The 65,450-nt window shown below is 45.0% G+C and overlaps 1 protein-coding gene across 1 annotated transcript; it reads right to left on the reverse strand.

Moving 5' to 3' along the window:
- Window positions 1-6,280: 6,280 nt before the first annotated feature.
- LOC147880305 (serine/threonine-protein phosphatase BSL3-like) lies at window positions 6,281-57,164 on the reverse strand. Its single transcript, XM_087370585.1, has 21 exons — window positions 56,204-57,164; window positions 56,014-56,074; window positions 19,103-19,181; window positions 18,929-19,008; window positions 18,734-18,834; window positions 18,518-18,617; window positions 17,355-17,424; window positions 17,007-17,108; window positions 16,700-16,781; window positions 16,163-16,333; window positions 14,010-14,202; window positions 13,655-13,898; window positions 13,365-13,535; window positions 13,028-13,266; window positions 8,763-8,847; window positions 8,437-8,535; window positions 8,123-8,322; window positions 7,964-8,039; window positions 7,424-7,559; window positions 7,190-7,329; window positions 6,281-6,952 (listed from the first exon to the last, which is right to left on the reverse strand). Exons 1-21 carry the CDS (start codon window positions 56,682-56,684, stop codon window positions 6,869-6,871), a joined length of 2,994 nt encoding a protein of 997 aa, XP_087226711.1. The 5' UTR covers window positions 56,685-57,164; the 3' UTR covers window positions 6,281-6,868.
- Window positions 57,165-65,450: the final 8,286 nt, after the last annotated feature.

Below are 65,450 nucleotides of genomic sequence, written 5' to 3' on the forward strand. Positions count from 1 at the left end.
TAGTCATCCCGTAGAAGGCTCGGAGTTTCTGAGGAGTCCAGGCTCTGACATCCTGGGGAAGGGGCCACGACAGAGGGGGCCTGAGGATCACAATCAATCTGAAGCGCTTGGCGGCGCAACACCACCGCAGGCGCACGTCACCCTCGGACCACTGAGTCTCGAGAAGCTGTCCACCCGACGGGCCTATCCAGGAGCAAATCTGAGCATGCGTCTGCTCTCTAAGAGCCTCTCATACCGAGTCGTTTGTCCAAGTCTTGGTGCCGTCGCTGAGAAAGGTGAAAGCAAAGCTAGGGCCATCCCTCGGGGCCAAGGCTGCGATCTTCCCATCCGCCCCTTTACGGAGCAGGAAGATACTGATGTCGAGGCAAGCAGGGAAGGTCCCAAGGTCGGCCACATCCAAGTAATCCTAGGGACCAGATCTGTAGAAATCGCGAGGAAGCTCTCTCTCCTGAAGCTGAGGCCCGCCAGAGTCTGCAACTGAGGGGGTCGGGCTAGCAGACAGGGAAGACTGCTCCAGGGGTGGTGTAGACTCGGGGTGCCCTGCCTGGGGTGGGGAAGGGGAAGGAGGCTGAGGGGTAGGCAACTCAGACTCCACGGAAGCGACTAGCGGGGGGGCGGAGGAGGGGGAGTGGGGGCTACCCGCGGCTGAGGAACCATTGGTGCAGCTGACACTGCAAGAGAGCTGAGAGGGGCGGGGGAGCGGGGATGGGACTGAAACTGGGACTGGGGCTGAGTAGGAAGAGGAGGGGGCTGAAGAGGAAGAGGCGGAGGCTGATGCTGCAGGTCGGGAGGAGGGGGCTGTGGCTGGGGAAGGGGCTGGTGCTGAGTGGAAGGGGGTTGGGGAGCGGAAGAGAGGGGGACCTGAGGCTATGGAGGGCGGGCTACAGTCGAAGAAGAAGCTCTCCCAGGACCCTGGGGCGGCTACCTGTCAGGTCTCTGAGGCGCTGCTGCAAGTTGGGTAACCTCTGCCTCCTTGCCTTTGTCAGAAATCTTCTTATTCTTTCCTCTTTTCCTTCTGACCTCTGTCCAACCGCCAGCCACCTCTGGGGCTGCCTCTGCTCCTCCTGACGTGGCTGCCCTGGGGGGGAGGGAGGGGGGCGCGGGGGGGGGCGGGGGGGACCGAGAGGAGCTGGAGAATCGTGGACAAGCAGCAGCCAGGTGCCCAAAGCCGTGACACCTCAGGCACTGGCCTGGCTGTCCTGTGACTACCATGCTCTAAGTAATGCTGCCAGCATCTATCACGATCTCAATCACTGCAGGGAGAGTCGCAGGGTCTGCCACAGCCACACGGACTCGGGGCGCTCCTATCGCAGTAACCGCGTCGACGAAAGTGTCATGCATCACCCAACCAAAGTGGAAACCCAGGTTCCTGACTATCGGCCACAACTCAGCAGCAAGGCTTGGAAAAACTAGCGTCACTGGGTGGCGAGGTATGCGGAAACGAGCATCAAAGTCCGCTGCACTAAAACCACAGTACCAAGGGACTATCATGATGATCTTTCCATCCACAGATGTGGGGGAACCAGCAATCAGGTTGCTCGCAGCTTTCGCAGTGGAGAGTTTAAGCCAGAAGATGCCCCTTCCCATAAGGGCCACCTCCTCGATGTGACTGTCCTCTAGCATGAGAGTGGACTGGAGCCAGTCCCTGATAGCTGATCTGGAGGGAGAGTGTCCAATGACTCTGCCATAGACGGAAGTAAGGGCAAAGTCATTGGCAACCTGTTGTACCCGAGACGACTGTTGCTCTGTCAAGATCACGCGGTAGGCATCTGGAGAGGGAGGGTCTGGCTGGGCCTCCGGTTCCGAGCAGGAAGCCGCCATACCGCCAAGACAAACTGCGAGACCTCCGATGAAGAAGAGGCTGCCACCAAAAAGGAGAGGGAGATAGACGAGGGATGGAGCCTGGGTGTGACGGAAGAGGATGAGGCGAGATGAATCGAGGCGGGCGGGGGAAGCAGAGGCGAAGGCGGGGGCGGAGGCGGAAGGCGGAAGGGGGCGAAGGGCGGATGTCGAAGGCGAGAGCAGAGGGCGGAGGTCGAAGCGAGGGAGAGAGACGGCGGCGAAGGCGAGGGCGGGGGGCAGAGGGGGGAGGGGTGAAGGCGAGGGGCGAGGGCGGGGGGCGGAGGGGTAGAGGGAGGTGAAGGGCGAGGGCGGAGGGCGGGGGGGTGAAGGGCGAGGGGCAGGGCGGAAGGGCGGAGGGGCAAGGGGCGGAGGGGCAAGGGGTGAGGCGAGGGGCGGGGGCGTGGCGAGGGGCGAGGCGAGGCAGAGGGGCGAGACGAGGGGGCGAGGTGAGGGGCGGGCGGAGGGGCGAGGCGAGGGGCGGGGGGGTGAGGGCGAGGGGCGAGGCGAGAGGTGAGGCGAGGGGCGAAGGGCGGAGGGGCGAGGGGTGAGGGCGTGGAGGCGGGAAGAGGCGAGGGGTGAGGGTGTGCGGGTAAGGCGAGGGCGAGGGGGGCGAGGGAGAGGGAGAGAGGCGGAGGAGGGTAGGGAGGTAGAGGCTGCGGAAGGGAGGGAGGGGGGCTCGCAGGAGCTCTGGTAAGGCTCTTCAGAGATAGTTATGGGGTTTTACATTGACTAACTGTTGACTTGCCGCCAAACTATCTATGTCGACTTGCCATGATCAACTACACCTCATGTGAAATGGGTGCTCAACCATCCCCACCACTCCTTGCTCCTAATCGAGGTCAATGCTCTATGACCACATAGCAGTTAGCCTAATGTGGTGCTAACATCTCGTCTCAGCTATCTTTGCCCATGTCCTCATGGGCTGGCAGGGACTAGACGTTGCTCAAATGCGGATGTTGGAGGATTGAACCCACGTGGTCATTAATGCCTTCGTTGGGTGGGAGGCGAGGACGAATGGACTGTCGAGATGTCCTAACTTCATTTGTAGTTGGTGGCCAAGGAGGGGATCGTGGTGGTTCAATATGCCACCCCCTTAGTGCCCAAGGATATATGTTGCGGATGTCCACCAATGGGCGCTCGGGTTTAGCAAGCCAGTCCAATGTCCAGGCTTCAGCGACATCTGGTTCTTCAGATGGAACGTTGATTCCTAGCATCTCAAAATTAGTATGGTACCATTTCATCTGGTTGACTCACTCTTGCCACTTGATTCTCGATCCCTACACAAATTGTGTATATTATTGCACATAGATCGAGCCTTTATCACATGCATGTCGATTAGTTGCTCGAGTTCCCGTAAAAGTTTGCCGTAATAGATAGGTAAAAGTTTACCATAGTAGACGGGTAACTCGGCCATAGTAGGTTTGGGCAGTTGTAGTACTCAGGTGAGAATCAACTTGTGCTCGGTTTTGAAAAGTTTGTGCTACCTCTGAGCATGCTCCTCCACAAAATGGTTGAAATCCCAAATGCCTTATCATATACCGATATAATTGGCTGTACAGGATCCAAAATTTCTTGGTGGATGGAAGGTGTAGCAAACACTTCATTTGCCTCTGGCTACCAATAAACCCTGTAATGGATGGGCGTCTCCTCCCTACCTGAAATCCCTACCTGAAATATGCCACAAAATTTTTGTTCTTTGAGGGTTCCCTCATCACCGTTTCAGAGGTGCCCTCGCACAATTCCCCTCTGGCCTCTTCTCTTCATCCGGTTACTGAGTGGGCTACCTATCCTGATGTTTTGATACCTTCTCATCTTCCTTCTCTCCCTGTTCATCCTACTTTTGATCCTACTGGATATCATGTTGCGTATGATGCATGTTCATCTCAAATTATCTACGTAGAGGGCAATAGGAAACTTGAATGGTTATATCATGCACAATATTAGTTATGGCATAACGCATTGATTTTTTTAATTTACGTTCACTATTTCGAGTGTGAAGTAAGTTCACTTCTAATGTGACTATAGATGCATGTTTGCCTCAAATTCTTGATCCATAATGTAGTAGGAAACTTGAATGGTTATATCATGCACAATCTTAGTTATGGAATAATGCATTGACTTTTTAATTTATATCAATGATGTGTACTATTTTGTGTGGAGTTGCATTAATTTCCATGAAAGCCATGACATGCAAATTGAGAATTAGACGAAACTAGTTATGGTAAACGTGATTGATTTTTTCATTTTTAATAAAAGTGTTCGCTCGATCCATTGCCTCAATAATCCTCCCTTGTATTGCTTGCCATAAAGACACCCTTTGCAAAAGAACACAACCATTTAATGGAACAAGGATGGTAGAAATATGAATATTTTTTAATAATGTCTTTATTGTATGAACAAGGCTTCGATCAAATTCATACTTACGAAAAGAATAATTTAGACCATGGCTTGCAAGTTGTAACGATGTCCAGTATGTACCGAATGACCTTTTGTCATAATTTACCCATTTGAACTTAGTTTTTTTATGTTGCTTTTGTTATAACCTTGCTATTAATTGCAATTTACGTGTTCTAGGTTACCATATTCTTATGAATAAGAACTTGCACTCTATTGCTTGCAAGCACCCTTTGCTTCTAAAACTTGTCACGATTCAATCAAATAACCAAACTATTTACAGTTGCCATATTCTCATGAATAAGAACTCCCACTTGAAATCATCCTTTCTGAAATTGGAATTGCAACAAATTAACTTGTCGCAGTTGCAACATTTAAGCTTAGTTTCTTATGCCTATCTTTAAGCCTTTGCTACTTCTTGTAGTTTTACTAAAGTATTTTAGGTTGCATATTCGTGTGAATTAATCGCTTCTGTGCCTAAAACCTATTAATAAATTTATCTCATTTCAAGATCGCTAATTAACCTAAGCTAATTCAAGGGCATAAATCCTTTTGTCTATGCCTCTCCCTACCTCGCTTCCCTCTCCATCTCCACTTGCTTCTCCGTCCCTCGTCTCTCAACCTCTCCATTTCTCCACTCCCTCCCTCTGCTCCCTCCCCCTCCCACACTACCTCCTCCACCTCGCACTACCTCCTCCCTCCTCCACTACCTCCTCTCTCACAACCCTACTCACCTCTATCCCCTCCATCATCCCCCCCCCCCCCCCCTCTCTCTCTCCCCTCTCCCCCTTCCACCTCCCCTTTCCCTCACCCCACAACCAGGCTTGCTCCCTCTTTGCTCCTTCATAGCTCACGAGAGGTGACCAACAAAAACATCTCGAAGGTCGTGAAATTTTGACACGTAGCAAATTCAATTTGCAAATTTCACGACGCTTAGGCTAATCAAGCCTATGCCTCCCCCCTTCACATAAACAAATTAGTTAATAAGGGGTTTTTTTCTTGCTAGGGGGACCTACATGCATTCCATTTATTTTGAACCTTGGCACTTACATGCATTCCATCTATTTGAACCTTGGCACTTCTTTGAAATTCCATCTTTGCAACCAATGCAACTTCGTTGTACTATGCATTACACAACTTTTTTCCTCTTATCTATGATATTATCTTGCTAAGATTTGCCAATTTTGTAGAAGGGACCCATACACAAGTATAGATTTTGCCGCTAGGAAATGATATCAAAATTCCATAGCCCTGACATGAAATTGATATTTTGCAAGAGATCCCACATCTTTCTTCTAATAAGGAGCAGCTTGGAACTTCATTCCCATGCACAAAGCTTGATATTGCAAAACCCTAATGTCTAATCAATGATATCTTGCACTTTGATGCTTAAAAATGTGACCTAACTTTCAACAAGAAATTACCTTTGACAATAAGAACAATTGGTTGAAGATTAGAACCCAAACAAACCAAAAAATACCAAGAGAACTCCAAGTGATTCTGAAACAAATAATAACTTTGCATTAAAGCATTAACTTAGTGCTTTCAAAAGATCAAAATATTTTAAAATTTTAAAAAATGTTGACCCCTCCAAGCATTGTGTGGCAACAATGTTGAGCTTGGATAAGTCCATCATCCTAAACTTGTCATGTACTAAGGAAAAATGGACCATTCAATAGAAATAAACTCTTGGGAGAGAATATTAGTTTTATGAAGCACCCTCAAATATTCCCTTGATGGTAATTTACTATAGTCTATCCTTGATGGTAATTTACTATAGTCTATAATAATACCTTTAAAACCATTATAGAATATTTTTAATCGAATGTCGGCTTGCGATACATCCTGGTTCCTCGACACTCTTTTGATGCTGCAATAACACGTAGCAACAAAGTGTTTTGGGAGTTCAAGGAATCCATTTGCAGATGGCAATTGATGGATGCGATACTGCGTTTATCCAACAATAAATTAGAGGCTATTAAGGAATGCATAAACAATACTCTAGTAGTTCCTTGGAATTATTTAAACCCGCAAGGCAGTTCTCTACTATTATCTGCCCAGAAAAGAAATGCTGAAGGTGGCCATACACAAGGTGGCAAAACATTATTCACCTACATCTTGCAAGAGCTTCACGTATTGCAGCTTTCACAAATGGAGGAAAAGACAGTTACAAGCAAGACTTTCCTATTTGAAATAAACGACAGCAGCAGGTGGTGGATCCTCTATTACAGTATGAACAAAATGAACTGTATTTTTTTCAGCACTGTGGAATAGTTCTCTGCCCTTCCATGCTCTCACTGGGGGAGGGAAATAATAGCAAGACCATCACCAGATGAACAGAATAGAAGGTGGAGTCCCAGGTGAAAGGTCTTCTATATTAATTGTTTCATTATAAACCAACAAATAAAGGAATCAATACCAATATAACCACAATGCACCGCTTCCATGACGAGATTGCTCACAATGCCATCTTACACTCTCATTCGGCCGATTCCTTTACAATCCAACCCCCCCAATTTTAAGAATAAAGGCTGCCATGGTAACCATGCGCTGCTTGCTAGCCATGCAACCTGCACGAATCCAAGAACATTCTTGGACAAAGTAATGTACAATATCCAAACACAGCTTGGCCTTAGATCCAAGCCAAAGAGCTACGATCATTAGCCGTATGAGGTCGCCCTCGAGTTGGTGTCGGTGGTCTTTGCACATTCAGTTCCTGTAAATGAGAACGTTTTGAGCATAAGCAATCTCACTCGCAATCTCTCTCCCCAGCGCTCCCCCTCCCGCTACCCTTCCCTCTCCCTCACCTTCCTTTTCCCTTTTCCCCTCCTGTTATTTTATTGTAAGTCCTAGTACAGTATTTCCTTGACTATCCAATAAAGTCAGGCATTCATCCCACCTTATCTAAAAACCCAGAGTAGCACAAACGATACTGGGAGATCAAGAATTATACCTGCATCCAAGTTTCCTCAAGATATCCATCAGAAGACAATTCTGGAGATGCCACAATAGGAGGAATAGGGTGAATAAGTTTCGGTACAACCACTAGATCTCTGCCTAGAACAAGTATTGCTCCTGCATTGTTCGCAGTTCCTGAGAAGTATTCAATCTAGTCAAATAATAAGCTGCAAGCTCGGCTTACCAGTCTTCATTGAGCCTTTATAAGAACAGCTACAAGTTTACCTACCACAGTAATTGGTAGCAGAAAACAACGTTATTAGATGGCCTTGCGCAAAACGTTCAAATCCATCCATAACACACTCGTGAGCTCTCACTATCATCTGCAAGTTGTTATTTTTGCAAAATGCAAGCACACGATCTGGCTGTAAACAGGAACAATAAATAGATGTGAAGGGACTGCCCTCGGCAAAGCCAACTATGAGAGCAAGACAAAAGACAAGTTCCAATTAGAATTCCAACAATTGATCTGGCTTAAAAAATTATTGGTACGAATGCAGAGACAGGTTGCAATAAATAGAATGGGTTTTTATGAGCATTGCAAAGACAAATGAAACCCTTGTGGAGCAAAATTTTAAGGGACAGGCAAGCTTAGGTCATGTTGGATAGCTTGGAGGACTGTCGAGATAAGACTTTGATAGTACAACAATGAATGGATATCATGGAAGGAAAAGGTTTCCATACATGCACCCCAAATGTCACCTGGTAGTACAACAATGAATGGATTTTTCTCTGAAAATCATGAAAGGAAAGGTTTCCATATACGCACCCCAAATGTCACCAAACCAGGACCTCGAGGATTTGGGCGAAGCCCTTCCACGCTATCATTTTCTGTTGGATCGGACCTAAACAGACAGAATAGGATCATTCCTGAGCAACGACAGAATAATTCTTCATATTCCAAGTCACATATAAAAATGCATATTACCATAACAGGTCCATGAGAACAACAGATCCAGCATCCATGGTTATGGGCCGTTGTATGCTTTCAATTTGAGAGATATAATTTATTGATCTTCCGATTCCTCCATGCATACATATAATTCTCTGTTCTATCAGTGCTGCCAGTGGCAGCATATTGAAAAGCACATTAAACCTGTGCCATGCCCATATGCCATCCCTCTCACCCTGTCCATATTAGCACCATCAACAAGAACTGAGTGACTTTGAATGAAATCGAATCCCCCCCATGTTTTCATGAATCAAAACATGATATGCAATAAGAGTTCCCAAGAACCGTACCATCCGTTCAATGCATTCAATACGGAATCCAAAGAGGGCATTGATGTCAGCGGCTTCATGGTTACCACGAATCAGGTGCACATGCTCAGGGTGTTCAATCTGCAATAAGCAGGCATGTAATGAGACAACACAGGATATATCTAGATGAATCCAGAAACCTGCCAGGCCATGAGGTTAAAAATCGTTCTCTATAAATAAAGCAAACAGTGCGGTTTTAACCTCATGACCATCACCCATGAGGTTAAAAATCATGAAGCTCATCACGCATAGCATGGAATAGCTACAGAGCAGGCACGTCCCTCAGTCAAGGCAATCTGAAATCTCACCTTCAGAGCAAGTAGCAGAGTAATTGTTTCCAAGCTATGCTGTCCTCTATCCACATAATCACCTAGGAAAAGGTAGTCAATATACCTGGCAAAAAAGCATGCCAGCCATGTCAGATTGAAGTTTAACTTTTGATAACGTTCTAAAGGAAAAAGGCACACAGTTCTTGTCACATTAACCCAACAGTGATGCATTAAAACATTCTAAATTATAGAAGACTAATGAGATTTTACAAAATAGAAAGACTTTCAACTAACATTTTGACAATTTCCTTTAATGCTTACAGAAGTGATCAGAGATTCTGTACTCTGCATGTCAGGAGCCTGCCCAAATATGCACATTACTAGGCTTTTTCACGCAATACTTGAAACTAGAAACTATAGCAGTGTCAAGGCAACCACCAGAGTAAAATCGCAGCGGGGACAAAAGTGACGCTTTTCGCAACAGAAGTCCTTCCTGAGAACGACGAAGAGCGACGGTCAGCCGGCTTTGATACCAATTTGTGAGAAATGGAAGCACGGTCCACTACAGTGGAGGAGAAACGACTCGGTGGACTGTTGTATTGAGAATTAGAATACAGGATAGTACAAGGGTATATAACCCTGAAATCCTAGGGTTTAACCCTAACTCGGGTTAAGATCCATTCAACAACTAAATCAACCACTAATTGTGGTTAAAGGGGGGGGGCAATGACGGAAAAAGTGTCCCTTACCTTATTACTAACCTAGCATTGACCACTACCTTACTATTTCCAACACGATTCCTAGAGTCATGATGAACAATCTAGGAAGTATTTATGTCAAATCCCTCAGCTCCACCCACTAAGTGAATAGATCCAAAGACAGTACAAAAGTAGAGAAGAAATGATTGGGCACTCGAAGTACAGAAGTATAGGAAGAAAGGATTGGGCACTCAAATGTGTGAGAGCCATAAGTTTCCAAAATGAATAAGGGCCAAAAATAGAAAATTAAGAGGCAATAAGAGAGAGAACATAGATTCGTACTGAGACGAGCTCCGCTCAAGTGCTTCTATATGTGTGGAGACATGCGGGGGCAAACTAGGCCAATGAAAACACTTCGCATTTCGACAATGGAGGGCAAATATGTCCCTGAAAATTCAAAATTCGCATTAGCATTCGTTGTAGTCTTCCCGAATTTTAGCTTAAGTTAATGGGTTGCCAAAGGTTTATTGGTGGCTTAATATTTCCAAGGCTAAGGTCATGGTTTATGAAGTGGTTGAATGGCGTCTCGCTTCTCTCGAGGTGGCAACGGTTGCAGTTTGCCACCCATTTCTGCAACGGCTGCAACCCGACTCTTGCTTGGCCGAGATGAGTCACCCCCTCTCTACTCTTGCAACCTTCTACACGTGCCTAGCCAAGACGAATCACCCCTTCTCAACTCCTCCTGTGCATGGGCCAAGATGGCACTATGAGAAGCTCTAGAGCAGCCTATAAACAAACCCAATGCGGCATTTGCTTCCAGGTAAAGAAGCGTTATGTATCAAAACTTTAGCGGCTGGAATTTTTGTTCTATTGCATGAGAAAATATCGTTTTGATGCTAGTTGATCATCAAATTACTATCCATGGCGAGCTGAATCCTTGGAGAGTTTTTTTGCAAGCTGCTACATTGCTGCTTGGTGTCGCCTGCATATTCGAGAAAGGCAAAATGGTCCTCCTGCCCGGGCTGATCGACGCTTCTTTGTTTTTTGTGGCTGTCCAGCTGCTACAACCGCGGATGATATATGTGTATAACTTATAAGTGCCAACGCAAACTTTAGAAGATGGATGGGGTTAGCTTTGGCTCGTTGGCAACGACAGATGGCCATGGCAGTGGAACGAGAAGGTGGAGAAATTGACTGAAGGGTTAGCATTAGACCAAGGTTTGGTTATGGATTAGGTTAGCATTGCATTAGGTTAAGGGTTGTCCTAGGTTAAAGCTAGCTCGGTGACGTTAGGGGTTAATCAAGCATTCTACTTAATACCTTCGCAAAGGTATGTAGCAATATGGTTTGATGTAAATTGTAGATTTTGAAGTTGCAGATTAAATTGATTTGTTAGCATGTGATTTTTTTTAACATTTTTTAAAAAATATTGGCTTTGGAATCATCTTGATCGGGCATTCGAATCGAAAGTTACAATTTTTTATGCAAAGTAGAGCCACTATGATTGTGATCAAGCAATTGAGTTTTCATGTACTGAGATCCAATTACAATATCAATCAATGCATCCTCATCTTGATCTTTTGAGAAATTTTTGCAAACCTTTGCTTAGTTCTATTCAGCTATCACTTGAAAATAGCTCCTTTGGTAACAAAGGGAATGTGACAGGCCTAGTGTGCACATCACGCATGTGAGCTTTTGTATGACTTGTTATTACATGACTTGCCAACCTGACCACCAGCCACCTTCATCAGCAAGTCAAGTACACTAGTCATCTTTTGTTACAATGATCTCACAATTTGAAATTCCATGGTCTTCAACACGAGTCCTTCACCATCTTCACCTTAGATATGCGGGCCATAGCTAACATGTTCTATAGTGCTCAAGAAATCACCATAGGAGATGGGATCATGAAAGCTAGTTCATGTTCCACGTGTGGAATTATGAGTCCATAGTCTATTCACTTCATTACAGGACCACCCTTGCGCCTCCACCAAATCTGTGATCAACGTGCTATATGAGACGAAGATGTTTCGCACAACGTGGGATTTCCGTACCACCTATCAAGTCATATTCTAACCCCTTCATACTAAGCATTCGAAGTGAACCTTAGTTTAACGAGGTCAAAATAAGATTACTTAGTGTATGCTCTAGAATCATATATTCTTTGAGTTTTTCTTTTAGAATCTAAAGTACTACCCGCAGCACTCACACACATATTATATAGAACACTTTAAGATCTAACTTTTGGTTGAAATTTGAAGGAAAATTTTCCGAGTTTTCTAGCTATGTTGTTACCTTAGCAAGCCTAGGCTAATTTATGTGTTTTGGGTCTACTAACATTAATCGGTCATGTGTCAACATTTTTAAGAACTGACGATTTGCAAGAAGATCCTTTCACAATCATGGACTGGTTTGTTTCTTGAGCTATTTGGGTTGGATCTTGCTTCAACTATATTCTCTAGTTTGGCAGTGTGGTGAATGATTATTGCTTCTACAATTGGTTTGAAGTGGATTTTCTATAGTCGTTTGATTGATATTGATGCTACCGCAAGTGAGGTGCATGTGACAAGCCTCTGTGTGGACGTTTTTACTCTCAGCCAGTGCTAAATGCTGAAATCTCGCTCCATGGACAGATTTCTCCAATCAGATTTTGTTATTTGGACTCTTGTACCACGGAGCAATCACAATAAACGGTGAATTGTTATCTTCCAGATTTGGTTCCATTCGGGATTGTATTTACAAACCAAGCATCATTGGAATAAAGAATATATCAGAGTTTAGCCCTGGTAGGGGGTGGTCCACATTCACATCCCATGCAGTATGAATGTTTCTTTATTCCATTATTTCTATAAAACCCATCTTCTTGCTAGTATGAATGTTTCTTTATTCCATTATTTCTATAAACCCCATCTTCTTGCTTTAAAAGTTTGAGGTTATTGTGGCTTAAATTATATTTCGCTTCGTGTGGGTGTGTGGATTTGTATGTCTGAGAGCATATGTTTATACTATGATCTACACCCGCTAATGACGTCCGTGGGGATGTCATAGTAGCTAGTCCCTGCTATGCCTGATGGAGTTTATGGTTTTCAACCTTATGAGTGACTATCCTGAGATTGAAACTGCACTATGTTTTGTTTTTAGAGGATAAGTTTGGGCATGTTCTTGGACTCATCTAGGTATATATTTAGTTTTGTGGCTATCTATTTTCTAAGTGTTACTTTTGAGTAAATCACTAGAAATCGTGCTCTTGTATAAGCTCCACTCTGACAATCCCCTTTGTTTTGGTCCGATTAAACAGAATTACAGGGCTAAGCAAGATTGCATGAATACAGCCAACACGTGGAGATGGCCTCATGGACCAATTTGGCCATACTCATTCCAAAGGGGTATTGTGTGCTGTCCTTTAGGGGGCTCGACTATTTTATAGGGAAATCTCACTCTGATAGGAATGTCTCAGATAAAACAGAAAAGGGAGTTCTAAAACTACGAACTATTAACGATGCTGCACGAGCCTTACAGTCAACTTGAAGGTACATAAGAAATTTTGATCATTTGCTTCATACTGATATATCAACAATCCAACAAGAGTGCTCCAGAAAAACTCACGTTATATCTCCTGCAGTTGAGGGGAATCCGTACTCATCAAATAATCGCATCAAATCACCAAATTGACCATGTAGATCACCAAAGATTTTCAGAGGGGCTCTCAACTTTAATACAGTAGGCTCCCGTTGGAATATTTGTTCAGCAGTGTCACAGAGCTCAGCAACATCATTGGCATCCAAGAAAAATTGCCGTCTCACAGGAGGCTTCCAACCACGAGGCAATAGCAAGTGGGAGATTATCTGCAGTTTGAAGAAAGAAGTTTAAGAGCCTCAATCTGGTTTGACAAGTATTTACAACTCCCTCATGACATACAGAAATTGAATGTAGATAGGTGCACCTTCTTGTGCAGTCCCCTAGTGGACATCTGTCTGTCCAATAACCTCTTTGCAGCATTACCGCCATCTGTAGTACCATAGCTTACTCGGCGTCCTTCATTCTCAAACTGATCTAGAGAAAGCTGTCTGACCAAACCTCCTAGGGCACCTCCTGGCTCTTGAGCAACAACTACCTGCCATTATCCAAAAACATCAATTTATTAACAGCGACCTGTCGTCATCACAAAACATCAATTTCTTCAATAGCAAAACGCCACAGAGTCAACTAAATGGAGAGACTGAAGAATCTTACCGCTCGGTGGTGTAATCGAACATCGGAATTCGGTGACAAAGGCTCACTCAATGGCATAGCTGTTGCTTCTATTCCATTGGAATCAATAACAGTAGAAATTTCTGCTTCACTCATCGATTGATCTGCATCCTTATCTGTCTTACCCGAAGCTGCTGCTCTTGCTGCCGCAGCTGCATATGCTGCACTCATTGCCTCAGCTTCAGCTATCGAAGCTTTCAGTAATACATCTTCTCCCCTTGGCATCCTGTATAGTGGATCCAGATATCTCATGTTATACCAGTGTCAAAGCATCAGCCCATACAACCAACCAAAAAACGGCACTTTTGGGGAAGAAAAACAGAGGTATGGTACAAACCGTTGTGCTCTGTCAGCACTTAAATCCATAGGATCCCCATTGGCTGAAGCTACCACAGGTCTCCGCATAGTGACTTCCCTGTTGGAGTCTGCTATTGCATGGCTTTCCGGCATAGTCCCCAAGTAAGGAACTGGTGATGCGGTCTCTAGTGCTGGTAAGTCTTCTGCTACTAGAAAATCATCTAGCAGTATTTCTGTAAAAAAATTTGCCAAGATCAGCCCAGTATAATTACATCTGTTATTTCAAAAACAAGTACAACTTTAGAGGTTGACTAAACGTGTAAGAGATTCATTTCTTTTGTTGCCTCTGTGAATAGATTAAGAACGTTTGTTGTCCATGAAGATCAACTGAAAGAATGAAATACATTGCTTCCTTAACATCTGAGGAGACTGACATGATCTTCAACACCCCCCCCCCAAAAAAGGAAGGAAAGAAACTCTATTTTCCTTATAAAGATAACATTAGGAAAGGGCTGCATGGAATTGTATTGTTTCGAATCAGAAAGTTGGCCCTACACAGCAACATGATCAAAGACATGTGCCAAGCAAATCACTGGATGTCGACTAGGGTGGCTTCATGGACTAAGCAAATCACTGGATGTCGACTAGGGCGGATTAAGGACTTTCTTTATAGATATAAGGCATACCCTTCACCATTGAGGTCTATTTAACCAGTTTTGTCATGCCAAGTGCACACAGCCAGCAGGAGAATGTATTTACAAATAGGCGCTCATTTTTGGTGTTCAAATGAGACCAACCTTTGCTTCATTAAAATACGGACAGAATTTTGATGAATTGACACGGCTCCATGATGTCCTATCACAAAGTAGTTTGTTGCCTATAGCTGCGTTTTCAGAAATCGCATCCTGACCTGTTAGCTAATACATGTTAATATCTCACAAACCTTTACTAATGTCCATTCTTGGATTGCCACTTCTCCATTTGATTAATTTTACAGTTCTCACGTAAAAGAGGTTTTCTTAGATCTCTAATTACATAACCATGGATATACATCGGCAGCAATCTTGATTCCCAGTGAATTTACTCAGAGATGTAACCAGGTAGAGCTGCTCTAACTGTGTCTCTCCATAGATGAGGTAGCTGAACGGTCCCATATGGCTTCTTATAAATTGCCTTTAAAGATATCTGCTCAACCCAACCAATGAGCCAGGAATTTCTCACCAAATGTGGGCATCTGAGGGATTCTCTCTGCTCACAACACACCTCTGGAACGGCAAAGATAGCACCCAAAGGAATACAAAGGGTCTGAACGATAGAAACTGAAAGAGAACGTGGATGCAAAAGAGACCACAGCACCACAGCACAATATCAGAATTGAAACATAGCTTTATTTTTCATGAAAAACAAAATGCAAGTTGTCCCAACATCAAATATATGCACTTGAATAGACCTTAAATGGAGGTGATCTTAAACATCATCCCCCCTTTATTGACTTCCAAGGCAAAGAAAACTTGTATCATTCATCATTTCATCAACTAAATTATCAAAATCTGTAAACTTGTGTATGACCTCACTATAAAGCATCATCTTGACATTGTGGCCTTCAATCTAAGGACTCAAGTTCCAAAGAACCTCTTAAGTGCAGTAGAGCACGAGTACGGCGGAGTGGCTCTTTATTGACCTATTAGCAGGCCTGTCAGCTGTTGATGTGGACTTTTTTATGATTTAGGAGCAATCAGATTTCAGCAGATACTTCAACCGCAAACAAAATGAACGTCATATTGCATATCACATATCATTGGAAATGTTTAGGCAGAACTGTACAATGCTGCAATCTAAATGCACACATTTGCAAATCCAAGACCAAATGGGGGCCTTACTTCCTCCATTCTAGCCAGTGGTAGGCACAAGTGTTCCCATGGGCCCAAGCACTGAGCTTATAATGGATAGACTCCCTCCTCTATAGTACATTATCAGAAGCCCTCGCTGCAGCATACACTTACTGAACAGGCCCAAAGCTCCCCGTCCAGATCAATGAGAGTTACGCTTTGCTCACCTCAGATGCACAAGGCAGTGTTGCTTGTGCTCCTCAATTCCCGTGTCGATTGTGTGAGCACGCTTTTATGGCACTAAAACTATGTCCAGCTTATATCACAACAGAAGTTGAAGAAGAAAGAGATCTGACAACATTACCTCCCCTAAGCCCACCATAGAGGTAAACATTGCTGCCTATGGCAGCTGCTGCATGCCGGCATCTCCTTGTGGACTCCACATAAGCATCTGCATCAGAGCTTGTTCTGCTGATTCTTGGGCTTGTGACTATTCCGTTGCGATCAAGCCAGACTGCAGCATTTGTGTCCAAAACTGCAGTTTTATAATTACTTGTGAGAATTGGCCATCAAACTAGATGCAGATGTCTGGAAACAAAAATACAAAGAAACCTTCACTGCTATTTTTATACAGATATTTGTTATGTTTGCATGTGTGTGCATAATGGTATGCACTATATCATCATAACTCTTCAAAAGCTTGGGCATAGGTCATCAGCAACTTTGATTCCAATAATTTCTAACAAGATATTAAATTCAACATGATAGCAGCAATGAATGCAAAAAGATTTGTTGCTTTAGCCAGCCGCATGAGCAAAATAAGGAGAAGGAAGCAGATGTGGGGGACAACCTCTGGAAATTCCAAGGCATGAACGAATAAACAAGTTCAAAATTAATTTACCAGCAGCACTTGCAGATCCTTCAACCATTCTGCCCCCTCGAAGAGAACCACCAGACACATGAAGTCTCAAGTCAACAAAAACCTACATTCCCGCAGCCAAACCAAGAAAAAAAAGTGAGCAGGAAACTGCAACAGTAGGAAAGTTGTGTTTGGTAAAAAAGAAGTTTGTGTACCCCTTCCATAGAATCTGAGCAGAAAAAATATAATACTCATAGGCATTTTACCCTCAAAACTTCCCTCACACGCTACCAATCAGCAAATGATGTCACAATGACACACTATACAGCTACAAAAAATAGAGATATACAGCTGCATGCTGGTATCGTGGTGAAGGAGCAACTCCAGGAGCACGAGCCCATTCCCAGCGCCCATCCCGATGTTTAATCAAGGCAAATGCGCTGTCAAGAGGCTGCATAGGATAACACTTTTATGACCCAAGTGACCAGGCATACTTTGCAGCTATATACTTACAAATGTCAGTCACAAGCACCAATGCAGCGGTGCACCAGAATTCCCATACAAAAATATTTTATCCTATCGACAGCAACAATACAATTCCTATCTCTAGGTTATGCAATGGATCAAACCACACTAAGTACATGAAAACGATCCTTTTATACAAGCATAACTTGAAACAGGAACAACAGTTTCATACCACACCACTGGCATCTCTTCCACCACAAAGCAGAAGTAGACCATCTGCACGTGCACTAGCTGTCGCATACCTGCCACCACAACATACTTGTGAACTTTTAATGATCATGAGAAGAAACAAAGCTATTATGGAGAAAAAAAAAACACAAAAGTGATGGTTGCACTGGTGAATAATTTGAATCATTGACCGTTTGGTCACCATAAGCAAGGTATGTATACATACAGCATTGAAGATACAACATACACATACACATACACATACACACGCATGCACGCACATACACATATATGAATCCAGGAACATGCCCAAACTCGTCCTCTGGAAATGCAATCAATAGTGCAGTTTCAATGTCATGACAGTCACTCACTAGGATTAAAACCATAGAATCCATCATGCATACCACAGACAACTCTTATAACATCTCCATCAACATCATCAGCACTCATATACATATCCCCACACCCATGCACCTCCTTTGTACTAAGTTCCTATCAGCACTACAGACGTTAGGGAAGACTTGGCGGTGGCCAAGGATAGAAGCTACAACTGGTTATAGCATTTCATTGTAGTCTCTCACAAATAGGCATTTCTAAGGAGATGCTTAGAAAGGGCATATACCTAGATGATAGAAAGGGCAGATGCTTGAAAGGTCAGATGATAGAGCAACAAACCACCTAAGATATAAAGAATTTATCACAATATTGACAGGCCACAACATGGACAGAACTTGACAAGGTAATATTTACTTGTCTGCTAATACAACGAGAGCATATATCTAGATGAATCCAGGAATATGACCAAATTCACCCTCTGAAAACACAACAAATTGTGCATTTTCAATCTCGTGATTGTCACTCACAAGGTTAAAAACCATCAACTCCATCACACATAGCAGGGACTAGCTACTATGACATCCCACCAACATCATCAGCATTGGGTGTAGACCATAGTATAACAAAAGCTCTCACACATACATATAACCCCATAAAGCACCTCGAAGGATGATGATGCCACTCTACTCCAAGAAAAGTAGCACTGTTCATGATACGTGAAATGTAAGCATACCCACTTGGAACATAGTTACAGTAAAAAACCACTCGATGAAACTCTGGATCAATAGACACTAAAGGAAAAGTGGGGGGAAGATAAGATAGAAGAGTTACATGCAAGGAGGTAAGCAATCCCCTTCTGGTTCCAGTCTCCTCCATTCATAAGGCTTGGTTGCTGTGTCCAGGGACCATGCATCAGCGAGAGATTTTTTCCCTGCATCACACTTCGCAGATATCAAACCTGGGTATTGCAGATTGCTTTATCATTTGAAATTGCTACTTGAGAAAAGAAGAACATTTCAATTGGCTGCCATGTGTTCTAAAACTAACCATCATTTCCACCAATGGCAACAAGATATCTCTGTTGAACCAGAGCCATAACATGACCGTATCGAGGTCCTGGGCCCTGCCCCTGCCCCTGCACCACCACTCTAAGAGCAACAAGGAAAGCACCTAGACCTATCAGAACTGCATTACATTGTGACCATAATCAAAATCCGTACACAAACCTTGAACAATAAAGACCTGTGCCACTTTGCTTTTGTATGTGTCAAGTCAAGTACATGTAGGTCTTCTGTTGAATGTCCAGCAGGTCCAATGCCCCCCTGTAAGAAAACCAAAGTAAATTCAACTGAAAATTTGCAAGCTTCCCAGCCAGCTGCACCATTTCCAACTACTCAAGATATGCCTCTGAACTACCTGTATTACCACCATAGTGCCAACTGCCGTGGCAGCATGCGCTGCACGTGGAGAAGGAAATTCTCCAGCTGGATGCAACCTGCAAGCAAAAGCATACAAGACACAATCATTATACAGAGTGTATTGTGAGGGAACCAACTTAAACTTAAGTGTTACACACATTCTCCATATGCCAACAAAGCTGGACCACAGGGGACAGCCAGGCCATCTTGACCGTGCATACAAGCAGCAGACTAACATAGTAACATGGAAAACCATCACTTGAGAAAGATTGTGTATAGTGGCTTTATTGGCCCTACGTACACCAAAATCAGTTGGAGGTGCAACATTTCACCACCTCTATACAGTCTACAAAAGTGTTCATACATTTTTGAAAGAAAACATATGAAGATATAGATCAGTTTAAGGAGGCAGAGGATCAACATGGAAAGAAAACCAAAGCCTGGGCAACAATCGTGTTGAGGAATCTCTCTCTCAAGGCTTCAAAAACTATTTCAATCATGATGGACAAGGGAGACAAAAACAACTGCCTGCACTTAGCAACAAAAACAGAGTAGCAAAACGCAAAAAGCGGCACATGGCACATTGCAGGCTCAAAGGCTGAAAACACTCTTGCAAACCTCAGCCTATCTCATTTAGAAAACTTGCAGAGGCAATAAGAAATCGTACCACCTAGATGGTTTTTCAAAAGAAGGTTTACCAAGCGTAAAAATGGTATTACAGTGCCACCACAAAAGGCAAGAAAGTATTCAGACACTAATTGAAGACTTTGAAAGATTCTGAATTCCAAGAGCCCATTCCATCATAGAAAGCCCTAGATCGTGCATATTACTTAATAAGACCAGGATATATCCACTCTCATAAACTGACTTTTTTTTTTTTTAATGAAAAGAGTTATGATGTCTGCAAGAGGCCGAAAAGGCCTATGGAACCAAAATCTAAAATACACCTCTACCATATATTCTGAAAGGAAACTATCAAAATATATTGGAAAGGAGACACATCTCATCTCATGGAGATTGTGAGTGAGCTGGGTTAGAATCCCTAGGGTCGTTCCTGTCTCCAAGACAGTCCACAATCTGCATTTGTCGCCCACCAATCTGCTCTGCTGATCTTGATTGTGGATGTTGTGAGACGATTTGATACAAAGTAGCCTGGCAATATGGATTCAGCAAAACTTGGTCCATGATGAACTACGAGTGATCGGGGTTGTGAGTGAGCCTCCTAGGATCCCAGCTGAAACCTGGTGTCTCTGGAGCATGTCCAAGATCTGCCTCTGTCATCTCCTTGCTTGCTCTATGGGGGAGCTGTTTTTTTTAACCCTTCATTTTCTTTCTTCAGCTGCCTCTAGCTTTTCATTTTGTCAATGCATGCTACTAAGCATTCCTTTAGCTTTCTGCAAAATTAGGCTGAATCTCGGCCTTCCTTGGCTTTGTGGCGTGAGGGGGGGATATCTTCCATTGCCTTCATGGTCCTTCCCATTTTGCGCTTCCTGTCATCCTATCGGGAAGAACAGTACTCCCCGTGTATGCAAATAATAATGTCACGACAAATATACCTTCCTTTCTTTAGGGGAAGAAACAAGATCAGTACCAAAAAGAATGGAAAATCACAATTCCATCCAATCCCGTAGAAGGAGTTCTATAACTGCTTTTTTTCTTAGCTTCTAGTCTTCAACTTTAACAATGAAAAGAGGAAGGGTCATTAACAATCACGAAAGACAACAGTCTTAAACGTGCCTTGTTGTTCTCTTTGAAGTAATTCTTGTAAGTACAACAATGACATCTTGCATGTGGATCCCTAAATTTGACTAAGTAGGGATGTTGGATGGGAACAACTATCCAATCAACAAGATGAAGATCAGAGCCACCTAGTTGCACATAACATATGGGAGATTTTGGAAGAAATGAAGATGGATCAAGTGGATGCCATGCGCAAAGTTGTGAAGGTTGCAGATCTTGCCGTTGCAAGGGACCAGGAGCTCAAGGATGCTATGGCACTATCTATGATCATCTGGACGAATGCAGAATCAGTGCTTCTCCACATCAATTGGCCTGCAACATAAATAGGTGATGATGTCACATTAGACGCCTGGATCAGCATGTGTGATCTGTTTGAGACCAATATACAGCATGGATTGTTACTCTCCTAAGTCAATTGTTCATAACACAGCCATAAACATTCTAATATCCAAACCACATACCCAATTTATGACAAAGAGTTCCTTGCTTACCACATGTGGAAACATTATCTCATGGAAGTTGACTCCATGGTGAAAAGTATATTTTTACTTAACCAGTTATGAATACTCAACAAGCTGTATGACCATGTTGGAAATTCACCTCCCCATCTCTGGTGCCAGACAGCTGCTGCATCAGATGGCGCAATTGTACAAAGCAGATGGCAGGGTATCATGCCCTAGATCTGGCCTGGCAAAAGGCGATTCAGGAGCGACAAACAGGGCGGGGTTATCATGCTGTCACATGCACCCCTGCACTTGGGTGCAAAGTGACACACTGGCTACATCGACAAGTGCATTATAGTTCCCAGATAGGTCAGGCACAAGCTACGTAGGTCAGTCTCTCAGCCTCAGGTCCAGTCAACAATTCAGTTCTTGTTCACTAGTACCCACTAGAGAACAGTAGGTTAGTGTTTCCATCTTATAGGTTAGGTCTTAGCCTAGATTAGGAGCCCCTTTAGGATCCCCAAAGGCTGGACAGGTAAGCAGGGAAGCAGGCTGTCCAAAAACTCCCCTGGCAAATGAGCCAGGGAGGGCTTTCATAGGCTGGTTGTAGGCCAACCAGTCTGTAAAACAGACCAACCCAGTCGGCTGTTTACAGACTGGGTTGGCTCAGTTCCAGCCCTATAAAAGGGCCCCTTGGCTGCCCTTTTGAAGCATTCAGCTGTTCCTGCCTTCAGCTCTCCTACAGCTCCACTTCAGCCTCCTTGTGCAGCCCCTAAACTCCTCAGATCTGGCCCTGCTCTAACCTCAGTCCCTTGGCCATCAGTTCAGCCTGCTCTGAAGGTGACCACGCAGCACAACAGTCGGAGGTTTGGACCAGCAAACACAGAGAGGTTTGGACACTGTTTCCTCAGCTTTCCCAGCTTTCTTTTACAGGCTACACAGCCTACTTCGTAGCTCTATTCTCTCAGTCATATCTCAGCTCTCTCTCAATATCTATTACTCTCAGCTTTCACTCTCTCACTCACGCAGTAACCCTGCATTCCGGTGGACAGCACAAGCCTCTTCCTTGCCTTGCAAAAGCGTCCTACATCGTCACTGTGGCTCACGCAGTAACCCTGCATTCCAGTGGACAGCACAAGCCTCTTCCTTGCCTTGCAAAAGCGTCCTACAGCGCCAGTGTGGACAGCACAAGCCTCTTCCTTGCCTTGCAAAAGCGTCCTACAACGTCAGTGTGGACAGCATCAAGGTCTCGGTATTGGTCGGCGTTGCCTCTCAAGTCTTTGCGTCTACTATACGTGTGCACAGTGAGCTCTTCAGAAGCGCGTTCCGTGCTCTCTCAAAGAGAGTTCTTTCTATTTCTCAGTTCTCCAAGTATAAAGCAAATTCTCCCCCGATTGGGGGAGCGGGCCCTCAGTGGGTACAGGGACCCAATCGGTTGTCGACTCTACTCTCTCTCTACCCTCAGGCTGCTAACCCCCCTAACCTGGTCGGTTTTTGGACAGACCCAGGGGGTCGGTGGAGAAGCCAGCAAGTTGGCCAAATAGGCCTGCTGCTCCGAGGTTTTGAGGAGGGCTTGAGCTCTATAAAAGGGAGGCCTCAAGGCCTCATTTTGACATCTACCAGGGCAGGGCAGCCTTCAGAGAGCAAGTTTGGAGCAGAGGAGCAGCACAGTTGGGGCCTACATCCAGGAGGACCAAGAAGGGCTCTGTACTGCAGACACAGCTTGAAGAAGGGACGCACACCTAGGCTGAAACTCAGGGCAGCAACATACACTACATTTCACATTTGGTGGTTAACGACATACTTTCTAGGTGATGAAGGCATTCCACATCCAGGAGATTATGTTCCAAAAATCAAGACGACTACATTCTAGAGTTCATTCTGGACCATCAACAGCATGAGACAAACATCTACTTAGCACTGAGTTCCTCACTCAATGGCGTGACCTTAATGATTCTAAAACTACTTGGCAGAACGATGGAAATACATCTTACAGCAGTACTTCCAGCATCAGACAAGATCCATTACACCCTATTTGATCCTTTCCACTAGGGTCTTCTTTTGAGTGGGGGGGAATGTCACAATTTGTGACATGTTCCTTTATAAAACCTTACACTTACATGAATAGACACATATAGAAGGGTATGCCCTTTTAGTATGACACTTCTCATGAGGCACAACCCTTCACAAGAGCCACAATTCTTCCAAAGAGGCATAAACTTATGACACTTCTATTTATTACATTATAATATGCCTTCTCATCAAGGGTTGCACCGTTCACATGTAGTACGTAACTCTTCATGCACAAACCCTTAGAAGCGCACACTTTTTCAAGTGTGGCTCTTCACTCTCTATATAAGAGACACCTCACTATATGGATTAGACAATTACTTCTCCACTTTTGATAATACAGTTCTTATCTGCTATCATTAGTCTCCTTTCTGCTCCTCAACTCACTAATGATATTAGATAACTAGGATTATTACATTAGCTTTGCTCCAAGAAACAAAGAGTGACTTCAATTCAAAAGGTGTGCATTGATCAAGAGAGGTTGCAATGAGTGCAAAGGATTTAGGGCTGACAAAATCTTCAAGAAATCTACAAATACAGAAGTATCCATGGCATCTTGTATATTCCTAGATAAATCCAAGAACATGCTCTCACTCATTCTCTAAAAACACAACACAGTGTGTATATACCTAGATTGAATCCGGGAACATTCCCAAACTCATCCTCTAAAAACAAACATAGTGCAGTTTCAATCTCATGATAGTCACTCATAAGGTTGAAAACCATAAACTCCATCATGCATAGCAGGGACTAGCTACTATGACATCCCCATTGACGTCGTCAGCACCCAACAGTGGGTGTAGACCATAGTATAAAAATATGCTCTCACACATACAAATCCACACACCCACACATACTTGAGCATCCATTTATACAAAGTCTTTGTACTGAGTTTCTATCGGCACTTCGGAGGTGAAGGGCAAACACAGTGTGTATTTTTAATCTCATGATAGTCACTCATAAGGTTGAAAACCTCCATCACTCATAGCAAGGACTAGCGACTATGACATCCCCACGGATGTCATCAACACACCCAACAACGGGTGTAGACCATAGTATAAGCATATGCTCTCATACATACAAACCCACACACCCACACATACTTGAGCATCCATTTATAAAAAGGTCTTCGCACCGAGTTTCTCTCTGCACTCCAAAGGTGAAAGGCAAACTCAGCCGTGGAGAAAGGTTAGCACTAAAGGAGAAGGCTAATCAAAAAGTAGCCCACATTCAAACTACAACTCCTTGTGAAAACTACAATTTCATATTAGTCTCTCCCAAACGAGCATCTAAGCAAGAAAATGCTTAGACAATATAGCTAATAGGGCAATGCACGGTGCACCACTTAAGATAGATTAGAATTTATCGCAATATCGGCAAGCCGCAACATGGACAAAAACTTCACAACTTACAAGGTGACATTTGCATGTCCGCTAATATGGCAAAAGCATGTGTCTAGATGAATTTAGAAAAATGCCCAAACTCATCCTCTAAAACACAAAACATCGTGCGGTTTCAATCTCATTATAGTCACTCCATCACGCATAGGAGGGACTAGCTACTATTGCATCTTGTATACCTAAACCTAATTTCTAAGAGAAGGGGATGTTGGATGGGGGCAACTACCAAATCTAGAAGGTGGTGAGAGAGCTCTAGGAGATTTAAACTTCGCAGCTTTACATAGAAAACACAGCAACCCTAAACTGATTCGCACTTCAAGAATGTGCTGGAATTTACTGTGACAATTCGAAGCAGCAAGAAACAATTTGGAAGGGAGTGCACTTGAACTGAAGGAAAGAGAGGGAAGAAGGCAACGAATCACTCAGCCATCAGCTCGCAAGTGGGAGAGAGAGAGAGAGAGAGAGAGAGAGAGAGAGAAAGAGAGAGGAGCACACAAGCACTAGGGGTTAGAAATAAGGGCTGCCCCCCCCGAGGGTCTTTATTGCAATAGAAAGCTGTTTACAAGCTGGCTCACATTGAGGCATGAATTTGTTCGTCACGATCTGTGACGTATTCCTTTCTCTATACCTTAGACCTATGGATGGTTTGAATGTGGAAGGGTATGCCCATTCGACGGGACACTTCCTATGAGCCACAACCCTTCACAAGAGACACATCCTATTGAAGAGACTACCATTGTAATGTACCCTCTCATCAAGGGTCACACCCTTCACAAGGGGTACACATCTCGTCATGGACATACACTTTGGAGTACACACCTTTTTATGTGACTCTTCACTCTCTATATAAGACACACCCAACTGTATGGATGGCACAGTACAGACACTCAAGCAATACAAATATTCCTTGTTCTCTGCTATTTCAGTATCTATTATGTTCCTTAGCACATTTCTAAATATAGAAAATCTAGGATTTCTTACAGATGTCACAATCTGTGACATATTCCTCTCTATATCTTAGACTTATGGATGATTTGATGAATGGACATTTGTGGAAGGGTATGCCCTTTCGACAGGACACTTCCTATGAGCACAACCCTTCACAAGAGACACATCCTATTGAAGAGACACTACCATCGCAATATGCCCTCTCATCAAGGGTCACACCCTTCACAAGGGGTACACACCTCTTCATGCACATACAATTTGGAGTACACACATTTTCATATGTGACTCTTCACTCTCTATATAAGAGACGCCCAACAAGTACAGATGACACAAACACTCAAGCAATACAAATATTCCTTGTTCTCTGCTATTTCAATATCTATTTTGTTCCTTAGCACATTTCTAAATATAGAAAATTTGATGTCACGATCTGTGACGTATCCCTTTTGCTTTACCTTAGACTTATGGATGGTTTGATGAATGGACACTTGTGGAAGGGTATGCCCTTTCGACAAGACAATTCCTATGAGGCACAACCCTTCACAAGAGACACACCCTATTGAAGAGACACTACCATTGTAATGTACCCTCTCATCAAGGGTCACACCCTTCACAAGGGATACACACCTCTTCGTGCACATACACTTTTGAGTACACACCTTTTCATGTGCGACTCTTCACTCTCTATATAAGAGAGGCCCAACTCTATGGATGACACACTACAAGCACTCAAGCAATACAAATATTCCTTGTTCTCTGCTATTTCAGTTATCTTTTCTGATCCTTAGCACATTTCTAAATATAGTAAATCTGGAATTTCTTACAATGGTATCAGAGCAAATTTCGCTCCTCCCTGTAGGAAATGCCCCTCACCTTCTAGCGCATATGTGATACCTCTACTTCCACTAGAAGGAGATCCACGCACATTGTGCATGGAAGAGATGAGGATGAGCGTAAAATTTTTACCACCAACCCCACCTAAGTCATCAATGGCCTCTCTATCTTCCTCACATCACTAGTTGATGTGAATGGACAAGACAATAATCGTGTCTTTTGATGTGCTTGGGTTGTCCCAAAACCAAGGGCCACGCCCTTTTTCGCCAATGGACTTGCCTTGTCAATGAAGAGCTTTGACTCCCCACCCAAGAGGCACATCCGTTCGTGGAAAAGACATCCCTTTTATAAGGGGACACCCCTCTTTTAAAAATAGACTTACCCTTTTGTAAAAAGGCACACCTATTCCCAAGGGTCATACCCCTTAGGATAGGTACACCCTTTGGCCCAAGTACCTACCTATAAACAAGGTCCCTAGGGGCTAAAAAGGGACAACCAGCCCCTTACCCAATGCCTAACCCTAGGTCACTTTAGGTTCAAGTAAACCCACGTTTTAATTTTTGGCAACCACCAACCAGCAATAGGCAAAACCAAATCGTGAATTCACGTCTACCTTCTCCGCTCCAAACGGCTGTGCAGATTTCACCACCCTCTCGCAAGCAGGCCATGATCTTTCGTCTGCACATCTTGGAGCAGTTTGCAGCACCCAATTTGCTCTGGTTGTTCCAGCCATACCTGCCTGCAACCAGCAGTCCTTGCTGCCCATCTATCCTGACCAGACCGGCCTGGTTCTCACTGGTTCTCTCGCCATCTTTGCCTGTGAGCAGCAGCCTTTTGCTGCATTCCAAATCCAACCAGCCAGGCCCAGTTCTGTGCCTAGCAAGGAGATAGCGCCAGGTTCCACGCAATCTGCCCTCTTCTGCAAATCACCTCTGCCACGTCTCAATCAGCCTCGAAAGTCTCGCCAAGTGCCTTTTTCCTAATTCACACTTCAACGTGGACTCGCAAAGACAGTCAATGTGTTATGCTCTAGTCGAGATAGCATGACCTCGGATAGATCGGTGGGCATTTTCTCTTAGATGACCAACTTTTGTAATGTGCGTAATTAAATGGTCAAGAGAAGTAACTGCCAAGGTCCTAGGTGAGGGCGTAATGGCATTGACTAGATAGTTCTAAGAGGGCTAGGGCCTAGGTGCATCTAAATGTGCAAATTGCCAAGGGCAATTGTTTTAAAAGGAACTCCAAGAGAGGGGTGAAAATGGATGCATCTAAGTAAGGGCCTAAAATGTAGACATGTGGCCAGGAACTATCTAGGGAGTTGTGGGTCTCAAGGATAGCTTGAAGGAAATAACGTTGAGATTTTTTGGTGATTTACGTATCAAGTCCTTGAGAATTGGCTGGGAGGAAAATTGGAGTGCCATCGCCCGTGACTGTACTAACGTAGGAGAAGAGCCAAGAGAAGGGTGTTACATTTTGGTATCAGAGCAAGTTAGTGACGATCCTGGGACGGCAGTAGAGAATCGACGAACGATAGAATTGTCGATCATACGGGTGCCCAGTTAGAATGAAATTGAAGAGAGAATTAAGCGAGACCAGTACTGGGAACGACGAAGGGTGGTGACAATTTGGTATCGTGACGCTTAAGTTTGGTGAAGACCGTCACGTACTGACCCTGTTTGTTCCGCTTTGGAATATGGCTGGTTATCAGTAGGCAGACATGGGTCGTGGAAGAGCGAGCGACGCGCATAACTAATGCATCGAAGTAAAAGGTCACCGTGGTCTATGAAGGAGCTACGTCGACGGACAGTAGGTGGTGACGGGTGACTTCGTCAGTTTCAAGCGGACGTCAACACATTTCGGAAAGGGGTCGTTGGGTCAACTAAAGAAGCGGATTCATGTTGGGGTTAAGAGTGCAGAATATTGGCAAAGCCTTATCGCTCTTGGTCGAAGGGGTAAAGGTATAGATTCAGCACGGAAGACTGAAGAAACTCCAACAAGAACTTCCATACCAAAGCAAAAGCGGCAGCAATCTGCAAAGAAAGATATATCCACAGAAAAGACACCTGGTAATGAAAATGCTTCAAAGGGGCTGTCGCCAGCACTTGGACTGGGAATTCTGAAGGCGTTCGGTCTGTGAAGATTGCAACCCGTGTATCTAATAAGGCAGAGTCATTTTGCGAGCTTCGAGGATATCCAGGGGGCATCTCTTTCCCTTTATTATATATATTTCAAGTTTTCAGTCTGCAGTAGTTATTCCGGTACAGAAAGGGATTTTGAAGTGCCGTACTTTTGGAGTTTCCGCGCAAGAAAAGAAAAAGGAAAAAAAAAAAAAAAAAAACCCATCTTCCACTGTGAACCTATGGAAGCAGAAGGACAGAATTCAAGGGTAAATCCTAGCGAGTCTAGAGTACAGTCTACACAACAGATGTCACATCAGGCAGCACCTACTTTGATTGGTAGGATTTCAATACTAGAGGATGCTTTACAGCAGATTATGAACCAGCAACTTCAAGCGAATGCTGGTCAAAATGAGATTAGGGAGATGGTGCAAGCCTTGTCGGCTAGACCGTCTAGGATTGATAAGGGCAAAGCTCTAGCTGAGCCAGAGCCCAGTGTACATTCCTTAGAGCGCGCAAGGGTCAAAGTACCTAATATCGCTAATTATAGACCGGAGAAGTACGCTGGTCGGATGACCGAGCGCAGCTCTGATGTGATCGAGGTTTGGTTGCACAAGTGGGAAGAAGCCTTCGCCATTTGTGAAATTAAATCCGATCTAAAGAAAATCCGCGAGGCCACACACCTGTTTATTGAGGCAGCGGATAGATGGTGGATAAAGCAACAGAAGGATCAAGTTGCTCCAACCACCTGGGAAGGGTTCAAAGCTGAATTCAAGAAACACTTTCTCCCACCTGATGAAGAATCCCGAGCTTGGGATGCTTATAGAAATCTTCGTCAGAGGAGCTTGTCAGTGGCAGAGTACACTGACAAATTCAGGGAATGTGTTATGAAAATAACAGACCCTCTCCCTATGTCGGTTCAGTTAAAAGACTATATCTATGGACTGAACGACAAGATCAAAATGGAAGTTCGGGCTAAATATGTGACTACACTAGATGAATCTATAGCAGTAGCCCTGAACTATGAGGATGCCAGAGGCAGATCTGGTGGATTTGTGCAAGCAGGGACTCAGTATGAGCACCCGAGGAAAGGGGGATTTCCGAGGAAATGGGTTTCAAAGACAAGTGTCTCGCAGCCAAGTGGCCAAACCAAGCAGGTGAAGCCGGTTGAGGGACCAGTAAAGACAAGTACCACCGTTGGGGTGAAAAGGAAAATAACTCCCATGGCAGCCCGGGCTTGGTCAAAGTCCTCGCTGACCCCTGAACAAAAAGAGAAAGCTAGAAAAGAAGGATTGTGCTTCGGCTGCCTTCAGCGACATCAGTGGAAGGATTGTCCACTGAATAAAGATCGTCGCACGGCTAGTATGATAATATCTGAATGCGACGTGGAAATGCAGGAGAGTCCCAGTGCGAAACATATCCAGATGCAACTGGCGGGACCTTCTCAGAGGTTAGTACCTTGTTTGTTATGTGTATCTGTTGCTAAGTTAGTGACGAGTGCACCTGATAACATCCTATCTAAGCCCGCAGCAACGGGGTATACGGCCTTTAATGATACGGAGTTAATTAAAATGAAAGGGCAAGTGGCCAGTCATGATGTCATTGTGTTGTTTGACTCGGCGTCAACTCACAATGTGATTAACTCCAAGCTCGTGAAGAGGCTGAAATTAAAGACAAGTCCATCTGACTATGCGTATACAATCAGAATGGCAGATGGAAGTTCAACTGAAGTATGGGACCAAAGGGTTACCCAGTTGGAGCTTCGGATTCAGGACTATGCTGAGAAGCTTGATTTTGAAATGACCAAGCTTGCTCATGCAGATATAGCCCTGGGAATGGCGTGGCATTCTAGGAAGAATCCAGCCATTGATTGGAAAAAGCACGTATATCAATTCAAGATGAATGATGTGCTTTATGTCTTACGAGGTGAAAAAGATATACCTCAGGGACCGTTGGTTTCCGTGATGGAAATCAGAAAGGCTCAAGTAGAGTTTTTGTACCTTTGCACCGCATCGGTAGAGTCGGTGGATGATTCTTCGGCTAGCACTGATGTTGCGCAAAGTGGTGAGATGGCCAAGCTGGCTAATCTTATAACAGAGGAGTTCTCTGAATGTTTTAGGGATGAACTACCTTACGGGTTACCTCCAGAGCGGAAAGTTCAGCATAAGATTGAACTGATCCCGGGGGCAGAACCTGTAAATAGACCTCCCTATAGAATGAGTTTTACTGAAGAAGCAGAGGTGCGTAGGCAACTGGAAGAATACCTCAAGTTGGGGCAGATTCAACCAAGTTTCTCACCTTTTGCTTCACCAGTGATATTAAAGAGGAAAAAGGATGATACGTTTCGCCTCTGTATAGATTACAGAGCATTGAATAATATCACTGTTAAGCACAGGTATCCGATGGCTCGGATTGATGATTTGCTAGATGCATTACATGGAGCCGTGATTTTCAGCAAGATAGATCTTAAGTGCGGCTATCATCAGATCCGGATTAGAGCCGAGGATGTGCATAAAACCGCTTTCAGAAGCAGGTTTGGTCATTATGAGTTTTTGGTAATGCCCTTCGGACTTACCAATGCTCCAGCGACCTTTGTCATGCTTATGAACGATTTACTACGTCCGTATATCGGAAAGTTCGTAGTACATTTCATTGACGATATCCTGATATTCAGTAAAAGTGTTACTGAGCATCGTGAACACTTAAGAATAGTGTTCAGTACTTTGAGGAAAGCCAGTCTCTATGTGAATAAGAAGAAAACTATACTGTGTATGGTTAGGCTTGAATACTTAGGGTTCATGATTACTCCACAGGGGGTAGAAATGGATCCGAAGAAAGTGGCTGCGATACTAACTTGGCCAATCCCTCAGAGTCTGACCGCGTTGCGATCATTCTTGGGATTTGTCCAGTTTTATAGAAGGCATATCAAAGGAAATTCCGGAATAGTATCGCCATTGACTGATCTGACCTCAGATAAAGTACCTTTTATTTGGGGGCAGAATCAACAGGAAAGTTTTAACACCATAAAACAAGCTGTGGTCTCAGGACCGGTGTTAAAAATAGTTGATCCCCAGAAACCGTTGTTCCTAGAAACCGATGCAAGTGGCATTGCGGTAGGAGCAGTCCTCCTTCAAGAGGGAAGGCCAGTAGCCTTTGAAAGCAAGAAGCTTTCTCCCTCTCAAAGGAATTGGCCAACTCATGAATTGGAGTTGTATGCTGTTATCCATGCTTTGAAAACATGGAGGCATTATTTGTATGGTTCAGAGTTCTATGTGGATGTAGATCATGATACTCTGAAACATTTTTGTAAACAGCCTGACTTGAGGGGCCGCCAAGCTAGGTGGGCAGAGCTCATGCAGGAGTTTAATTTAACGATTCGGTACCGAAGAGGAAAAGACAATAAGGTAGCTGATGCGTTGTCTCGCATTATGCACAACCTGAGTTTCACGGTATTAGAGAGTGCTCTAATGACCGAGATAAGAGAAACTCAAAAAGTGGACGAGTTTGTCCAGAGCTTATGGCCTAAAGCTCATGTGTTAAAACCCGGGGAAAATGAAAAGGATGACCTGGCATCCAGAAAAGGCCAAACTTATGCAAGATATACCATAAGGGATGGTATGCTAGTTAGAAATGGCAAGGTTGTAGTACCTGGTCAGAATGATCTCAGGCAGAGAGTCATTCGACAATGCCATGATAGCCCGTGTGCGGGACATCCAGGAGTCGAGAAGACCTATGATCTCGTGAAGCGAGATTTCTTTTGGCCAAAGATGAAAAAGCATATTCATGAATATGTGACACGATGTTTCTCGTGTCAGGTAAGTAAGGCCGAGCGGGTGAAGCCACCCGGACTTTTACAGCCCTTGGAAATACCACTAAGTAAGTGGGAGAGCATTTCCATGGATTTTATTGTAGGGCTACCTGCAACACAAGGAGGGTATAATTCTATCCTTGTGGTGGTTGATCGTCTAACCAAGATGGCTCACTTCATTCCGACTAGAGAGTCTATTAGTGCCCCGCAAGTGGCGGATTTGTTCATTAAACATATATTTCGTCTGCATGGATTGCCTAGATCCATAGTGTCAGACAGAGATGTTAGATTTACCGGTCATTTTTGGACAGCGGTATTTGAGACACTAAGGACTGAGTTGGGAATGAGTAGTGGGGATCATCCTGAGACGGATGGTCAGACGGAGAGAGTCAACCAGACTTTAGAGGATATGCTGAGGGCATATGTGTCATTGAGGCAACATACGTGGGACAAGTGGTTGCCATTGTTGGAGTTTGCCTACAATGATAGGAAACATTCATCTACTGGGTTCAGTCCGTTTGAGCTGAACTATGGTTATAGACCAGCCAATCCGACTATAGTTGGAGTACCTCAGAAAGTGCCTAGTGCCGCGAACTTTGTAGTTCAGATGCGGGAGATGCTAGCACTTGCGAGAGCTAATATCCGCCAGGCTATGGATAGAGCCAAGGTGTATGCGGATGAAAATCGGTCTATAAGAGTATTTGAAGAAGGAGAAAAAGTTTTTCTCAGAATTCCTTCGCACTCGAAGTCGTTGACTTCAGGAGAGTGTGCTAAGTTATCACCTCGATACTGTGGGCCGTGGTTAATTCTAAAAAGAATAGGCAATGTAGCCTATAAATTAGAATTGCCACAGGGGTGTAAGGTGCACCCGGTTTTTCATGTTTCACGTTTAAAGAAATTTTTACATACAGGTGACTCACTAATCGAAGGTGTGGTTTTGTTTCAGGAGATAGAGGATATTGCAAGGCGCAAACCAACAAGAATCCTGGACCGAGGAACGATGCAAATACGAAATCGGAAGATACCCACGGTGTTGGTTGCATGGCATGGTCAGCCTCTATCGGAAGCTACCTGGGAATCCGTATACCAGTTGCGGAGAGCATTCCCAGATTTCATCATCGAGGACGCTGATGCTTGAAGAGGGAAGGAATGTTATGCTCTAGTCGAGATAGCATGACCTCGGATAGATCGGTGGGCATTTTCTCTTAGATGACCAACTTTTGTAATGTGCGTAATTAAATGGTCAAGAGAAGTAACTGCCAAGGTCCTAGGTGAGGGCGTAATGGCATTGACTAGATAGTTCTAAGAGGGCTAGGGCCTAGGTGCATCTAAATGTGCAAATTGCCAAGGGCAATTGTTTTAAAAGGAACTCCAAGAGAGGGGTGAAAATGGATGCATCTAAGTAAGGGCCTAAAATGTAGACATGTGGCCAGGAACTATCTAGGGAGTTGTGGGTCTCAAGGATAGCTTGAAGGAAATAACGTTGAGATTTTTTGGTGATTTACGTATCAAGTCCTTGAGAATTGGCTGGGAGGAAAATTGGAGTGCCATCGCCCGTGACTGTACTAACGTAGGAGAAGAGCCAAGAGAAGGGTGTTACACAATGGACCTCCGGCAGAGATTTTCAGGCCATGATATGCAACTAATTGGCAGATCTCATCTATGCCAGGTGGATTCTTTCCATTCTTTTTTCTAAGGATTCTCTTTCATATTGATATTTGCTGCTCATTATCAAATTACAGCAAATGAAAGCCCCTTCCTTAAAACATGGAAACCCCTGGTAATGCCCCGGCACCTTCAAGGTCACCTCAGGCATCACCTATCACTCAATATCATGTTCAGATTGCACAACCAGCCAATTTTGGAGCCTTTGCATCCTGGGTCTTTTGTGCCACATGCCCTTCCACCAACTTGGAACACATCCTATACCTTCTGCATGAGGCATCTCAACTTCAATACTTCCTCACCACAGTCCAAGTTGTGTTTCACGAGAGACACGCAGATACCCAGAACCCGATATTCCCCACGAGTTCGCTGTCCATCTTTGGAGAGACTTTTACCCCTCAGCTTCAGCATCTCCAGTACTCTCCACCTCCTTCAGCTCCCAGATATCCTCCTGAGCAGGTTACCCCTTCCCCAAGACAATATTTACTTTGAAGGCACTCCCTCTCCTGAATATCCTCCTCTTCCGACAGCAGCTCCTTACCCTTTTCTGGATCCGTGGACTCTGCAACCAACTCCTATCCTCTCAAGTGCAGTAACCCCCACTTTGGCATCACCCTTCAGGACCTCCTCTGCCAGATTTCCACACGTGGTTCCATGATATATATGAGTTGTGGCTCATTTACGAGAATCCCTTGGAATGGACTGCTTGGAATGCCGCGGCCACCCAATGCCTCTCCCTCGAAGGATTCCATGCCGAAGAGTCCATCTTAAGCCTCTTGCCAATCCGAATGGTATAGGAAAAAAAGGGCACCTCGTCCACCTGCTCGGTGATGACGATCCTGGAAGGCCAAAACCACTCTCCCAGATCCCACTGGACCTCCCTCAGGGGCCTACGTTCCCAAAGCCAAAGACGCCATATGGGGGCATCCTACTATGGGATGCTTGGGTATCAATGTGCCACTCCTTCCCCAATTGGCCCACCACTCTGATCATCTGCCAATGAATCCCATCTAGACTCCCGTCCATCTTTGGGTCTCTCTTAGTGAGTGCTTGAAGTAGGCCTCCAGGCCCTACGCGGAAGAAACCAGGCTGCTTGCTGCCTCGCTGAATCATCATCCTCAAGGGAACTCCAGTCCAGGAAAACTGCTCCGTCCAAAACTATGGACACAATACAAAATAGAGAGATCCAGAGTCCCACCAATGGTGTGGTCCTCTGATCTTACCACAAGGTACTTCTCCTATATGCTGGCTATCTCTAGACTCGAGCCCGCGTGCTCCTTGTCAAGCGTCTGTAGACTTTCTGTCCAGACTTGATATCTACACCTTGCTGCCCTGGATGTCAGCCTAGGTGTGCAGCCCTAACTCAGCTTGTCTGCGGCTCTTCAGCCTCCTATACACCTCCTGGATGTAGGCCCTATAGGTACTGATCTGCTGCTCCAGTCTGCTGAGGCTCTGCTGCTCCAGATGATGATCAAATAAGGGCTGGAGGCCCTCCTTTTATAGGCCCCAAGGGGGCTGACAGAAAACCGACCAGCCTGCAGCAGACTGGCCGACCAGTCTGTGGCTGGTCCAGCCCTATAAGGGCTCACAACCTGGCGCCTTTTGGCCCAAACTTCTAGGGCCTTTGGCCCTCCAATTAAGGCAAGGGCCCAGCCCTATATAAGGCATGCCACTGCCCACTAGCAGCCCCATTTGCTGCTCCACCTGGCCTCCATGTGGCCAACCTAATCTGCTGGTCTGCCCCGCCCTTCTGCGCCATCTCTTCTGCCAGACAGCCCGCCACGCAGGCGCTTCCAGCCTGCCTATGCTGCCACCTGTGCGCCTCCGTGGCAGCCCCAATATCCCCTGGTCTACCTCCCTCATGCTCTCCTCATATGGGGGCTTACAGATGGGGAGGTGACCTTTCCAACACCATCAAGAGGCAATGTACTAGGCCAAACCTGGTTTGCTACTAAGGCACAGCCCGCGCTAGGGAGAGTTTGGCTGAGCTCCAGTAGAAAGGACTCTCAAGAACCGGATCGATCTGTTGCTTTGCTGTAATATCAATACCCACCTGGCACCCAAGGCATCTCGTTGTCTGGCCCTGTGGTATCCAACGAAACCCAAAGGCACGCCCCCACCCTCAAATCTCATGTCTGGGTTGAGGCTCCCAATCAAACAGAAGGAGGAGCTTTTAGATTTCGAGTTTGCAGATGACACATCCCTGTATGTAGAGGGCACCATAGATCAATTGGACAAAATCCATCATTTTCTTCGCAGGCTCTAAGGCGTAAGGCCTGCCACCTGCGATCTCAAGAAGTAGCCCAATGCCTCACCACAAAAAGAAAAAGAAAGGGAGCTAGGAGGCAGCCCTAAAGGACCGAGCGAGAGAGAGAAAAGGCCTCGCCCAAGTGTCCACCGATAATCATTTGACAAGAACTCCCCGCATATAGCACAAAGACTCTTCTAATCCATCTGTCTGAGAAACCCAACCTCTGAATAGTGCCCTCCAGGAAAGATTACTCCACCCTGTTGTAAGCCTTCCCAAAATCCTAGAGAAGGATGGTCAAAGGCTGTGACTCCTCCCTCGCCCAATCCACTACCTCCCAGAATCTGAAAATGTTGTCTAGGATGTTGTGCTCCTATACAAAGCCAGTCTGTGTATCATGGATGATGTCAGTGAGATGAGGCCACAACCGCAAACTCAAGACCTTAGCAAGGATCTTGTATGCGGTGTCCAACAGGGTGATTGTCAGTGAGATGAGGCCACAACCGCAAACTCAAGACCTTAGCAAGGATCTTGTATGCGGTGTCCAACAGGGTGATTGGTCTCCACTTCCGACTATCTGACCTATCTCCCCCTTTCGGGATCAAACAAATCCACCCCGACCGAGGAAGGGAACCCGTGTCAAAGATCTCTTGGCGAGCATTGCCACCCCTTTCCGCTTAGCCTTCCCAGAGGTTACGAAAGAAGACCGGAATGAAGCCATCTTCGCTAGGACACTTCTAAGTCGGTAGGGCCTTGAGGGCTTCCCAGAGCTCCTCATCCGTGAGAGGCTCCTCCAGTCTCCTGTACAACTCCCGTGAGACTACTGACGAACCATGGTCCCAAACTACCTCTCGGGCCACAAGGCAAGCTGGAGTCACCCTCTCTGCCTGAAAGAGCTGGCTATAGAAATCCATAGTTAGCTCTAGAATCTCTTGTGGATCATTGTGCCAAATGCCTTGCGGATCCCATAATCATTGTAGCTACATGCTTGCCGATCGAGGTCCAGTGGTCTAGAGAAACTGCTTCATCATCCTATCCCCTTGCTTAACACAGCAGCCCAGGTGGAGTGGTAGGAAAACTCAACCCGTCGAACCTCCATGTCGTGGAGGTCAAGGCGCGCACTCTCATATCTATCCCTAAGCCATTCGTTCTGTTCCATGAGCCTCTTTATGGAGACGAGGTCTCGTCACAGTGCACACTAGCGCTCCTGAAGAGCCCTCCTCTGTCTAAGAGCCTGAGACTGCAACTCCTCACTACTCCTCTAAATTGCATCTGCCACCCACAAAGCCCAACCCTCGTAGGGTACTGACCCTGCATGTTGATGCCAAATCTCTGCAATACCCAACTGAATCTCCTCATCCTGCAGTAGGTCCTCTGGAATGCGGACCCCCTTCTAGGGAAGCCCACGACGGGGCTGCTCTAGGTATAATACTGCTAGACAGTGGTTTGACATCATGGTGCCTGCTAAAATCCCTGTAGAGCCGTCTTTGTGGAGTGCCTAGTCCCCTACGTAGAAGCGATCCAACCTCTCAAGCAATCCTTCATGTCACCTGTGGTGGCCGAATAAGAAGAGAAAGCTACCAAGGATCTTGATGAACTCTGGCTCTCTCCACGGGTCTCTGCCACTGATCGTGAAGATGAATTGCTCCCATGTGCTCCGCTCTGCTGCTAGCATCTCTGAAAAGGAGGCACTCCCCTACTTGTCCTCCCAAACTCCAGGTTGTTGAAGTCTCCTCCAACAACGATCAGGAGTCAACATCTGAAAGACACTCTATCAGCCTCCTCCAAACGGCTGGACGGTTTTGTCTGCACGTTGGGGCATACACATTCAAGATCCCAATCTTGGACTCTCCCATCTTGACTCCCATCCAAACTGCCCGCCTTGGGATAAGCTCACTCTGATCGTAGACATTTGGGGCCACCGCTTGGGAGACCAAGATGTAGACCCATCTGCTCTGTCCTATGGCAAGAGACCACACCTCTAGCCTCTCCCCGGGAGAAGGTGATGGCACCATTGGATATCTGATGCCAAAAACATGTGCTCCTGTATCAAAAGGAAGTCCATTGCTCACCCTACCACTGTCCTCTGCAACTCCTGTCGAAGGATCAGGTACTGCGGCTTACTAGGTGCAGGCCGATGAGCCCGTGCACGTTCCAACTCACTATGGTCCAACTCATGAGGACGGGGAAGAAGGAAACAAGGCTCTCCTATGAGTGGATGCCTAATGCATCGGCATACCAAGGTGGACACCGGTTCAATGCCAATCTTTCGTGCCCACTGCAACATGAAGGAGACATCCACTCCGAACATCTCAGCACACTTCTGAAAGTGAATTTCCAATTGAGCTTCACGCGGGAGAAGCCGATCTATGGATTGACAGTAGGGGTTATCTGATTGCCGCCTAAGGCAAGAATTGATCAGGCACACTATTGATCACTTCAACATCATGGGCGTGCCAACGATCTACTCCCTGCGGACCCATCCAATCATCCATCATGCGTGAGATCTGATCCCCCATCATAGCATCAAACACCATTTGGGTCCACTTCTCCAACCCTGTGGAGGCGACCTGGAATCGCCAAACTGGATGCGTCTGAGAGCCCACTACGCTGATCGAACCCCCTTTCCGAGAGGGTAAGAGTCAAGGATCTCTAGGTAATTCCAGGGTCCCAATCTCCAAAAGTACCTCGGAAGAGGGCGCCTAAGCTGGAGTTTGGGAGCTGCTAACTGGGAGGACAAGCCCCTTCCCTCTGAATCCCACCCAAAACGGGAGTGTTGAGAAGGGAGGGGGATAGGACGCTTAGATGAGGAAGCGGAGGGGGACGCGGCCATGTCCTTGCCTATTGACAAGGGAGCCGAGGCAAGGTCTGATGGGGGGGAGGGGGGGGAGGCTGAAGAAGCTACTATGGAGGAGGAGGGCAGGGCAGAGGGAGGGAGGGAGGGGGGGAGGCACAGGGGAGGGGGACGGGTGGTGAGGATGACCATAGTAGGAGTGGCAAGGGGGGAAGGACGGGGTGGGGGGGGGGGGGGGCTCAAGAGGAGGGGGTGGGCGTCGAGAGAGAGAGGGGTCCGAGCCGGGAGGAATAGGAGCAATCACAAGTCCGCCCTGCTGATCAAGCACACTGAGGCTCTGGATCCCCTTCTCCTCGGTCGTTGCCGGGCTACCCTCCAACAGCTTCCGCCATCGCAACGTCAGAAGCTCCTAAGGCACGCTACTAACACAAGGGTGATTGTGGTCGTTGGACCTCCACTCACGGAGAATCACCTCGATGAACCGTGGCCCCTGCTGCTAGCGGAGAGTGATCTCCAACCAAGGGCTCCTGCAATTGCTCCTCCGCGGGCGCCTCTCGATTTGCTCTCTTTCTCTCCCTCCATCTAGCCCGTTGCCTTCAGCCCTTTCGGACCAATTTACTTGGTTTCTTCTTCTTGCCCACCTGGGTCCACTTGCTCTCTGAAGGTGTCACCCAAGGGATCTGAGACTCTTGTTGCTCCTGTCTGAGAGGGTGCTAGGCCTTGGCTTGCTAACTCTACGTGCCCTGCGGGGGGGGAGGTCTCATGCATATTTGACTCAGCCTTCTTGAAGTTAGTGGACACAAGTGGATAGTATAAATCAGAGGATTACATCTTTGGGATACTAAAAGATGGCATTCTTGATGTTGGGGTTGAAAATATGGTGTAGGTGTGTATGGACAATGCATCTAATTGTGTGCGAGCAAGGGAATTGGTGGAGGAAGAGTGGCCTCATATTTTCTATACTAGATGCACATGCCATTGCCTTGACCTCCTGTTTGAGGACATTGGAAAGCTTGCATGGGTGAAGCCACTGTTGGTACATGCTAACATGATTGTTGTTGGAGATAAGTGCACACTAAGTGTACTATTTCCTAGTCTACATTTGTCTAAGTCTAGTCTAGTCTTTATGTCTTGAGTATGTGCCATGTGGCACTTCTACAATTATCCCATAAGCACTCTTGCTTTATGTCTTGTACTTTGGCCCATATATTCATGGGTCACATCATTGCAATCAACTGTCTAGCTTGTGTCTTGTCTACACTCTTCTCAAGGTATTTCTTGTCTTTCAATCTTGTTATTTCATTTCCAGTTTCTAGTTCTAGTTCTTGTTTCCATATTCCCACAATTGTGACATTTATTACCCGGAAACACACTATGTTAGCAATGTATAGAAAAATCAGCAAGAAGGAATTGGTGAAACGAGCACAAGCACAATTTGCTTACATGTTTATCATGTCAGCAAACTTGTTGGATCAGAGGGTATGCAATGGATTGCGCCGCATGGTTGTCAGTGATGAGTATTGCAGGAAGAAGGTGTCAAGCACTGTGAAACCACAACAAGTATCTTCTATTATATTGGTGCTTCGTTTTGGTAGGATGCAAGAGTCATTGTGAAGCTTTGTGCACCTATTTTGAAGATACTTCGCTTGGCTCATAGGGAAGGGGCTACCATGGGACTTGTATATGAGCTCATTGATTGGATGGTCGAGAAGATAGCAACTATTGATGGGATTGACTCCTCAAAGCTGGCTGATGTTAAAGCCTTGTGTGTTGATAGGCGGGATATGATGCACTCTCCATTGCATGCGGCAGCTTTTGTTCTCCGTCCTATTTAGAGAGAGAGAATTCTAGATGTGACAAGGAGGTGCATGATGGGTGGATGGATGTCATAGAGCGGTACACGAAGTATGATGTTGACAGCCAGAGCGCCTTATGTGATGAGTTGGATATTTACAAGTCCATGTCAGGCACATTTTTCATGCGATTGCGAAGGATGAAAGAGAATGCACCAAGGGGTGAAATGGTGGGAAACATTTGGGGCTCACACACCAAATTTGCAGTGGTTAGCTATTAAAGTACTCTCTTGCAAGGCACATGTGTAATCGCTAGCTCTCTCGTGGATCCTCAAGCTCATAATTATCTGTAGAAACACTCTCATAAGAGCTCTCTCTCTCTCTCTCCCTCTCCCTCTCTCTCTCTCTCTGTACACACAACTAGGGCCCAGGACAACATGTCGGGCTGGACCCCCCCGAAGGCATTTTATTTCTTGAAGAGAGAATCTGTTACAAGAGTTCAGCGTAGAGCTGTCTGATACATAAAGTCCGAAACGTGAATGAATAAATCATTACATGAGCTCTCAGAATCCCTTTCTTAGCATCAAGCCACTTGTCAATTTCTACATTACTTTCCTAATTACATGCCACTAAGAGCAACTCTGGAGTCTTCGAAGCACTTGGTCACGCGAACCGCCTCCTAGACTCTGATTAGGCTCCCAAAGCGCTTAGGAAAATAACTCTTCCTAGTACCTGCAACAATTAATTAAAGCGCACTACCATGGCACCCATTAATTGTTAGCGCTTTGCATGCAAACAACACATTGTGGACTAGTTCTAGTCACGGTGAGCGTCCCCACTGAACACATGTGCACACATAACAAATATAAAAATATATATTTATTCTCTGATTGACCGAAGTCAACGCTCTTGATCATAATTAAGGAGCTTTGACCAAGGGTCGAGGCGCCTTAATTATAGCCAAGTCTCTCCAACCGAAGTTGGCACAACTCTCCAACCGAAGTTGGCACATCTTGGTTAACCATGGTTAACCCTCTTGGCGCATGCCAAGTCTCGTTGACCAAAGTCAACACTCTCTGACTGTAGTCAGCTCTATAGTTCTCTAGTTAACCGTAATTAAGCCTCTTGGTAATAAACCAAGTCTCCCCGACCAAGGTCAGGTTTACTTGACCAAAGTCAAGTATCTTTGACCATAGTCAATTCTTTGACCATTAAAAGAACTCTTTGACCATAATTAACACATATAAAACTCTTTAATTATGATCAAATAAATGGTCAACTGTACTTTGACTTAGGATATTTACATTATGGTGACATCCCCTCGGCTTCTATCCAGTTGACCTCAACTGAAAAGCTTCCTTGTAAACATCCAAAAGCTATGGATGATTGGATAACATGTCTTCGTTCATCCACTTGGCATCTAATGCCGTATAATTCTTGAATTTTACAAGATACCTGTAAAACTCCTTGCCCTGAGGGCCTTTGCGTACAGTATGGTACACAATTTGCTCTGGCTGAAGGACCTCCTCCAGCTCATCCACTTCTGGTGGATCCTCTGATACTGGCTCTGTAGGCTCTGGCCCCTGGAATTTCTTTAGAAGACTCACATGGAATGCATTGTGAATCCTCCAATGCTCTGGCAATGCTAACATGTATGCAACCTCATTTATTCTTTCTGTAACCCTGAAAGGGCCATAGTATCTGGGAGATAATTTTGCATACACTTTCTGTTTGCCTTTAAACTTGCGGAGCCTAGCTTTTTCAAACTTCAAAAGTACCCAATCCCCTCCCTTGAGATCTAACTGTCTCTTATGCTTATTTATGTTTCTCTTGAGACCTTTCAATTGCTGTCCGGACTTGGGTGTAAGCTGTCTGGAGGTCTCTCACAAACTGATCAGCTGCTTTGGTCCTCAATATAGGTGGCAAAATCACCTTCCCATAAATGACCTCAAAGGGGGCTTTCCCTGTAGAGCTGTGTATTGTATTATTGTAAGCAAACTCTACTAATGGTAGGTACTTTTCCCAATCTGAACCTTGGTCACCCACGTAGCATTTCAACATATCCAATGCTGTAGAATTTGCTACTTCACTTTGACCATCTGTCTGGGGATGGAAAGAAGAAGAAAAATTCAGATTCGTCCCCATGTTATCAAATAAAGCTCTCCAGAATAGACTGGTCATTCTGGGATCTCCATCACTAACAATGGACTTAGGCATACCATGATGCTTAAAGATCTGTGCCATGAAAAGCTTAGGCATATGATCTACCTTTATGGCTTTGCGAACCGGAATGAAATGAGCTTGCTTGCTGAATCTATCAATGATAGTCCAAATCCCATCATTCCCTGACTTTGATCTTGGCAAATCAAAAATAAAGTCCATTGTAATACTTTCCCATGGTGCCTGAGGCAAGGGAAGAGGCATAAGTAGGCCAGGTGCCTTTCGTCTATCATACTTCACTTTCTGACACGTAAGGCATTCAATAACAAACTGATGTATATCTTTCCGCATCCCTGGCCAAAAGAAATACCTCTCTAGTGCTAGAGTTGTTGCTGTAATTCCTCTATGTCCAGCATAGGGAGGTGCATGGCATTCCTCCAAAATCTTTTTCCTCATCTCCTGGGTGATGCATAGGCAATCATCTTTCATTAGATACCCATCTTTCAGGGAATAGTGACTAGTGGATTGCCCCTCTTGTCTCACCAAAATCTGCATCACTAGCATATTGCTCCCTCATGCCTTCCACGTCCTAATGATAAGCAATAGTCACATTATTGACCTGGGGTCTTCGGGACAAGGCATCTGCCACTCTGTTCAAAATTCCTGGGGTATGGACAATCTGAAAATGATACATTGACAGCATGTCTGCCCATTTCATATGCTTCTCGGAAAGCTTGGTCTGAGTCAAAAAGTATCTCAGACTTTGGTGATCTGTTTTAACAGTAAAATCTGCACCCAAAAGATAGTGCTTCCACATATGGATGGCACGAATTACAGCCAATAACTCTCATAGATTCCCAGATATCTTTCTGCATCATGCAATCTTCGGCTCTCGTAGGCTACTACATGTCCATTCTGATGTAATGCAGCCCCAACACACTCTCCACAAGCATCGCAATCAACATCAAAAGGTTGATAAAGATCCGGGACTACAAGAATAGGCTCTGTAGTCAACTTCTCCTTGAGTGTATTGAATGCTTTTTTCTGTGATATTCCCCAGGTGAAGGCTGCATTTTTCTTAGTAAGGTCATGTAATGGAGCTGCGATATCAGCAAAATGCCTGATAAACCTTCTGTAGTAAGAACACAGGCCTAGGAAACTTCGAACTTCATGCACAGTTTTCAGCTCTGGCCATTCTTGAATGGCACGGATCTTTGCTGGATCCATCTGTATCCCATTCTTGGATATTATATGCCCCAGATAATGGATTTCTTCCAAGAAGAATTCACTTTTCTTGTTGTTTGCATAGAGCTGATGATTTCTCAGCTCTTAAAACACTATAGCAAGATGTTCCTTGTGCTCTTCTTCTGTCTTTGAAAAGACTAGGATATCATCAAAGAAAGTACCCGTGAAATGCATGTACTTTCGGAAGATGTGATCGATCATTCTATTGAATGTGGCTGGAGCATTTGTAAACCCAAAAGGCATCACTAGTATTCATACAATCCAAAAGTAGTGCGGAACGCTGTCTTGTGCACATCCTGAGGTTGTATCCTCACTTGGTGATAGCCACTCTTTAAGTCTATCCTGCTGAAAACTGAAGCTCCATTTAACTGATCCAGCACATCATCAATGCGCGGAATAGGGAATCTATTCTTGATGGTCATTTTGTTCAGTGCACAGTAATCGACGCACATACGGAATGAGCCATCTTTCTTTTGTACTAGCAGTACAAGGGAACAAAAAGGAGACGAGCTGGGTTGAATCAACCCTTTGGACAGCAAGTCCTGTACCTGAGCCATAATCTCCTCTCTCTGAGTCGCACTGACTCTATAAGGTGGTCTGTTTGGTGGCTCACTACCAAGCATTAACTCTATCTGATGATCTTCTGGTCTCTCTGGGGGTAACTCCCCTGGCAAAGCATCGGAAAAGCAATCTTTAAAGTTTACAAGAAATTGAAACTTATCTTTGTCTGCATCATTCATTTCAGCATGCATATCATTCTCTTTTTCTTTTACAAAAACCTTGTACGCGGAAATTGCATACTTTATTGCTTTACCACATGTAACATCAGATACAATGGGGATAGTCTCTCCTTTATTCCTGACAACTAAACACTGGTATTTCCCCCTATGCACAAACTCCAGCACTCTTTCAAGAAGAGTCAACTTCATTGCCTTGCGATGAAACCAAGGCATTCCCAAGACTACATCATGATGTTTCAGTGGAGAAATGAAGAAGTCTTCATGATCCACATAACTCTGTACATGAAGACAGAGCTTCCCTATCAAGGGAGTGACTGGCACAGGATTCCCACAAAACATATGATCGCATCCAAAGCCCTACCCAACTCCTCCATCTTTATTCCCAGCCTCAGGGCTAGGTCCTCTGATATGAAATTATCAGTAGCCCCTGGATCAAATAAAATTAGCGCTTGCTGGTCTCTGACTTTGCCCCATGATAGCAGCAATTCTCGTTCTTCTGGGTTTGAAACATGACCCAGTATGTCAGGAATTCCTCCTGCCATTGGCTTTTGCGGTCCTCGTGGCTTCTCTGCCTCTTTTCCCTTCAAAGTTGAAGGCTTTTCTGGACACTGGGCAGCCACATGCCCTTCTTTGCCGCACTTGAAGCATTTTCCATCTCTACGGAATTCAGCTATCTGTTCAGGGGTGAATGGAGATTTTCCTTTATATGACTTTGAAAACTGAGTACCCCTCGGCTTCTAAGGCTGAAACCCTTTCTTTTCAACCTTGGGGTACTCTTTCTTTTCTGATTTTGAAAAATCAGTTTTCTTTCTTTCAGCACGTCCTGCATGCAAGGATAATACTGTAGATGGATCTTGTAACGGCACAAGACTAGCTACTGAAGCTGAATGCATACGATCTTGAATGTTCTTTGCCCCCAAAGCATTCACTACTGCCTGGATTCTTGGACTGAGACCTGCTCTGTACTTTCTCATTTGGGTTCCTTGGGAGATCTTTTTGAAAGGTGCAACCTGCAAATAAGCATCCCAAAACTTTTGGTTGTACACATCCACTGTATCTCCTGCATCCATATGCAAACTGTCCCAATCTTGAAGAACATGGTCTCTAAACTGTTTAGGCATAAAATGCTGGTAGAAGGCTTTCTTGAAGTCCTTTCACTTCTTTGGGGCTGACCCATCTGTGGTCTGTGCACTCCACCATGCACTAGCTGTCGCTGTCAAGTGCAAACTGACCATTCTTAACTTGGAGGATTCTGAAAACTTTTCTGTACCGAATGCAGCATCAAATTGCCTGATGAACTGCAATGCTTTATCTGTATGACCATACTGTCCATTGTAGGTCATAAACTTGACAGATTTACCTCCCTCTTTGAATTCCTTGGTCTCTTTGGAAGACTTTCTCTTACGAGACTTCTTGTGTTTCCTTCTTTTCCTTGATGGTTTATCTGATAAAGAAGAAGATACAGAAGTCGAACTCGAGGTAGACAGTGATGGACTAGGAGATCGGTGATGATGCCTCGATCTCTTCCTACTATGAGACCGTCCCCTATGAGATCTCTCTTTCTCTAGCTGTACACGAGAGTGTGCCTCTGGCATTGGCACGTCATATGCTACATTAGGCATAGCTTCTGTTTGAAACAAATGCTGAGCCCTTGGATCCTTTCTGAGATTTTCCATCTCTTGTATACGAGTGCGTACCATCTGCTCAAATTCTTGCTGAGTTTGTTGCACACTTCTCTGTTTTGGATGCGCATCCCTATCTTGTGAATCCCACTGGATAGGTGATTGAGCCATTTTCTTACAACTCGTCTAAGATCTGCAAGTTTCTCACACACACACTATGTATGCAACTGATGCACGCTGCCTTCGCTTTTCAAAGAGAAAATTTACCTCAACAAGAGGTGTCTTGCATTCACAATCTATGCCAGTACTGGCTGTCAGTTCAAGGCACAAACTTAAAGCTGTGTGCCTCTTTTCTGGCTACTGCAAATGACCTCAAAAAGCATCTGTTTTTCCCTCTTTTCACTGCTCAAAGGCATGCATACTCTTTTTCTGCAAATCTCTGATTTCTCTGATTTTCTACTGCTTTTCTGACAGTAAAAGTCTGACAGGTAGGTGAAATCTGCTAGCAGAAACAGTCTCTGCAACTGTCTTTTTTTTTTGGGGGGGGGGGGGTAACAGTAACCAGATGGAGTGCTGGTTACTCTAACTAGACTAACTGGCTCTAGTCTGGTTAGTCTGCAACTAGACTAACTGCACTGGTCACAGTCTAGTTACAGTGACCAGACTAGACTGGTTGAGTCAAGTCAGGCCAGACTAACTAAACCAGAGTTAAACTAACTCTGTTGGGGTTAGCTTAACCTCAGGTCTGCCACCTCAGCCACCTGTCTAGCTGGCAGTCCAGGTCAGCTACCACATGTCCTGTTACGTCATCTGTGGGACTGGCTGCCACGTCATCTGACACGTGTCCATATGACACATCAGTAATTTTCTGTGCACTGCCACGTCAGCACCTGAGCTGGCTGCCACGTCAGCTCGCACGTGTGGCCGCCATGTCACCTGTGTGCCACGTGTCTGCTGACTTGGCAAGACTGCCTCTGCCACGTGTGCGCCACGTCAGCTGGTGCTGCCTGCCACATCACCTTGGCTGCCACGCTGGCTGCCACATCAGCCTAAGGTTCTAGACCTTGGCTGTTAATCAGCGTCGGGCATCTCGCGTCACGTAAGAACCTCCATCAAACACGAACCTGCGCGTGAAGGCATCACTACGCTTGAAGGCGTCGTCACCACACGGGGAGCGTGACGGAATACTGGCCCAACTAATTTACGTTCACGTCTCCTGCTATCGCTTCTCCTCAGTTCACGCCTGGAAGAGTTCCAACTGCTGGAACTTTTGCGGCCTCTCTACCAATAGAAACTCTCGTCAGAGGTGTCCTACGTTGGCCACTTGGATTTTTCCACAGATTTTCCCGAACCTACTTGATCGTCACAGCTTCATAAAACTGTGAAGCCATGCTCTGATACCAATGTAATCGCTAGCTCTCTCGTGGATCCTCACGCTCGTAATTATCTATAGAAACACTCTCATAAGAGCTCTCTCTCTCTCTCTCTCTCTCTCTCTACACACAGCTAGGGCCCAAGACAACATGTCGGGCTAGACCCCCCCGAAGGTATTTTATTTCTTGAAGAGAGAATCTGTTACAAGAGTTCAGCGTAGAGCTGCCTGATACATAAAGTCCAAAACGTGAATGAATGAATCATTACATGAGCTCTCAAGCTCCCTTTCTTAGCAACAAGCCACTTGTCAATTTCTACATTACTTTCCTAATTACATCCCACTAAGGGCAACTCTGGAGCCTTCGAAGCACTTGGTCACGCGAACCGCCTCCTAGACTCTGATTAGGCTCCTGAAGCGCTTAGGAAAATAACTCTTCCTAGTACCTGCAACAATTAATTAAAGTGCACCACCATGGCACCCATTAATTGTTAGCGCTTTGCATGCAAACAACACATTGTGGACTAGTTCTAGTCACGGTGGGCGTCCCCACTGAACACATGTGCACACATAACAAATATAAAAATATATATTGGGCGTCCCCACTGAACACATGTGCACACATAACAAATATAAAAATATATATTTATTCTCTGGTTGACCGAAGTCAACACTCTTGATCATAATTAAGGAGCTTTGACCAAGGGTCGAGGCGCCTTAATTATAGCCAAGTCTCTCCAACCGAAGTTGGCACAACTCTCCAACCGAAGTTGGCACAACTCTCCAACCGAAGTTGGCACATCTTGGTTAACCGTGGTTAACCCTCTTGGCGCATGCCACGTCTCGTTGACCAAAGTCAACACTCTCTTCTCATTGACCAAAGTCAACACTCTTTGACCGTAGTCAACTTTGTAGTTCTCTGGTTAACCGTAGTTAACCCTCTTGGTAATAAACTAAGTCTCCTCGACCGAGGTCAGGTTTACTTGACCAGAGTCAAGTATCTTTGACCGTAGTCAATTCTTTGACCATTAAAAGAACTCTTTGACCATAATTAACACATATAAAACTCTTTAATTATGATCAAATAAATGGTCAACTGTACTTTGACTTAGGATATTTACATTATGGTGACACATGTGCTTCTCCTAGTGAGAGGAATTGGAGCACATTCTCTCATATCCATACTAAAAGAAGGAGTTGGTTGCTTCCAAAGATTACCGAGAAATTAGTTTACATCCATACTAATTTGCATCTCATCTCCAAAATCAAGGCAAGGGGATTTGAGAAGATAGAAGTGACCCTGGATATGATCTACAAGGAGAAGGATGATGAGAGGCTGCTCGCTTTGCAAGCGGATACGGAGGGAGAAGAAATTGCAGCTCCTATTGTTACACTTACACACAGGATGGATGTTGCTGCAGCTTCAAGAAGCTCTAGTCTTTTGGAGTCCCATGGCGAGGCACATGAGGATGATAGTGATGAGGAGGAGGAGCAGGAGGAGGAGGATGGTGCGGGCATTGATGCAAATGAGGATGAGGATGAGGATGAGCAAGAGGATGAGGATAAAGATGCAGCTTGAGGGCTGAGCCTCATCGGTTGTGAATTGTCATGCATTTCAAACTTTATTTCCAAGCTGTGGCAGCCTTTTCTTTATGATGTTTTGCCTTTCATGTTTTTGGTAGCTACTTCCTTTGATCATGATGTTTTGGTGTAGTATTGATGATCTATGATTCTAGATATATATACTCACCTAGGGGTGTCGTTATCCTAAGGGCACCCATACACTGGGTATTCTAGCTTAGCCCATTTGAAGGATCCAATGCTTGGACCTAACCCCGTTAATAAAGCCAGCTGAAATTCGAGATCACTATACCATTTAGAATGGTCCCTTGTTCCGAAGGCATAAGGTCTACGTACCAGACATCAGACGTCCAGGACACCCAAAAAACAAGTCCTCTTTGAGTGTCATGACACCCCTTGTGCCAGACACAACGAACGTTGGCTTTGGTTAAGTTAGCCAAGGTGTGAACCGACGTCGAACGTTATGTACGAAAGTGTTAGCAATGCCAAGCCAATAAAGCGAACACTTGACACAAGGTGGTTTGATACATCTATGGTAAATCTCAAATACGAAATGGGTTTCCATGGACTTAGTTGTTGTATAGCTGCAAACTAAACATGGACATGACGCCATATGCGTCGTCATTGACAGACTGATCAAAATGGCCAAAGTGTATTCCAATCAAGACGACAATTTTTGCTCCACAGCTATCACAAGTGTTTGTGGAGAAATTGTTTGCTCTTTAACATGGTGCATCTAATTGCCTTAACAAAGTCAATTCTAGAGAATCATCCATCAATGATGAATTTATTCCTAATACTCCATATCATGATGGTCGCAGTAGGTCTTAATTTGAGCAATGGGATAGTCATGTCCCTTATTTTGGGAATCTTTATTGCATACAACTAGCATTATTTTTAGGCTTAACTGTCAGTGATTGTGATCCTCAACTCATGAGTCATTTCGAGGAAAAACCTTTGCACAGCTCAGGATAGAGCTCAGCTTTATGCAAATCAGATGCTCGCTCAAGTTTTTAAAGAGGGCATTTTGTTTATCTCAGAATCCCAAGAGATTTTGGAGCTTTACAAACTATTTGAAGCTCATAAGCTATTAGCTAGTTATTGTGGACCTTTCAAGGTTATTCCTGTAATCAATACCGCACCTTATGAGCTCCTACATCTGATTTTCCATGTAAGTCACATAAAGGAGATATTAGAGGAGGCAGCTCATAGTTGCAATGAAATGCGTTCTTATTATTTGGGATGTTTCCAAATGTTTAGCTTTTGTACTTTGTGCAGAAGGGGCAAAGCTCAATTTCTGCCCTATTGCACGTCAAATCATTTTAGAGAAGCCGTTGCCATCTTATGTGCTGCCAATATGATGCTGCAAGATGTTAAATTATAAATATGAATGCTTATTGGAATTGGGAACAGGGCCCTAGGTTCACTCTTGAGGCCACCATAAATTTATTCTATGTTCCAGGGCCATTAATGCATGTAATCATGCAGTTTAGGACCCAGGCATGTGTATTTTTACACTAGGCATATAAATTATTATGATGCAGGCTCATGGAAAAAGCCGCATTTAGAAAAATTAGAAGCTTATCCGATTACAAGATCTGTCGGTGTATATTCCCCATGAGCCAAAAGCAGTCTAGATTATAGGAAAAGGCAACAATTTATGACCCAATCAGCAGACTTGGCTCGTTATGGTACCTGGCAAATCAACAAAAATGCAGCAGTACCTTCACATATTATAGCAGCCTCTCTCTTACATTGACAGCTTAATAAGACATTCTTGTTAAAATATAGGGTTCATTATCCCACTTGTATATGAAGAGAGCAAAGGGACATGACACCTGTGTAGGATTTGGGGGAACGAGACACTGCCATATGGGCAAGAGATATGTATGCCACATGGGCAAATCAACATGGTTAAGGCCCAACACATGGACTGCCATGTGGACCTGAACACGGGCAGCACGTGGGATTGACAATACCCACAAGTAGGGCTGCCATGTCTGCAGCAAGGGCTGCAACAAAAAGAGCAGTAGATAAGCTGCAACACAGCAACTCTTGCATCATAAGAGGCCGAAAGATCTGCAGTCAGAGGTGCGTCTGATGAAGAGAACATCAACCCAGGTACACGAGCCAGCAGATGGAAGAGTAGATGAGTAGACGGTCCATGTGTGGGCAGAGAGAGGCCCAGCATAAGGGCACAAATGGTGGCAAGGGTCGGGTGAATTGTAGCTCCCAGCCTCAGGTCAGTCAGCAACCTGCTGGTCAGCTATATTCAGTAGGTCCGGGGATTCTGTGAGGACCTGTAGTGCCATGTGGAAGTCGGTATAAGTCTGGTGCAGGTCGGCCTAAAATTAGGGCTGGTAGGACAGACTGAGAAGCCCTTTTCTCCTATAATAGAGCCCGCTTGGGGCTTTTCCAGTTCAGTCACTGAGGCCACCTCAAAGGAGCACACAGCCTGCACAAAGTGATTGGCAGATTTGAGAGTTATAATAGGGCTTCATAAAGAGGTGTGTCTGCTGCAGGTATTGAGAACTTGTATGAGGTACTGTGAATGAATTGACCTTGGTACAATATACATCAAGTTATCTTTCTGTCCTGTACTGCTGTTACTAGCTCAGATCTGAATGTCCTTGAAAGAGTTTCTTGTGCAAACGTGTCTACTGAAGCTGAATCTAGCAGAGTAACCCATTTGGTTCAAAGTTCTTCCTTTGGTTTACATTATTCGGCTGCATAGGCTTAGGCTCTCAGTTAGCAAATCACCTCTGGGTTCTAGCGTGCTATTTAAGGTCAAGAGTGGCACATATCTAGACTGGTACCAAACCTGGTATCAAATCGGGGAAGTGAGAACTAAAGAGCAAGAGATCTATAGAAGGTGAGATCTGCCAAGAGGTGTATGCATTGGTGATCAAGCCTCCAACCTCCGTATGCAACCATTGTCGAGATTGTCTTGGAGAAACAACCTGGATGTGACAAGCAATTTTATCAAAGCTGAAGCTGCACATGCGATCAAAGAGTAGGTGCTCAGAAATGCTGAGGCACTAACAACCTCAGGTTCAATGCTTCTACATATTCAATTGGCAGTGTCTGCATTTGAGGCCTCAACAATTTTGTGTGACTTGCATGAGAAACGCTAAGATGGAGGAAGGTGAGCGAGCAAGTGAACATCTGGCCAAGATAAAAAGTGTTGGAAGGGTCAGCTAAAAGGTGGACGATAATCAATTGGCCATTGTCATGCTCATAAAATTGTGAAAGGGCTGCAATAGGTTGGTGACGACCCTTATAGCTGGAGAGAGATAGCGGCCATTGACTTTCAAGGACCTGGGTTCCTTGCAAGGGTTATTTTGGCAAGTTGTGACATGCTTGTTAAGGGTATTGGTACTTCGAAAGAATTGATGGCAATATTAAAACCATCTATATAGAAGGTTAACTTTTAAAAATTGCCCTTCTCAAAGAAACACATTTAAAACATTCCTTTCAGCAGAAGGGTAAGTTATATATATATATATATATATATATATATATATATAAAATCAATGCTTAATACCTATAGGCTAATACTAACTAGATGGATATAATCATGCAATAATATATAGCACTAGCATTATGCATAATGCATAGTTGTTACTTGCAATTTATGAGGTTGCAAACTTGAAAATCTTACATGATATGTGTTCAGCATAACTGTTATATAGAAGATCATAGGAAAAAAAATACCCTTTAAGGACTAAATCAACCTGCAATTACATAGGGTACTGCCCTTTGGACAGAAGTTAACCTGTGACTCTACAAGACAATCTCGACATTTAGCTTATCCAACCATTCGTTTCCTAGAATTACATCCACTCTATCCTAAATTCATGAGCATGAGGTCTAGATCTTCCAATTAATTCTGGATAGTGAGGGGAATGTGTTGCACATCGAACCCATATTTGCTTTCTTGCTGCCCTGTCCACCTCATAGACATGGCTACTCGCCTGCGTTGGAACCCCCAAATTTCGCAAAAGTTTAGCATTCAAGCAATTATGAGAACTTCCAAAGTCAACTAAGATGTGCACTATCCTACCCATGATCGACCCGTATATACATACAAGATCATTGGGATTGAGCACATTCATATTAAAGTTACAATCCTTCTTGCAAGGACTTCAACATAAGACCGTGGTATAAACGGAAGAGATAGTGTTGCCTTTTAACTTCGGCCAAAGTGCCTTGCCCTTTAACTTTGGACACTGCATCTACATATGCCCCAATTGTCAGCAAAGGAAGCAACCGCCTTCCTTTACGTACTGAAAGGTTTGTTCGGCCTTCTTCGTGCACTTTGTACTCGCCTCACCTCGGCGGTCCTATGCCTACATTTAGTAAGACATGGCCCAAGGACCATGGGAGAAGTGATAGGTGGAGCATATTAATTAATATAATTGTATCCTCCAGGTTTTTGCTTTGGTTGTTCTTCACCTGTAGTTCGTCTTCTTTTGCCAATCTATTTATGAAAACTCCAGATAAGGTGGTAGGATCCATATAAGAGGCTTGGATTAGAGGTCCCTAAGCCCCTAAAAATCCCTAAACCTCAGCAGATAGGTATCACGTGGTTATAACACCTTGCCTTTGAACATCCCTTGCACCCTTTGGATTTTCAAAGCATCGGAAAAGGGATGGAAAGAAAAGTGTACCTGCCACTAGTTCAACCATGCATCTATGCATTCCGTAGTGTGCTCCTTCTCATCTGTGAAGGCCCCAGGTGTGACGGAGGGCACAATGGGTATACTCCCACCAGTTCCCTCTACCAAGCCCATGACTGGCTAGTAACAACACCATCATCTATGTTTGGACTGTAACCAAATCCTTGAAGTCCTTCATCTGAGTGTCGAAATCATCCTTCAATTTCTGCATGCTGCTCCTTTGTCACAAGGTTTTATGCTTCAAAATCTCCCTCGTTGAGGGCCTTCAAGAGGAGGCGCGTAGCTTGTTGCCTCCTCACACATGCAAGTTTCCTCAGCCATAGGTAAGAGAGTAAGAGAGGGATGTGAGGGTAGAAACACGGAGAGGATCCTGCAAGTGATCCAGTCAGGTTCTAGCTTCAGCAACCAGTCAATTTTGCAGCAAGACACCTACCCTAAGCCTTCTAATTACTATTTGAGGAGCTGCAAGCTGATTTCTATCAGTTCACTGCCCCCTATGCCAACGAACTGACTACACCAGTACACCCTAGATTCTCAAGCAACTCGCACCCTTAAATCTGATTGAATTTCTTTGCACTTAGTTTGTGTCCCCCCCCCCCCCCCAGCGGTCTCACACTCCTTTAAGGTTCTAACACCAAATCGTACTGCATGCTGTTACCTACATCGTGCTTCATCAATTTGCAAACCTTAAAACACTTCATCAATTTGCAGAAACGCATTGACTACCACAACATATACCTGGCATCATTCGAACTGTATACACTTCACTGTGTTGAGGGCTGCTCTAATTCAAACTGATGCATCCCCACTAGGATCTAACCCTAACCAAAGTCAAAACATAATCAGCAAAACAAAATAAAGATTAGGAGACTCACCTCCCAGCCACCCCTGAGCACATGGGCCCCACAAGGCTATGCCCAAAGCTCTAGCGTCCCACACCATAAGGAACCTTCAGCATAGTATCTTGTGATCCACCATGTAGAAGGTAGGAGTCTAGGCTCGAGATCCAAACCAGCCCATGCAGTGGTGTGTGCACACTGAATACAACACAATAGCCTTGGCCACTCTTATATGGAAGAGCATCGCGCTTTCTGGACAGCGTCTTGGCTAAATATACCCTTTGCTAGTGCTCAATCCCTCTAGTCCTGCGTTAGCATGCTTTCCTTAATCCCCAGGCCCCTAACCCTGCTGGATTGCGTCCAATAATCTTGGGATTAGCATCCAAGTACATAAGCTTTCTCTATAGGTACTCTTGAACTCATTCAATGACATTGTCTCTTGTTTGAATGGGGTTCATAATGGGCCTTAGATTGTAGTGGATGTGTTAATGGCAACATGCAATGAAGAAGAAAGACTTGTTTCGCTTTGCATGCTATTTCAGGTTTTTACTCAAGTCAATTGTCCACAAAACTCAACTTAAAACAAGCTCTGCTGTAAATACACAAATAACTAGCTCAAATTATAAATCCGGCAAGCATCTGTTTGCTATTCTGGAATGTAATTTCTCAAGAAATGCTTCAAATGCACACAAAAAATCTGAGCAAGTGAAGTTTTATTTCGCATGGACTCTGCTAGACATAACACACGCAACATCTTTGGGCATTGCCAATTGCATTCATCGTGAAGCTTCACTTTTACAGTGTACTCTACCTCGTCCATTTGTTGGAGAGAACATCATAGCAATGCACATCGTTGGTGACCCCGGCCAACCCTGAAAATCAAAAACAACAAAATCGAGAGCGGTGTCCTTAATTTGCTCTCATCGGGAAAAGCTATCAATAGAAACCTTACGCCGAGTCACATTCACTATTCTACTTGTCAGACAGGAAGAAATACGTACTGATGCCGGCGCCTGCGTTAACGGACTGTGGACCAGCTGCTTGGGAAGCATCCTCAATCGCAGTGGTACCCCCGAACAGTATAATCCGTGGACCGATATAGCCTGGTGAGTTCTCGTCCCCCACACCTAGCACTGCCGTCAGCGTGTGAGCACAACGCGGCCCGGGATGATCTTCTTCGGTATCTGCAAGTGAGGAAATGACCGAGTAATCGGGGGCAGGTTTAGGTCCCATGGACGATCTGGGTGGAGCTAGATGGTAATGCTGGTACTGCTCAGATGGTTGCCGATTATTACTGGCATTCTCGGCCGGCTGCGAAGGTTGGGAAGGGGGAGGTGAAGAGGGAGGAGGAAGAGGGGAAGGGGGGGGAGGAGGGACAACGGAAGGAGTAGAAGGAGAATTCTGTTGCTGCCGTTTCTGCTGCTGCTGAAGCTCGTCCGATGCATGCGCAGAACTGGAGGTGGTGGCTTCATCGTCGTCCATATTGAGCCTACGAGAGGCAGCATGATCTCAAGGGAAAATCTCCCATCAAGGATGGAGAGAAAAATCGGCCATCAAGGAGAAAGCGTCCAATTTTCTCCTGCTGCTGCTCCGGGATGGTGGACTAGGGCTTGAGGTGAGCTGAGAAAGCGAAATTGGAAGGAGATGAAGAAGAAAGGCAGAGGTATTACGACGGAGAAGGAGATGGAGATGGAGATGAGAATGGATCGATGGATCGATCGATCGATCGATCTCGAGAGAAGTGCGCGATTCTTTTGAAGTTCTGGCAAAAATGTGCTCCAACGCACGAACTCAAAAAGAAATGATTGACAGGATCGTCTCTCTTCCCTTTTTGTTGTTGTCACTCTTTTCAAAAGCCCTTCCTTTCTTTCTGCCCCCTTCTTTAATTTTGAACCAAAGCCTCACCATTCCTTTCCTAGAAGCCTCGCCTCACCAATCCCTCCCCTTAGACACGAAAAAACAAATCGCCTAGTACACTCAAGATACCTCGCTCGTGCAATGGCTCACCTCTTGTCCATCCACACCATTCTTAGCTCAATGGTTCTCTTATTAGGGCGCTTACAGACCACCCCACCCGTTCCCTCCTGAGCCAAAAACCCATGGGCAGTGTGCCATTACACACCAAACGAATACCGTTACACACCAAGCAGACAATAGAAGAACTATAATGCCCTCACTTATTGCAAGAGCTTGAAGATGTCTACATGCTTCACACTATGTGACTTATGATTGGCTCACAAGGGTTTGAATCTTGCTATTAATGGATTTCACCTATGCGCAGGCGATGGGCGGCACATACCTATTGTCCATGCTCATGGGCACCCCCCTTTTTACAGGGCAAATCACACCTTGCCAATTGGCAGCCACATAAGCTAACGCCCCCTTCTTGGACATGGTCGGGCATCGGTGTATAAACACCCTTAACTTCACCCTTGCTTTAGAAAAGGCCATGTATATTTCATTGTAGGGGGAAGGAAAACCAAAATAACTATGCCAACCAAAGGAATACATAGACATTCTTATGAAAGTGTGTCCAAAGGAATATTTAAAGTAAAGACATAGAATTTTAAACAAGGGACTAAAATTAACCCAGAATGAATGTAGTGGAATATTTTACTCCTCGACTATCCAATATCACCTTTATGGACGTCTTGTTCTATTGAAATACATTGTATTTCATTGCATTGAATTCTTATTATTCAATGATCCCCCCCCCCAATGAGTAGTGGAGTCCTCTCAATGAAACCCAATCACCCTAAGACACACAATATGATTAACAATTTATCTTCAAAGCATAATAGGTTTTTTGTTTTGTAGTCTTATCATTGTAAATTTATACATCAAGTGATTTTATTCCTTAAAAAGCATCGGATAGTTCTAGCAAACAAAAGTGCTATGAAGTTTTGATTGTTTGTAGTCCCAAAGTGACTCGAGCTTTACCTTCTAGTTTATTCCTTTCTGATGTGTTAAAGGGTTGAGTTATATGGTTATGATTGTTGCATCAAACACAGAAGATGCTCTCGTATATAATTCTCAAACCTATAAATACCTACCATTTTCAAAAGGTTCAAATATCCAACACAAAAATCAAAACCTTAAATGTTTAATATGTTTATCATCAAGATTGACACATATTCGTAAAACCTTGCTTAGTGCCTTGGGATGATTAAATGCATTTCAATCTAGGTTTATGTATGCAAGAGTTATGAAGTGTCTTTGTCTTACAATACAATAAAGACCATTTTGTCGCCTTGTACCCATCCTCTTTATGTATAGAAGAGTTATTACTTGCCTTTATAACACATTACATCGTTTTAATACATCTTCTTAGTAGGTATAAGTGGCCTTTCCATAATTGAGAGTGAGCTATTAGTTAACATGGGAAAAGCTTTGCAAAAAGACAAATTAGATAAGTGTCTTACGTATGTGGCATTACAATACAACCTTATAGCAAAAAACCAAATTAAATAAGTGTGGTATACATATGTGGCCTTACAGGTTTCCAAGTATATTTACTATGCAACATCCTCTTTGGGAACCTTCTTGTCACCGTCCTTAGATGTTAAACGACTGTATAACAAGAAAATACACAAAAGTATCTTGTAGTTTTCAAAGCAGTACTCAATATAAGCCATAGTTTAGTTAAACAATCATTTCTTGATTGTTATACACTACCATGGGGATTTTAACAAAGCCGATTCATATATTTATGGGATATCAATTTGAGCTTTTATATTTTTTGGCTTCACTTATACAAATTTTAAATGTTTTATCAATAGACCATAGGTTGCATGCAACAATAAATCATACCATATTCTAACTATTAAAGATGGGGGCTTGATCCTCGTTCGAAAGTATTACCAAAGACCAAAGGCCACTTGTGCGAGGATGAGTACCTTCTGTTGAGATTTGAACATCAATGTGATTGGAGCATGGTATTTTGGGCAGGATTTGGATACGGTTATGGAGGACTTGGTAACTCACAAGGATTCTTATGTTGTAAGGATGATAGTCGATGCCACTTTATGCATTGGCTCTCTTTTCTTGTGTGGTCTTCTCCTTCCTTCTCTCTGACGTTGAGTTGAGTCGCTTAGTTGGGCTGTAACTCTCAGTTCAGACATTTTGGTTGGCAACTCCATCATAGCATCATTATTCTAATGGATGCTCTTGTAATGAAGGTGACTAGCAAGCTATGTTTTTTTCTTTTACTATGCCAAAGGACGCATAGGCTACTTGGAGGCGTTATTGGCTCCATATTTTTTTATATACTACTCCAACGCATTGTGCTCATAAGCCAAATCTATCTCTACAGCGGGCTTTTCTTTTTCAATTTATTTCTAGGCCTTCCTTTGGTATATTCTTCAACGGTTGCTGCCAAGAGTTTTCTCAATTTATCTGAAGGCCCTATCTCTTCCATTGCAATTTTTTGAGGAAGTCATATATCATTGTGGTTTAATGCACTTGGGCCTACACCGACAACTCTATATTTGCCATTCTAATAATTGAAGAGGACTCTAAACTCTATCTATGATTGTTTTGAGTTACCAAAAGGCCCTTTTTATGTTGTTTTATCACCAATTTTCCAAGGCGAAGGTGTGTTAACCTAGGAGATAGAGTGGAGAAAGGGATAGGATGAGAATGGAAGTCCACCTTGGAATGTGGTCCAAGTGCTTGTAACTGGAGAAATAGGGAGAGTGGAGTGGTGAGGAGACATAGGGTTGGCCCTAAGTTTGACTTTTGGACTTTAATTGTATGTATGCAAGTTTGAGAAATAGAATATCTCCTCTTCCAAGAAGTGTGTATGTGTTTCTCTTTCTCTTGCCTTTATGAATGCCTTTCACTGCCTTCGCCCTTCTTACTTTATGCATTCCCTCTCCGCTCACCTCTCCCTTCCCTTTCTCTCATCCCTCTTCCCATCCACCTTCTCCCTTTTCTTCTCTTGAGGATTCACATTGATGCGTCAATGTGACACTCTTGGATCACATGTGCTTGCATTGCTCCCTCGGCATTCCTCCAAGATCCCCTCAACATGTGGAGTCATCGTAAAATTACACATATTTGGCACCGTTGCCTAGGAGATAGAGGTATGCATTTGCTTGCACATGCTTCTTTCATTACTTCCCATTGGCAAGAAGTTTGGTTGTGGTGTTTTGTGTAGAGAAAGACCTGAAAAAGTAGAGGAACGTGAGTGAAAGCTAGGTAGGAGCAAATTGGAGGTGTCAAAATTTACCGATCTTTTTAATCGAGTGGCCCAACAATTCAAGGGGGGATTGGCAAGGGAGGGCTCGGTCCCCACCTGTTCCCTAGGAGAGATAATGTGTGGTGCGGACTATGCATGAGCAACCACCCTATGAATGATTGCCCATGCCTTAGGGCTAGGCCGACACTGTGCTGTGCTCACTGTGCTAGGTGGGGGAATCATGAGACCTCACAATGTCAGTACCCCAAGGTTAAACCTTAGTCGATGTACCAACAGAGGCAGCCCCTAACATTGCCTGTCCCACCTAACCAATTTAATTAGGACCAATTAGCAATACAAGGAGCCCCTTCTATTTACCAAGGGTAGTGTACAACTCAAAAACCTCCCCTTGCCAGCATTTGTCTTAGGCCCTCAACCCCCACCACCTCGAATCACCCCATGAACCAGGTGATTATTGAGGAATCAGCTCGACTATGCCCTATCGGCAAGTGACCCCATGCCATACGAAGGTTCTTTATACCAATCCAACTAAATAAGTTATTACATCTTGCAAGATGAATAGTACATCCCAGTGTACCAAATGGCTCTTGCACCTCAAAGAGCTTGGGACATGAACACCCGCACACAAAAACTCGCCATACAATGCTACACATGTCAAGGTCCACACTGAGCCAATGAGTGTCCCTACAAGACCTTAGTCAACTAATTGATATCGTTCTTTAAGTGTCAAGGACCTCACTTCCTAAGGGCTACCCCTATAAGGAGGACCAACCCCTGCCCTATTGACCACTCCCAACATAAATGCTCCATTATGCTCAGGTTGTGGGGTGGATCACCTGTTCAAGGACAATCCAATGAGGCAAGCCCCAAGAACAATCCCAAATCCTAAGACCCAACATAAACTTGCTGAGTATCGAGAGGGGCAAAGTCTCATCGATATCATTGAATGTGATCACTAGGGCCCAGGCTAGGGCTATTAGCAGAGCAAGGAACTAAAAAAGCAGGCTCAGAGGGATAAAGTGGCTTCAGCCTGATCTAAAGACAAAGTCCATACGGGTGTGATTAAATTATGGAAGGGATTGTATAAAGTCATCATTTAGAGCGGATCCAGTGAGGACATGAGGACATGGCCACCGTATCCACTTCCACAACTTTGAGACACACACAGTTGGTACTAGATCATACCAACCCTTAGCTTGAGGAAAAGGCCAGTGCAAGAGGAGTACAGTCGCACACAAGTCATAACAGGTACCCTGATCTTGCTATTCAAAAGCAACACCTAGCAGAGGCACAACTGTTGCTGGTCTGCGAGTGTCAATAGAAATTTGAGAAATAGCAAGGGCATAGATACCATTCACCCAAACTACCAAAATAGACCCCCTAAGGCATCCCCCACCCTAGAAAAGGTGATGAGGAAAACTCAGGTGATACATGGGTGGGACGGTCACTCTTAAGACACAAAATGTTTGAAGAGGAACCCACATGGCACCAAGTTGCAGAGGAGGACCCTATGTCATTTTATGGTTTCAAAGAACCGCAGTCGGAAGGCCGAGAACCCATCACCCAACCTCGAGATGTGGCAGGGCTAGCCGCATTCTTGTCCACCATGAAGCTCGAGGAAATGGCCAAGAAGGTAGTTGAATCCCCCGCAGAATAGAGAAACCAAAGGAGTTCTCTCTCAAGGGTGTTACAGGCGCTGCCCGCCTGGCCACTCCCATTGCCCCCCTCAACCCGCTCTTCCTCCTCGCAACCCCCCCGCCTCCCTCCTACCATCTCCTCCCGCCCTCGCCTCCTCTCCCACCTTCGCTGCCCCTCCTCCCTAGCTTCTTCCGCTGCCATTGCTTCCCTCCACCCGTGCCTCCTCCGTTGCCCTTGCTACCCCCGCCTTTGCCTTTGCTACCGCCCTCTACTATTTGTGCCTCCTTCGCTACCCTCGCCTCCTCCTCTACTCCCCCCTCAGTCATCGCTACTCCTCCCGCCCCCCCTCCCACTACCCAATCTACACCCCACTGCTATCTCTACCTCTGCCTCCCTCTGTTTCCCCCCACCTCTTTTTGCTTCTCTCCCGCCTCCCTTCTCCACCTCCTCCTCACCGCCTTCTCACCCCCCCCCTCCTTGCCTCATCCACTCCGCCTTATCTTGCCCCCCCTCTTCTCCTCCTCCCTTCTGGTTCTCCCTCTTCTTCTATTGTAGCAGGAGCATTTGTGTTTGTACGGACGAGGAAAATCTTGGTGGTGACCTTTGGCCTAGCCAGATGGGCTCTATGGTAGCATCCCATAGCCGTTAAGGTCCTTCTTTCTCCAACCCAACAATTAATAGGTACAACAAGCAGTTCAGTCCCTCCATGGGCAAAATTGTGGGCCTCACACCCACAAGGAGACAGGTGCAAGAGTGGATCCATGCGAGCTTGGCACTAGCTTTTGCCATCGCAACATCAGGAGCTCCTGGGGCTCGCTACTGATACAAGGGTGAATGTGGATGTTGGATCTCCATCATGGGAGGATCACCGTAGTGCCCCTGTCGTCGCTAGGGAGGTGGGTCTCCACGTATGGGCTACTGTTGCTGCTCTTGCTCATGTGCCTCTCTCTCTCTCTCTCTATCTATCTATCTAGCCCTCTACTTGCATGCTTTTTGAGCCTATTTGCTTGGTTTCTTTTTCTTTTTAACATGGGTTTAGTCCCCTTCTAAAATGGTCACCCAGGGGGTCCGAGACTCCTATTGCTCCTGTCTGGGGGGTGTTGGCTGTGGGCTCTGGCCTGCTGACTCTGCTTGCTCTGCAGGGGTGGGAGGGGAGGAGCTCGGCCTTGGTCGTCGGGGCAATCTCTAGCTAGGTGACCCATCTGTCTGCAAAAAAGACACTGGCCTGGTAACCCAAAAATTTCCACTCACTGGCGAAGTGTACCCCCTTTAAGGGTCTCTAGGAGGATCAACTTTGCGAGGGACTCTAGGCTCTCAACCACCTATCTGATCCTGGGCACCCTGTCATATGGTACCACTAATGCAACTGAATCTGGAAAAGACTCTAGCACAGCGCCAATGCTCAACCAATGGAGGGGAGGATGGCTCTATATTCCTTTAGGAGCCTCGGGACGTGGAGCGTAACCAAAAAACGGGGAACATGGTGTGTCGTGTCCATGTCCTCCACTGTAAAGCCATGGTATTAAAGGACGAGGTACACTGAATGTGAGCCAAGGAGGATGACTCCTCAAGTGCCAAGGCGATAGCAGGGGAGCTCATCTGGATGAGGAAGATGCCTCTTTTGTAGATGGTGACCTCCTGAATGTGGTCGCCATCTGTGGACATTCGTCCGACAGTGGGATCTATGGTCGCCCCTACTCCCTCCTGCCCCCCTCCCCCTCCCCCCTTGCCCCCTCCCCCCCCCTCGCCCCTCCTACTATGGTCATCCTCAGCACCCGCCTCCCTCCCTCTGCCTCCCCTCCCCCTCCGCCCCACCCTCCACCTCCTTAGTAGGTTTTTCAACCTCACCCCCCCTCCCCTACCTCGACTCCCTTGCCAGTGGACAAGGGTAAGACAGCACTCCCTTTTGCTTCCTCATCACAGCATCATGTCCCCTCTCTCCATTCAAGGGGTGGAGCCAGAGGGAAGGGGCTCATCCTCCCGATCAGCAACTCCTAATTTCTAGCCTAGGTGTCCCTTACCGCGGGACTTCTGGAGATTGGGACCCTCGAATTACCTAGAGATTCCATACTCTTACCCTCTACCCCTGGAGGTAACGCTTATGATCTTGTAGCCCCAAAAAAGTGGTTTGATTAGCGTAGAGGGCTCCTAGACACACCCAGTTTGGAGATTCTAGTTCGCCTCCACAGGGTTCGAGAAGTGGTCCCCACTGGTGTCTGATGCTATATTGGGAGATCAAATTTCACGCATGATGGACGAGTGGATAGGGCCACATGGATTGGACCTTACGCACGCCCATGGTGTCGAGGTGAATTTTCAACTATGCTTCACACAGGAGAAGCCGATGTGTGGTTTGGTGGTAGGAGTTATTAGATTGCCACTTGAGGCAAAGGTTGATTAAGCATACTATTGGCCACTCCAAAAGTGTGCAGAGTTGTTCGAGGTGGAACTCTACTTCATGATGAAGTGGGCACGGAAGATTGGTATTGAGCCGGTGTCCACCCTAGTACGCTGATGCACAGACATGGACTACTCACCCCCAAACCACCGGTAAAGTCACATAAGGCAGTCTTTTTGGAACAAGAACCCACTCACAGGAGAGCCTTGTTTTCTGCATCCCCATCCTCATGAGTTGGACCGTAGTGAGTTGGAACGTGAACGGGCTCCATGACCATGCTTGGAGTCAACTACAGTACTCGATCCTTTGGCAGGAGCTGTAGAGGGTAGTGGACATCCTTTTGATTCAGGAGCATATGTTCTCTTCAGCATCAAACATTAGACGGCGACACCACCTCCTCCCAAGGAGAGGTGTGGTCCCTTGCAGTAGGACGAAGCGGAGGGGTCTACATCTCGATCTCCCAGACAATGGCTCCAGAGGTTTATGATCAGGGCAAGCTTATTCCAAGACGAGCAGTTTGGATGGGAGAGTCTAGGATTGGGTTATGATTTCTTCTCTATAAGCTTTGTTAATAATCACTAGTACAACCTTCTTTATCACTCTCAAAGGAAGATACTAGGGCCTTGATGAACCAATTTCTTCTTGAAATTGGTTCGTCAGGGCCCTAATATCTTCTCCATTCTCTGAGGTGTATTGATTGCCAGAGGGTCCACACTTGAGGTGGCGCCGAATAAATAAGGTGGGGGGAAAGATTTCTCCATGAGATGTCTAGTGGGTGGGTGCAAGCCTAACATAGCAAAGCCGGCTCTCAAAACAAAATCAAAATAATTGGACTTCCATCTAGCATTACTTGCTAGAGATGAGGTTGTTACAGCACATTGCCTTCATTTGCTTTAATGTTTCTATTGCATTTTTTGTGCTTCTTTCTTGTAGGGATTCCCATTAATTTTATGAACCACTTTGCCTTTCCCCTCTACCTAAATACTCTAACTGTGTACCATGTGATAGTCTA

This window comes from Dipteris shenzhenensis, chromosome 32, assembly GCF_047967505.1.
Source record: "Dipteris shenzhenensis isolate YYH24624 ecotype China chromosome 32, Dip_SZ_1.0, whole genome shotgun sequence".
In the NCBI taxonomy this organism is placed as follows: domain Eukaryota; kingdom Viridiplantae; phylum Streptophyta; class Polypodiopsida; order Gleicheniales; family Dipteridaceae; genus Dipteris; species Dipteris shenzhenensis.

Coding starts and splice junctions, on each gene's coding strand:
- LOC147880305 (XM_087370585.1), bottom strand. CDS start 56,684: ATGGACGACGATGAAGCCACCACCTCCAGTTCTGCGCATGCATCGGAC. Junction 18,618..18,733: donor TGCCATTGGTGGAAATGATG/GTTAGTTTTAGA, acceptor AGTGTGATGCAG/GGAAAAAATCTCTCGCTGAT. Junction 8,848..13,027: donor TCAACTGCAGGAGATATAAC/GTGAGTTTTTCT, acceptor CTTTTTTGCCAG/GTATATTGACTACCTTTTCC.